This window comes from Netta rufina (assembly GCF_964035555.1).
Source record: "Netta rufina genome assembly, chromosome: 4".
Taxonomy (NCBI): Eukaryota; Metazoa; Chordata; class Aves; order Anseriformes; family Anatidae; genus Netta; species Netta rufina.
The window spans coordinates 5,578,202-5,650,290 of NC_140127.1; the positions used below are offsets into that span (position 1 = coordinate 5,578,202).

Here is a 72,089-nt window from a genome sequence, read left to right on the forward strand (position 1 = left end):
CTTTCCCACCAGCTATAAACCGTATCTCTTAGTTTCTTTGCCTCCTTCTCTCTCTCCATTCTCCACACGGCAATGAAAGGAGCTCTTTTTACCCTTCTCCCACCTCACTGTGTTCTGATCTGAAGGTCTCCAAGGCATCATTCCTGGGGCGATGTTTTTCAGGATTGCTTCCCCCCGTTCAAAGCTGCAGCTTTGCTGAACAGACAGGTACCAGCCCGGAAACATAATCTGCTGTCACCGAATGAAATGTCAGATTCTGGATGCAATCCCATCTGGTTTGCTCGCTGAATAGCTTGCCCAAGAGATTGCTGAATCTATTTCAGACAGTAACAACAACTCTAGACCTTTTTCCAGGGGTCACCCTTGTGATCTTGTTTAGCTCTACGGTGAGGGGCCTTTAGTGACTCAAAAGATTATTCCAATGTGATCTCAAAGCTGAAAAGGATTAAAAGGTCTCTGTTTCGGAGACCTGTATAAAACTCCCCCTCCCATTTTTTACCTTGTTTATAGTGGTAAGAGAGAACTTGTAAGGAGACAGAGAGGAGTCTGGGTCACTAGATAAATGGTTTTGACCAAAATTGACTGTGCCCTCAGGAGGAACTGCTAAACTGCTTGTGCTTATATTGTTGTTTTTCTCCAATTTCAGATCTGCTGGTGTGTCTGCCAGCATAGCAGCATATTGCTCTTGAACATCAAAAGGAGTAAAAGGATATAGACGATTACTCCAGCATTTAGAGATTGATCCTTAGCTGCTGGGCTGAAAGCCTCTTAAAAAAGGCTAAAACCTTCAGCTCCTTTTGATTTGATTAAGGGCACTAATCATCTAGTCCAACTTCAGTCAGGGAGAGATCTGGGTGCAAATGCTTCACAGGCTGGTCTCTGCCTTCCTCTGACCACAAGCTGAGATGAGAACCTGTCCTGGGCACTGAGGTGCAAAAAGTGGGTGTGAAGCAACACCAAAACAGCCTGCAATGGTTCTGCCATAGCCTGGGTTGGTAAAGCACCCTGTTGCAGACTGAGGCAGTTATGTTGGTAAAATATGAGCTCCAAGTTCCCTTGTCTTGAAAAAAGACTTCCAGTTAAAGCTGCTTCAGACTTGCACATCTGGCAAATATTTTTTTTTTAACCTTTATGAAAATGTCTGCAGTTTGATAAATATTTTAGAGTACAGGAGAGTTTCGCCTGTTCTTCACTTGAGTCTCAGGGATTAAATGCCTTATGAACTGTATTAGAAATGTGTTTTGAGTCTCTGTTAGCTTGGGCCTTTGGGTGTTCTCCACTGAAATGTATTTTATAATTCACTACTGGTAAATGTCATCACAGTAGGATAACTTTATTTAATGTACTTGACATAATAATATTTAGGATATAAAAAAATCCCCAATTTCAAAGCATTTTTCTCAAATTAAGGAGTTACAAAGCAGTAAAAAGAATCATTATTCATGTGTTATACAACAGGAAACTGAAACACAAGAAGATAAGCTCAAAACCTTTAGAGTCAAGTAGTAATTTGCAGACCTATTTGAAGTGCTCTGTTCTTCAAGGATGGTTAGCAGCTATGTGGCTTTATAGGTTCTAGATGCTCCTCCAAAATGCATGTCAAAATGCCTGATATTGGACAAAAAATAATGGAGGTGTGATGTATAAATGTCTTTTTCCCTGCAGGTATACATTGTGTGATCTTTGCCCTGTTTTCCCACAAGTTGATCGTGGTCTTCTTGAATCCTTTAATGTACTTTTTCAGTGGAGATTGTTACGAAGCTATCTTTCAAAGCTTGGTGGCTCTGTGATAGCTCACCAATCTGTTAGAATCTGTGTATAGCTGTGAAACTTTCACACAAAATGCTTTTTCAATCTTTTAAAGTTATTATGGGCAATATTTGATTCTGAATCATTTTGTTTCTTGCTAGTTCCCCTTAGAAACATTAAAGTTTGAAAGTCTGTGTATTTGACAAAACTGCTAAAGACAACGATGATACCTTTCCTTAAAATTTCTTCCAAATAAATCATTTTTGGGGTTAATATCAGCTCAGTCACAGTCTTGAATTATGCCATTGTTTCCTTGGCAAACAGTCAGGCTGCTACTGTTGTTTCCAACAGGTGGGTATGGCCGTGACACAGTACTTTATTTAGCAGTCCAAAAATGTTTTCAAGTTGAGATGGAGATTTTGTTCCTAAACGTCTTATACTTAGGGGATGGATTTGCATGCGGAGAGTAATAAATTATTGAAAAGCACTCTAATGGTTCACTTTCCATTTGCAACAAATCAAATGACTGGAGAAGAAATTATATTAAAATGTTCCTGAAAAAGGGCTTTACTCATTAAGAAAATCTGTTTGTATTCTAACGACAAGAACTATTAGTAAGCTAATGATGCAGGTAGTGAGTAGAAAAGTGGTAGAACTGTTGTAGCTGGTGAGAAAACAACTCAGTAGCACAGAGACATAGGAAATTACTCTGCAATGTACAATTTATTTACTTTAGTTGAAAACTGTCTACTAATGGGAGGAACGTCCCTTTCAGCAGTACTGATTTGATGAAACATTCCTAGGGATATTGTGTCCTAGGCTTGTTGGTAAGTGTGGAAGTCCTCTGTGTGTCCTCTTTCCTGTGAAAACAAGCTGTTCAGGTTCACTTTGTTCCTCAGCTCATCCTTCCCCCTAGGCTCAGAGCTCAGAAGAGCTGGTCCTTTGGCTTTAGGGTAAGAACCACTGCCTACTTTTTCTTTGTCTCTTGCTCACCCTTCTCCCACTTTTCTTCCCTAAGCACATTCTGATCTGCCTGCCTGATAACCTTCTTTTGCTCCATTTTTAATCATAGAGATCTCACCAGGTCTAGTTTATTTGCAGGACTACCACAAGTTTTTTTTTTGTTTGTTTGTTTGTTTATTTGTTTGTTTTCCCTCATAACATCACATTCAGAGATGTGGGGAAAAAAAGTCAAATTAACTAGCACCCCTTGAAAATGTGAAAATGTCAGCACCCACGACAGAGTACAAGGAAAATCACCTCCAAAGACAGTTATCTTTAGAAGTCTATACTTAGCTCTCCTGCAATGTTTATTCTTTATGTTGTTAACAGCAAAGAACAAAACAAAACAAAACAAATAATCCCCAAAGCAGAAAATCGCCAAGCAGGACAGCAACAGCCTGAAGTATTTCTTATTCGTTCAATGACCTCTAGTGGTCATTCTCTAGAGGCGTTGTGTATTTTTTTTTCCCAAAGTACGGAGCATGAGCATCAACTTTTCAAACCTGTGCACTATGCACTTTTGCTCTACACCTGGAAGGCTTCCTTGTGGTACTGTTAGAATTGCATTTCAACTTTTCACTGCACAAAGTGAGGACTTAGCGCCTCGGTGGGAGCTCTAAGGCAGGGTCTAGTAGCTGTGACTGCCCCTTGCTAGCCACTACCTCCCACAATCTACCTCTCCTGAATTTTGGGAGAGATGGCCTTCTGTAGGACAGCACAGAGCTGCTGTCTGTCCTGTCACCTTGTGTGCCATCTGTGCAGTTTCTCCTAACATCGCTGCATTACCTGGCACCGGCAGCGGCCGTCATCTCTCGCTGCTGGCCAAAACAGATCAAGGCTGACCCCTTCATCCTGAACGCTGATGGCACACGGACTGGGTTTATCTGTCGAAAGAGCAAACTCAGCAGAGGGCATGCTGGCAACACAATTGGGCAGAGAGCTCTAATCCTCGGTATTGTGGGCCATGAAAAGAAATCTCGGTTGAATGTTCAGCAGCACATCGGAAAACAAACGGCATTCTCATCACCAAGGAATTTTATTAGCAATTCTGCTGATCTTTCTGTGGCTTCCTTAAAAAGCCGGGCTGGATTGTTCTTCTGCAGGACATACTCATCAATCCAAATACTAAAGAACTTATTAAAAGCTTTTGCTGAAGACAGAGAGTGGGTTCCCAGAAACATCTCTTGTGTTACCATCTTTCCCAGATTTGGGAGCTATACGGGACTCCTGCATTTGTGTGTTTTGTATGGAGGTGAACATATGCTGTCTGCAAACACAAGCTGCATTACAGGTGAAGTATCCACACGTTAATTTGGGTAATCTCAGGTAGCAAGTTAAAGTTGGCTTTGGCTACCATCTTTCCCACTGCACAAACATCGTGGCAGAAGGAAAACAGCACCTCCAACAGGAGACCACTCAGTAAGAAGCACCATGGTTAGGAGCCATTAGAGGTTGCTTCATTGCCCCACTTTCAGTGTTGAAAAATACTTGAGAGAAGCACTTTATCTGTTTAAAAGGCATTCTCACCAGAATGGTGTCAAAAGAAGAAAAGTTTTTGTGAGAAATAAAGTTTGGAAACGATTGCAACAGAACAGCAATAAGTCTTGTCAATGTAGGCAGCACCATCTACATGAAAGGTGGTAACTTTCTCAAATAAAATGCAAAACTGCAGTCTGCCTGCAGGACTACTGAGTCACGCTGGAATATACGCATGTTTCTGTGAACGTCATGTCACTGGAATTTGATCAGAATGCTTACTGGGGGGGAATTGCAATATTTAAGGATTTTTTGCCCTAATTGCTCGTTTTATTGAAAGTGGCTACAGTAGGTGGATCCACAGAATCCTTCATTAACGCTGTTTTCCTTCTTAGAAATAAGGAAATATGCATTTTGAAGGTAATACTTCTAGCTAACACATTTCTGGTTTTGTAAATCAGTCATACACAAGCAGATGACCAGTCTTTAACAGCAGAATATTTTGACTCTAGGCTGAAGTCAAGACTAATTAGTAGAGCTTAGGGATATGGTTTAGTGGGGACTGTTAGCGTTAGGTCAGAGGTTGGACTCGATGATCTTGAGGCCTCTTCCAACCTAGAAATTCTGTGATTCTGTGATTCTAATTCAGACATTCCTTTTTTATTATAATTGATGCCTGGAAGCTTCTCAAAATACTTGTCTATTTCTGGACATCTTAAAGCCTGATTTAGCTGTGTTGCTTCAAGTGACATATTGGGATAGTTTGCCTAGTGAAACACTGTATTAAAAATATCAGACATTATAATTTTTCAATATTTTGATTTTTGATTAATTTCTTTTTTTAAAAAAAAATCTTTTTTTTTTTTAATTTTTTTTTTTTAAAGCTGATTATTTCTCCTGCATTTCTTTAGAATATAACCTAATTGAAAACAACTCACCATTTTCCTAATTTTGTCAGTAGCTCAAATTTCCTGAAGATTAAAACTTGAGGGTACCTACATTTCTGTTACAGTACCGCGTATCTCCATTAGATAACATAGTACACACGGAGACTTATACTATGTGTTTGGGATTGATTGCTATTAGAGAGTATAACTGCTGGCCATGCAGAACCTGGCTATAGATAATTATTCTCCAAAGTCTTCTTTCCTTCAAAGCTATAGATAATTATTCTCCAAAGTCTTCTTTCCTTCAAAGTCCTTTTGGGGTCTCAGACTGGCCAAAGTTTTAGCACATATTGTCACTTCTGCCCCTTCTTCTCTTACCAGACAACACTTAGCAAGGACACAGGTGTACTGCACATTAGATCCAAAGAGAACAGTTGCAAGAGCACCTGTTACCATGAAAACTGTTTCTGAACTCAAGCAGATTAAGAAATAATTTATTAGCAATTTATCAGAGATTGGTTATTAATTTGAATTTCACTAAGTGCTCCCATACAAATTTGCTTTTGAAGTCCTGGAAACACTTGGCTTGCATATCTAAATCAATCCACTGGGAAAGGTTTCGGAGAAGTGGAGCTTGAACTTACAATGTATGCAGAGCTTACACATAACCTAACAAAGAACTCAGATGCTCTGCATTTTCTCCAAATCTTTGTATAAATTATCACGTCTTTACTTCCTATATTTAAAGAATCTTTTTCTCATCTCCCTAACAGTCTAAGAAGGCTAAGATGTTAGAGCCAAAATTCATGGGCCATTCTGGATGGACTTCTACATCTATCTTCTGTACACCAAAAAAAAAGTCTATGTTTTCACTGAAACAGTGTTGACAAGAACTGAGGAAATTGGCCCATGTTTGTGCCAGTAGCCTCAGTAAAACATATAAATATTGGTGATGACCTGATCTACCTAATCTACATGTGTGGCTTTACGATATAGCTTGTATCTTAACACACCATATGCACATACATGGGTATACCTTATTTTACAACGTTAGCATAATCATAAAAGGTGATCTAAGAACTGTTCATAAATGTGTTTTTATTGCTTTCACTATTATGTCATTGCTCTGATCACAAGTGTCTGTATCTGCAGTCACACCTCATATTTTACTACCATATGGTCCATTCATAAGTTTTCTTGCAATACATTGAGGAAGGGATCACACAGCTCCCTGCCTTCAGCCTGTCTGAGCAGTATTGTGCATAAAGCCTGATTAATACAACTCCATTTTATTGTCTTGCGATTTTCCAGGCTGCAAATACAGTTGCCTAAAACTTAATCCGTGCTTGAAGCCTCCCTTTCTCACCCTTCAAATCTAATCCAACACAGTTTCTTTGTTTCTTTAGAAACTAGCTGGAAAAAAAATAAAAAAATAAAAATCCCCTGATAGGATGGAGCTACTTGCCAGCAAACAGCTGGGCAAGGCAAAACCCCTAAGGAGAGCATTTAAAGTTCAGTGTCTTGCTCCCAGTCACTATATGAGTATTAAAAGGGATCCAAATGTAGCTGTAAGAAGTCATTCGCATCGTTAAGGGAGCTGCCTGTGTTTTCTGATTTAATTCACAACTTTTACAAACTACTGCCTTCCCATTAGTGTCTCACAGACTGCAAAATGAACAGTACCAATCTGTATTAAATACAGTTAGAACAAAATAACAGTAGAATCTGAAACAGAAGTGTGTGATTGCAAATAACATGTAGAATTACTCTTAAGCCACAGAAAACAGTATTATGCAAAGTACAGTTAACCAAGCCTGCCTTAAATACAGTTGAGTAGTCAACAGGGAGAAGCTCCCAACTCACTGTTCCACAGCACTATGCTAATTCTCATTCCGAGCTTGGGAGAGCATTGTATGAGAGATTTTGCTAATTAAAATCCAGGCCCCGTCTCTGTCACTGTTTGCCACGGTCTGAATGTTCCTGTACAGGGAGGGATCATCTGTTGAAGGATTATTGGATTATTTGCAGGATAGCATGCTGTACAACCTTCCTACTCAAGTCAAGCCTAAGCAAATAACTGCAATCACCATATATCTTAGTTACATTGTGATAATTATATCTGACCTTCAAACTACCTGAGAGCATTTTTTTTCCTTTGGATTTCAGAGAGGTCATTTACCTTGCACAAGGATTTTAAAATCTCAATCCACATTTGAAAAAAAATAAATAAATAAAAGTGCTTTAAACCAACACCATAGTATCTTTGGAAAGATGTCTTTCTAATACAGCAGTGGAAACACATTCAACCACAAAGAGGGCCTTTTAATTTCCTGTTTAAAATGTCAAAGAACAAAAAATCTACAGCCTGTAAATGGGCTAATGTTTGTACAGTAAATGCAATCGGCGTTAGTCAGCGCAGCATCACTTCCACCTTGAGATTAGCACTTAAGTGCTAAAGCAGTTTCTTTCCTGAACCAATACAAATGGTAATATTTACACAGTGAATTTCAACTCATGTTAGCACGACATCATCTCCACCTGAAGCGCTGTGCCTAAGCAGTTCCCTTCCTGAAGGAAGAATCCAAGAACTTGGTGGTTGTCATTTAACGTCAGGAGCCATTTCCCAGAGCACAGCACAGCAGTGGCCTTTTTCCTTGGGGCATCCTGTAAGGTGGGAGGTTCAATCGAAACAATTCTTGCCTTCCAAGTCACTCATGACCACATTACCACCAGTGCCCACTGCCGCTGCTCGGAGTTTCCTCGACTCCATGCCAAAGCTTTGCAGCAAAGCCGTCTTTCTTCAAAGGAAAGGAAAGGAAGGTGTGGGGAGCTGGGTTGGCCTCTTCTTGCAGATAACCAGCGATAGAACTAGAGGGAATGGCCTCAAGTTGCACCAGGGGAGGTTTAGGTTGGAAATGAGGAGACATTTCTTCTCAGAAAGAGCAGTCAGGTGTTGGGACGAGTTGCCCAGGTAGGTGGTGGAGTCCCTGTCCCTGGGGGTGTTCAAGGAAAGGCTGGACGTGGTGCTTGGGGACATGGTTTAGTGGGTGACATTGGTGATGACCAGATGATCTTGAAGGGCTTTTCCAACCTTAATGACTCTGTGATTCTATGAAAGACAACAGACACAGCAGACACCACCTCGTGCCCGCTTTTCCTGACGGCTTTGGGGGGCTCCCACCCTCTTTGGCCGCCGGAGAAGACGGGGAGCTCTGGGTGCTGGCTGAGGACAGGCAAACAGCCTCTTCTTGCTGGAATCTTCTCAGCTCCCACACGAGCAGGACTTCTTGTGCAGTCTTGTGAGTAAGCACGACTGTACCAAAAGGATTTATTTGGTTTTCAGTCACCCTGGGCTCGGCCAGCCTGCGATATGCTGGATTTCACCTGCTGCTGCAGCTAGAAGGTTGGGTGCTGCCTTCCCCATCCCTCACATCCCTCACATCCCCACACCTCAGACCCCTGCAGACAACTCTCCGCACCTCGGAGCCCCCCCAGTCCCCTTTTTGGCGTGTTCACAGATAATTTAACACATAGAAAACACACAGCTCCTTCCAGCCTGCTTACAGGCGTAGAAAACGCTTTCATTTTTAATTTTTGCCCATTCAATCACAACGAGGACGCAACTGCGGGCGCTGCGGGGTTGGTTTATTTTTTTTTCGGGGTTGCTTTATTTTAATTCCTGAGGAAAAGATGACGGCGGGGCCCCTCAGGGGGGCAGCCCGGTGCCCGCCAGGGGCAGCCGAGAGCGGGGCTGCCGGTGACCGGCGGAAATGGCGGCGTCTCCCCGTCGCCATCTCCCGCCCGCGGGCGCGTCATGGCGCCGCGCAAGCGTGTGGCCGGGCTCGCCTTCCCCATGCGCCTCCCTCCTCTTCCTCCTCCTTTTTCCCCTTCTCCTCCTCCTCCTCCTCCTCCTCCTCTCGCTGCTTGCCGGCTCCTCCCTGCGCCACCCTCGGCCGGGCGGCGGCGACAGCGGCGGCTTGGACCGCCCGGAGCATCCGAAGGCAACGCGCCGCCTCGCCCTCCCTCCGTCCTCTCGCCGCCCCCGCGGCCATGGAGCTGCCCGAGAGCCAGTGCAAGAAAGTGAAGCTGAGCAACAGGGTGCCGAGCTGGGTGAGAGGGCGGGCGCAGGGGGAGAAAAAGGAGGAAAGAAGGAGAAGAAGGAGCGGGAGAGCCGCTGGGGGTGATGTGGCAGCGGGGATGAGGGGCTGCGCCTGCCCCGCGTCTCGCCCGGGGCGGCGAGGGATGGGGATGGGGATGGGGATGGGGAGGGGACGGTGGAGCCGGGACCCCAAACGGGGAGAGGAGACCCTTAATGGGGGGCGAGACCCTTAATGGGGGCAAGGAGAAGGGGGCTGCAGTTGTCGCTGCGGAGGAAGGAGGGCTCGGGAGGGCGATGTACAATGCGGGCTTTCATGAAGCCCCAGACTGAGGTCCTTTGTGCGGCGGGAGCTGTGTGGAAAAGCGTCGAGACAGGGCTTGGAAAAAAAAAAAAACCCACAGCCAGAGCCTGCATTCTTGTGCGTGGGGATGGGGGCAGATCGGCTTACAGCCGACACCAAAATGAAGCTATTTAGGAGGCACGGTGCAGGCCTTTACCAAGAACGCTTAATACTTCTGGTGATGCAAGGCAGTAAGGAAAAAAAAAAGAGAGAAATAGATGTATGATTATTTTCAAGCTATGCTGAGCTGAAGCAGACAAGAGATAAGGTCTGGAAGATGTTTGGTATGTAAGGAACAGTGCAGGACCATCTTTGAAGCCTTGCTGTAAGCCGTGCAGGCCACAGCTTTCTTACAAAAAGGCTAAGGAACGAGTCACAGCTGCCCCTAAAAAATGGGGAAGCTGTTACCCTACTAAAAGTCTTTCAGTAGAGACTGTGCCGTGCCAGCCCTCTTCCCGAGCCAGCGAGTTCAAACTTGCTTACAAAAGAGTATTTGGTAAATTACGTTCTGTCATTTTCTGTGAGGAAAAGGTGACATCAGGTGTCATGAAGCAAATCATTGCTGGGTGTAGGCGATGAAGTATCTTCAAAAGATACTGTATATCGTTTAATTTGTCAGAGGCAAAATCGTGATGGATTTGCCCAAACCAGGGAGGGGACACGTTTAAAAAAAGTTGATTAACTGTTTGCTGAGCTCATCTGATGGTAGCCAGCCCTGCAGGATACGTGGCAAGCGGAGGAAGGCTTCCACCTCTTCCTTTTTCTTCAGAAGACCTCAGCTGAAGTGCTCTTTTTAATCCAGTAAATTTACTGGAAAAAAATATCCTGCTGATTCACACGCTCCACAGAAAAATGTTCAAATGTTCTGGCATTTCTGACTCCGCATCTGTTCGTCTGAGAGCAGAGTCAAAGCGACCTATTACACCCTGACGGAGTCGGCAGCCGTGAGGGGAGCCAGCAGAGCCGTATCTCCCGAAATTTGGGCATCTGGTCCTGTTCAAAATGCCCCTCTCTGTGGAACCCTCTGCGTGTGTTCGTCTGCTTGCCAAGCCCGCCTCTGAGCACAGCATACCCCGAATTACAGAGCAACACACAAGAGCACAATGGCAGCGTTTGTGGCTGGCTTGGCTGCAGGACTTGTGGAGCACATTCCCGAGCGTCGCTCTGGCTGCTGAGGTGCTAGGAATTACCTGTGAAACGAGGCAACAAGGACTTGCTCTGATTTTCCTTTCTGTCTGCATTGCTGGCTGTCAGTACTTCATTTTGGTCTCTTCCCTCTGATGCCAGCTAATGCCTCGGCTCCAGCGGTGGTGAGCAAGCTGCTTGTGGTATTGCTGCAGCAGTTTGCAAGTAAAGATAAAACTCCTCATAGTGTGGTTATCACAGAGTTGCCTGTGTACTCAGTGCTTTAGAACAGTCTCTTCTTTCTGTCACTGATTTTTGAAACCGTCCCAGCCTTAGAACAGCTGGCAAAAAAGAAAGCCTAGCATATATCAGGTCTGTGGAAGTGGCAGGAGAGCATGTGTTAGGCCAGTTGGGTGCTGCTCTGTGCAAAAGTGCTCAGATAACCTTCCTGTATCAGCATCACTGTGGCAATCCATGTTCCAGAGAGCAGTTAGGAGGATAAAAGTAAGATTTTTTTGCTGTAAATCTAAGTGGGAGAAAACATAACGCTGTAAGCCATGGCAAAAAAAAAAAAAAAAGGATTGATGACTTAAAGTTTCTTAATAACTATAAAAGTCATGTCGTTTGGGTATCACTTAAGGCTGGTCCTTTGTTTCTAAGCACAACTGTCCAAACCAAAGCACAAATTTCCAAGCCAGAATTGGAGGTGGTAATTACCAGAAGGCGTTACTGGCAGATCTTTTGGCCAGCAGGTCCTGAAACCTCATCTAGGTAGGCGGGTGGACAGACTTTCAGCTGTAGTGCAGTTGTTCTAGTTTTTATGGCAGTAGAATTGTATGTTAGAACTGTTTCCACTTTGTTTCTCCTTGCTTGTGTGTCGAGGTAGGCAAAATAAATGGGAAGCGTTCAGTCTGCTTAAGTTGCTGCCTCTATATTAAAGCAAGTGGGTTGGAGACAACGAGGAAGATACCATTTGTTTGAGTGCTGGATAAATGCTATAAATGCCATAAAAACGCATTGTTATCAGGGAATCCCTGACTTGTAAGGGCGTACAAGTACAAATGCCCTAGAAAATATCGGGGATGATGGGGAAATGGAAAGGTGTTAGAGATAAGACTGCACTATGGAGGTGGTGCTGAATGCCTCGCTATTGTTGGTGTATGGGAATTTTTAGCCTGGGGAATTCAGTGTCTTCTTAGAACAGAAGACTACAGAATTAGTGTGAGCTTCTTGGGTATGTATGGTTTCTATAGGAACTGTGCCTGTTCTTTACACTGTTCTGATGTTTCCAGCCTCAAAGCCGAAGTCGGTGTCGTAGCCCAGGGAGTCGCTGCGTGGCACTGACGCTCTGCTTCCTGCGCCAGAGGTCCTGCTTTGGGCAACGTTAACTTTGCTGCTGGGTGGCTGCTGGAGCATCGTTTCGTAACTGCTCTGAAGTAATGAAAAATGAATGCAGTTAATGTCAGCGTAGTGGTCTGTCCGTTAACTCCGAAACAATTAAGCAATGATCTCTCCTTTCTGCTGTCTTTTGGTCTTGGTGTTGCAATTTGGGCTTGGTCTTCTACATCTGGGTGGCTGCTCAGAGTCCTTGTATCAAAGGGGTTTGGCATCGATAGCTGAAACTGGGCAAAACATCAAGAATAGGATCTGAAAAAAAAAATACAGTTCCTGCCTATCTTAGCAAGGCTTTGCATAGAGAAGTTGGCAGCGTTAATGCTTCCTTTTGATGCCCATCTTCTTTTTCTGCTCTGTTTCCGTAGTTCTTAGATGTCAGTGTTTATTTCCCTGGTCAACTGCCTGTAATGCTGAAAGGCTCCCCTTGTGCCGGAGACAGTGAGCTGCAGAGTCATCCTTCCTTGCTCGCTCATCGTTACAGCTCTTCAGTGCACATCCGTGAAAGGCTTTTTCTGTTAATACTCCTTTTTTTTATCCTTAGTACAAAGATACGAGCCTGTTGCAGAGCTTCAGATTTCATGCGAGAAACAAACCAGCATAGAGAGGGAGGAGAAAGGAAGGATGTCAGCCTTCCCAGCTGATGTGAGTTACAATGCAGCGCAGGGGACTGAAGCATTACTTTTATTTACCATGGTGGGCAGGGAAGATATTAAAATGCAGTTTTTAAAAGGAGTACAGAGGCACTTAATGTGCAACACGGGGAGAAAGGAACAGATTTGTGGGCAAATCAGAGAGGAAATTCCAATGGATGTGGAAAAAAACAAAAACAAAACAGATAAGTGGACCTCTGAGATTGATAACCTTTTTTCACTGCCCTCTTTACAGAAAAACTCTGGTGTGTACTTTCAGTAGAGATTATTATAAGGGAAGTAATTAGGCTAAGAGGTCTAAAATAGCTTTTTTTTAAAAAAAGAAAAAAAAAAGAAAAAAAAAGTACTTGTTCATCGAATTGAGTTTTGCTGTTACTCATTGTCTTACGTTTCGTTTCCTGTAGCAGTGGTTGTCGAGTTCTCCAAGGTGAGCAGTGCTTTGCTCTAGTATAAGATGAAATGAGTGCTCTTTATTTCTGCTCTCGTTTTGGATGGCCGTTACGTGGCATCAGCTGATACTCACCAACTTTTATGTACCGGAAATGTGAAGACTGGTTAAATAACTTCAGAGCACAACTGGTGTCAGACGCTGGTTTCTACTCCCACGTACCCCTCTGTGCCAGAGCAGTGTCTGCAGTAAGTGTGTGTGTGTCAGGGACAGCAATAAAACTTCGGTTGTTGAGGATCGAGTGTGCAGTTTGCTTGGTGGTGGTGGTTGGTAGATGATCTGGTAGGAAAGTGAGCACGATGAAGAAACCCTACTATTATTTTTTTTCAGTAACAGAACAAGACTTGTTAAATGGTTAATTCTAAAAGCTCTTTGCTTTTGGAGTATAAGGAGCATTTGGCTACAGCCTTGCCCAGCAGTGGGACCGAGCCGTTTCATTTCTGTGCATGAGCACGCGTGCTGAGTGGTGCTGCTGGGCATGGGAGTGTCTCTGAGTGCATGCAATCTGTTTGGGCACTTCGAGATTAGTTTTTAGATGTCAGCTTCTTAAGCATTTCCTAATAGATGTGCTTATTGTCCCACCACTGAGCTTGCTGGCTGTGCCTTCAGCTCCAGCAATCTGCTGGCCTCCTCGCTGATGCTGTGTGATGTCTCTCCCATCTAATTCCTTACTTAATGCCTTTCTGTGTTTACTTCTTAAACTCGTCTCTTTCTCATCATTTAACGAATTAACTCTGCCTGCTTCTTTGGGGCTTTGTGTGTTTTGTAAGGGTAGTGCTAGGGAAATGCCTGGCTCAGTTTCACTGCTGCTTTGCTGCTTCTGGAAAACGAAGGAAACTGATGCCATTTACTGAGTACGGGCTGGAGGAAGTCTTGCTGGGTGAGGCATTTGACCTGTAAAGTATTTGTGTATGATAAGAGATAATCCTGTGCGTCAAAAGCAAGGCGGGTGCTGTTTGTTTGTTTTAAATTTTTCTGTAGGATGCTTTCTTGGAAATTCTCTAAGCTTTGGAAATCGTTCAAGTACAGGCAGAGCTCTTGGGTTAGGCAATCCGAGATACCTGGTGTCTGGGGGACACGTGGCTTGTTACGAGTGTGCTGCAGCTCTACTGAGCCAGTGGCAGGGGAGCGGTGTTTGGAGACCACGGTGTGTTACAGGTGGAATTAATGAGAGAGAAGGTTGCTATTAATGTCTTAGTTCATTACACACAGTGTCTTTCCTTTCAATTGAAGGGCAAATCCTTAAATTCTTTTCCACGTCTTTAATTCCACAATTTTCGTTTGTTCACCACGATCTCCAGTTATAGGTAGCGTGTTAATTGTTTCTACTGCAAGAAGCCTCTTTGATTTTTGGTTTTAGTTAGCTTTATTGCACTGACTTTATCTGCAAGCAGTGTTGCAGGAGATAAGTTATTTGAAGATAACGCAATTGGTGAGTAAGAGCAGCCATAACCTGTGCAGGTGGTGGTTTCTTACGGCTTGATTTTCAGTTTTCCTTTAATTTTAGGTGCTGGGCTGTCACCAATGAGATAGAGTCGTTTTATTTAAAAATGTGAACGTCTGTTCCTAACTTGAGTTTCTGTCCATATCGGCTACAAGCCCAGCTGTGTACGGAAGCAGGGGCAGATAAAATTGCTCATATTCATACATTCCTATCGAGTTATGGCTAAGCTAGATTTTGAGATGCTGTTCTACAGAAGAATGATGCAACAGCGTTTCTTGAAATCATAAGCAGATAACACTTCTCTGTTAAGCCTACTTTTATCTGTCATACAGCTCTCTGCTCTACTCGATAGATGAGTATCCCCCCTCCTTTTTTTGATTAAGTGCTTTCCTTTCCAGCCATCACTGATACAATAATGAAAGAGAAGGTAATGCAAATACCTTGCAATATGTTTGTAAGTGAGAGAAGTCAAAGCAGCATTACATAAGCAAACAATTCCACCCCTCTCCTCATTTTTTTTGAATATTCCTTTTCATTTTGTTAGCTTGTTCGTGCTTGGTCTGGTTATCTAAGGTCTTGATCTTTCACGAGCAAAGTTCAGACAATCAGATACCAGCGAAACTCAAGGGAATGTTGGGGCTGATCTTCCTGTTCCTTTGGCTTAGATTATGAAATGTGCTTGACAGCAATGTCATCTTATGTAAGATGATACGGCAGCTTATTATGGTGAATAAATAGCTTTAAGGAAGTCTTAACTGGATTTTTTAAAACGGAATTTTATCAGGAAAACCACATCTTTATGAGCACTTTCTTTAAAAAGTCACTTTAGGAATATTTTCTGTAAGGACTCAGAATATATCGTAACTGTCTTAATTTTGGAGACTGAAGACAGAAAAAGGCAGAGTGGTTCAGAGGTGCGACTGCTGAACTGAAAGGTGGATCACATGCATAGTTTGCAATGAGAAGGTGTCTTTTTATGAGTTAAAAGTGAGCCAATGTTTGGCTGTTTATGACTGAAACCTTCATTTCTGTGAGAGGAATCCACTCGCTCTCCTTAGATTTAACGACTCGAATAGGAGTCAGGTGTAGCAGTTCCTCTCTCTCTCTTTGGTTGATTTTCTTCAGCTGGTTGTATATGAAAACAATTGACTAGCCTGATAACCCAAGTTTCAGAGGAGGGGCACAAGGTATGTGGGTGTTTAACTTCCTTTGTGCCCTTTCACATTGCAGTAGATGGATTGGGCATTGGTTTTGCTTTCCATTCACAGGTCTCCAAGTCCTCCTTTGTGCCTGTGAATAAGGTTTGATATACTTTGCCACCTTATCTTATCAGAAGTTAAAGACCTAATCATCTGCTATTTCCACAGGGAATGCAGAGGGCAACCAATGTTACCTACCAAGCTCATCATGTCAGCAGAAATAAGAGAGGCCAGGTGGTTGGAACAAGAAGTGGTTTTCGAGGATGCACAGTCTGGTTAACAGGTACGGTTTGGGATTTCTCAGGATCCTTGTGTCTTGTTTTAGTTTGTCTTCTGAAAAGCTGTTTATCTGTAGCTCCTTTTTTTTTTTTTTTTTTTTTTTCCAAAGTTGAATGTTTGTGGCATCTGAGCCCTTGATGCAGTTTAATTATTATTTTTTAGGCTGACTATCAAGAAATTGCTCTGGGACAGATAATAGCTTGAGATTGCATTTTGTTCAGTGCTCTAGGAACGTTAAATTAATCGCTGTCCACTGATTAATTCTTAGAGTGCGTTGGAGTGTGTTTTTTTTTTAACCACATTCTTGCTGTTCTTGCTGTCTGTTTCAACTGCTAATATATAAAACCTTTTTTATACGGTCTGCTTTTCTGAATCATTTCTGTAAAGATCCTGTCTTTGTAATGTTCATGGCTTTGGGTTGAAATAACAATTTGTTGTAATCATATGCCTTTGGACAGCAATTGCATGTTGTGACAAAGCATAGCAGGGCTTATTCTGAAGTCAGCGTGGTCTTTTCCTACTGAATTGTTTTGATGATAAAAAGAGTGTTAAGTAAATCCTGGAAGGTAGCTTTGTTTCAGAAGTGTGACTTTTTTGTTTGTTTGTTCTGTGCTTCAAAGTTCTCTGAAGCATTAACACACTAACTTCGGAGTTCTTTAGTTATCACAGAGAAAAAATGCAGCCAAATTTCTTCTTTAATTAGTTTCTGCTGAGGAAGCTGAAACTGTGGTGGTACAGTTCCTTCAAGGTTCTCTTCTGTTGTCAGCAATTATGGTATAGTAGTGTAGGAAAGGTGTATTCAGAGATCAATTTTCAATTCTAAAGATTTATTTGAGAGTGAAACTATAATGCATGTCTTCTGCTGTGAAGTTAGAGGGTCATAGTGGGGAAAAAAATGAGGAATGTATCAAAAATACGGGCAAGTGTTGCTTTCATGTGTAAAATAATGTAATACAATTTTTTTGAGTAGGTTATTTTAAGGACTTACCAGCTCAAAGCTGATTTTTATAGATCATTGTTTAATGACCTTAACTTTTACATTCCATTACATGTTGGAAACCAGATGTTGCATGGGACACTGAACATTTCAGTGAATAGCAAGCTAGATGCAGGAACAAAATTACAAACCACAAACATGAGCTATGAGAAGGAAATGGTGAGTAGCTGCAATCTTAGTTTGGATGGCCACGCTTGTCTTCTAGGATGGGGGCTGCAAGTTGAGGGAGATGGTTCTCCCCACATACTCTGCCCTTGTGCGACCCCTCCTGGAGTGCATCCTGCTCTAAAAGGGCATGGTCTTGTTAGAGTGGCTCCAGAGGAGGGCCACAAAGTGATCAGAGGGCTGGAACATGCCTGTGAAGAAAGGCTGCGAGCACTGGGGTTGGTTAGCCTGGAGAGGAGAAGGCTCTAGGGAAATATTAGTGTAGCATTTCAGCTTAAAGGAGGCTTATAAGAAAGAAGGGGAGAGGCTTTTCACTAGGGCTTGTAGTGGTAGGACAAGGGGTAATGATTTTAAAATAAAAAGGGGTAGAATCAGTTTAGATACAAGAGAAAAAAATCTTGGCTGTGAGGGTGGTGAGGCCCTGGCACAGGCTGCCTTAAGAATCTGGGGGTGCCCCATCCCTGGAGGTGCTCAAGGCCAGGCTGGATGGGGCTTTGGGCAACTTGCTGTAGTGGGGTGGTGTCCCTGTGCGTGGCAGGGGGGTTGGAACTGGATGATCTGTAAGGTCCCTTCCAGCCCAAATCATTCCGACTCTAACTGCTGCCAAAAGAACATTGTTCTCTTCCCAGCCTTGCCCTACTTTCACCCCGCCCAGTCTGACCTTGAGCTGATTCAACTTGCTCAATCATCAGTGAACTTAACACGGCGCAATAAATAAATACATAAATAAAAAAAGATTAGCAAACTGAGTTGGCTAATGAGCGCCGGAGGTGGTAGAATAATGGAGGTAGGATGCTGAGAGTGAAGAGAGGCAAGAGAGCAGGACCTGCCCTTCTGGCAAGCTCTTGCTGGCCTAAGTCACAACATTCAGCTTCATCGTTTTTAGCTGTTGCTCTTTTCAAGCCAGACAAGTAAGCACTGACAACAGAAGCTTGAGTTGTCTGAGTGTAGATAATTTTTATAGATGATAAAACATTATTCACACCTCTGCAGTCGTTTTCAGAGACTGGTGTATGAACTAAGCCATAAAGAAATCAGAGGTGGACAGGAGGGCTTTTATTCAGAGGGGAAGAGAGATACAGGTGTTGGCTTAGGCTCTCGTATCGGGCTTGACCTGGGATACGCATTCTGATTTTCAATAGACTGCTCTGCGTCTTGTGGATATTAAACTGAGCAAAGGATGAACCAGTACCGTGACTCTTCATCTTTAAACTGCCCTAAACTATTACAGCTCTCAAAGTTTGCTTTGCATTTTCTTACTAAGTGCTTGTTTAGTCTGATTGTCACCCTTTATTGTAAAGGTCTTTGAAGTAATACTAAACTGACTGTTGCTTTGTGTGTTTTTTTTCTTTCTCTGAACACTAAAATAAATCTTAACCATCACTAATAAAAATCAAAGCAGCTTTATTCACTTAGTAGTGTTACTATTAGTATTTCTTTTTTTGTTTACCATTACCCTTACCATTTTTCTTACACAGAGGATTAAAGTTGTCTTACCAAGATTTGAGTTTGTGTCCCATTTAAGAATTGATTGCCCTGTATTAAGCTTATGCACTCACTTCATATAAACTCCTAGATTCTAGTCTGGAAAATTGCTTAAACGCATCCCCAGCTTTAAGCAAGCAGTAGACTTAGTGCAAGCAAGGACATTCTGCATTGTGTGAAGGTTTGTTGCCTAAGTTTCTGAACTGAAGGTTCATATTCAAATTGCCTTTGCTTGTTTTTGACACATTCTGCTTAGTGGAGCACGACTGTGTGTCTCTCAGGACTCACACACAGCAGTTCTGCTCTCTGTGTGGTGATCTAATTCAGTGCTGTTACTCTGCAAGGAGTCAGAACAGTGTGGTTTGGTCTGAGCCCCATCTGTTGACTGAAATTCACTTGACCGTGAGAGCTTCATCTTCTAATGCAATTGTAACATCTCCTTAACTCTGTTTTGGGTTTCTGAATTTAGCTTGCTCAGGTGGAAACAACTGCCAGCCACAGCAGCACTGGGCAATAGGTACCACCTCTGTGAACAGCAACAGCTGTCAAGGCCAGACTCTTCATCTTTTTCAAGCAGCACACTTAATTTTGTGCCTCGTTCTCCCTGTATCTGTTGTCTGTGTAACAGGCACTTAGCTTGTTTTGAGGGTAAGCATCTCCAAAAGGCAGAACCAGGCATTGCACTTGTTGCTTTTTTTTTTTTTCTACTGGTAGTAGTACACGTGCTACAGTTCACCCCAACTTGTTTTTATTCTTACAATACCTATTTTAATTCAATTGAATTCATTTTTTTTAATTCAATTAGGTCTGTCAGGTGCTGGGAAGACGACAGTTAGCATGGCTCTGGAGGAGTATTTAGTATGCCATGGCATTCCGTGCTACACGTTGGACGGTGACAATATTCGCCAAGGCCTTAATAAGAATCTGGGTTTCACACCCGAAGATAGAGAAGAAAACGTCCGTCGGATTGCTGAGGTTGCTAAACTGTTTGCAGATGCTGGCTTGGTGTGCATCACTAGTTTCATCTCTCCATATACTCAGGTAAATGTGAAAACCCTCTTGATAGCGTGAGGGAAAATAAAAAAAAGTGAAATGTCACTCAGAACTTGAGTTACAAGAACCTGTCGCTGAACTTAGCCAGGATGAAATGCTTGCCATTTTTTTTTTTTGACATTAATATTTTCTGGAGGTGATTGTTCAAACTCCAGAAACACTAAACTTAAGTACAGAAAGAAGTTGAGATTACTTCTGAAACCGGGACCGTGTGAAGAACTGTGAAAAAACGGATTTAGCTGGTGGGGCATCAGTTGTTCAAGTTGTTTCTTTTCTTCAGACTTGGAGAATTTGCTTACATTTTGCTATCAGCTTCTTTAAAATGAACTTCAGAAGCAGAAAAGCAATACCAATGTTACGTGGATTCAATCTCTTAGTATTTTTTTTCCTGTTTCCTTTCAGGATCGTAATAACGCCAGGCGAATTCATGAAGGGGCAAGTTTGCCTTTTTTTGAAGTCTTTGTGGATGCTCCGTTGCACGTCTGTGAACAGAGAGATGTTAAGGGGCTCTATAAGAAAGCCAGAGCTGGAGAAATTAAAGGTGAACATAGATGTAGTTGTGTCCTTTCTGCATAGGTGAAATGTTGTAACTGGACTACACGTAAGTGTGTGAGCTCGAGTCTGTGAGTGTGTCACTTTTCCAAATGGCTGAACTGGGGATAGGACCGAGCAGAAAATTGGGATCAAATTCTGCCTGGGGCAGCTGACTGTTATAAATGCATAGGACAGTAATGGGGCAAAAGTGCCTATCCTCACGTAGAAACTGTGTAATCTGCTCAAGGCTTCTCGATTGCAAGCTCTTAGAATTGAGGAACAGTCTTACCTGCTTTGCATGCCTAAAAAGAGCCTGATACTTCTCTTAAGTCTTTAAAGAACTGTATTCATATGAATTACCCACTTTTCCTTCCAAAATGCAGTGTCACCATCTTTCTGTAAAGAGACTAACTTGTTTATTTTGAAATCAAGGTTCAGTGCTAGTGCCCATGGGTATAATTTTCTGTCCCCAGACTTCGTTAAGACTCTGAAGTACAGCAGCCTGCAATTAATTCAGACAAACAAACGAACAAAAGCAACCTCGCCCTACAAAACAACTAAAAGTGTGATGACTTGTTGAAAATATTGTTTAAAGAGCTCTTAGCTCTGTATTATTTTAGGTAGAAGAGGCTGATAACATTTTTCACCTCTATTAAGAAGCAAAGTAATTTTTAAAGGTTTCACTTTCATGGGTCGAGTTTGCTCATGCTCTGATGATGACGTCGCTATTAATCAAGACTGACACAAAATTCAAGAAACCCGAGACACTCCAGATGACTTGGTTGAAGCTCAGTGCTTCTGCCAAATATGCAGCGAAGAATGGGCAATAAATACAGCTGAAGTCAGGTTTGCTCAGAATCATAGCAAGATGCCTTGCGTGGGAAAGGTGCGAGGCTATTGTACTGTACAGAATCCTTGTTTGTGCAACACAGAAATTTGTTAATTTTACAAAGCCCACAAGGGAATTTTGTAACTTCAGAAGTGGTACTGAGGTATTCAGTGCCTACAAGGGAATCTAGCAGTGACTGTTTCTTATGAACTACTTGATATGAAGGCTTGAAATTAAATGGACATACCTGTTAATTACAACTTCTGTTGTCTTCCTTTTCTCTAAGAATGGTAATGGGATAGGTTTTGTTTTTTTTTTCTCCTATTCCCATTCCTTAGTCATTAGGTACTCTTAAAGTACACAGGTTTTGGAACAGACACTGGCCTTTCTTTTTCACATTAGGTACTGCAGCAATTGGTATTTTTCACAGATGTGGAACAAAGCTACTAATTTAGAGAATATTTAAGTCTGAAGTGCAAAACTCGAATTACAGTGTTTGCATTTACAAGTATGGAGGATGCAGGTGTCAAGTTAATAGAGCCCAGCTGATGTCTCTGGAGATGAGATCTGTAGCAGCGCATGCTTTGACACTGAGCTTGACTTTCCTTCTTGTTCGTGCATGGTTGGTTAGAATCTCCTCTGTTTCAATGCAGATTGCTAGCCAGCTAGGCCAGAACAGGAGTCACCAGTCACTTACAAGGTCTGTGAAAATAGTCCTCATGGCTACTAATGAAAGACAGCTGCTGGATGTGTATCTACTAACTCTGTGTTGAAGTGCACGGCTCTTTTGTCAGTGCTACCTTTTTTATTCACAGAGTAAATCAAACACCAACAAACATATACAATGCACACGCTGCAGAATGCTGAAGTTAGATGCAGTCATGTGGTAGGATTAGCAAATAGCCCAGTGAAGAAAAAAAGCAGATGATTCCCCTAAGCAATCATCTGTTAAGGAAAGTAACGCTTTGTGCTCATGCCTTGTTTATGTCCTGAAAACTGTTACGTGAACAATCTTAAAATGCAGTCATCTTTTGGGAGAAGTCATTTAAGATTTTTGTCTTCTGTTCTCTAGGCTTTACTGGAATTGACTCTGAGTATGAAAAACCAGAAGCCCCAGAGCTTGTGCTGAAAACTGATTCCTGTGATGTGAACGATTGCATACAACAAGTTGTGGAACTTCTTCAGGAGAGGGTGAGCAGCAATGCAGCTGTATCTTAGTAGCTTTTTCAAAGCATTGGTGCATGAAATCTGAACGTATGTACTGGGAAACTCAGAATTTTCGAGTTAAAGGCTTAAAGTTTTTAAATTCTAGCTTTTAAAATTGTCCTGCTTTCAACCTAAATATTGCAACAACGTTGGTCTCCAAGTGAATTATCTTTGGACAAGTGAAAAAATTCATTTATGTTCACTATCATAACTGATAACTTTAAGGGAGAGAAGTTGTCTCAGTTGTTACAGAACCAGCAGTGACTGTCAACGTTTAAATTGCTTGCTGGCTTTTGTAAATCTCTTTTTTTTTTACTTTGTCTCTAAAGCGTATTTATTAGTACGTACTGCAAACATGAAGAGACAGGGATGCAGTACCACAGTAATCTGAGCTGATGGGCTGCTGTGATTGTCTGGCCTTCCTTTGCATTATTTTTTTCTTTTGTAGTAGTAAAAGTGATCTTGCAGTTAGGTAGCAACTGCTTCAGGAAGCTGATCTTCCTGATAAGGCTGAGTTAATGGTTTATAGCTTCTGAAAAAGCAGGTCTGTTTCCTCCCTCACGTCATCTACACCATCCCTTCTGAAGCTCTAGTGTTACTCCTGTTGTCTGGGAAGTGGATTCAGTTCATTACCCAACCTGAAAAACAAACACAAGCCCCAAAAGTGGTGGCAGTCATCATGAGAAGGCTTTATAGTCTTGAAACTGTACCCCAGTCTTTTTTTATTGTCCTTTAGGGGGTGGTGTTTTTTTAATCACCTACACCAGTTCATTGCAGAGTTGATGACTCGACGACCCAGAGGAGGTAGTAGTATGTGGTCAGGAAGAAGGAGGCCGGTGGCATTTTGAGAATGGACAAAGTAACTGCTGTCTTCAGCTCTTAGCTTTGATCTGTCAGCAGTTCATATCCTAACTGAGATGTTCCTTATATGTGTCCTGAACTGCTGATATTCTCATCCTAATGTTTTTAAGCTGTATTAAGCAGCAGCGTTACCTAATACGCTAATAAGCTGGCTTCTACAGACAGTGTCAAAGCCTTCATATTGAAAAGAAAGCAGAGCTTAAGGTTGGTGACTGGTGAATTTTATTTCTGGTGTGGGATGGAATTTTATATGCCATTCTGCCTTCCCTGACAGAGTATGGTAATCACTCAGAGGGAGAAGGATCAACATGTCAGGGTAACAACAAGTTCACCCCTCTGGCTTTGATCTGCCTCTTCTCCTTAGTCTTCACCTCGATAGGAAGGAGTTTGCTAATGTTTGTGCAGAAGGAGTTTGTCTCCTTACATTCTTACCTGTAGTCAGTGAGTAGCAGGATGATATTTCAGACCATCATTTTAATTTAGATGCTCTGACAGACAGTTCCTCATGCTCTTTGTGAGGTGGATGTACGGGGAACTGGAGGTGTATGCAGTAGCTTGAGTAAAGCTCCGTCATGTACTGAAGCTGGTACAAGCAAAAAGACCTCATCATATAGTCAGCGCTGAGTTCACTGTGGCTTTCTGTTGCCAGTACACCTTCAGAGAGATTTATTTTTTTTCTAAATTTTCAAGAAAACTGTTAACAATTCACTGCTTGATCAAGGTTGCTCAGGAGACCTGACACGGGAGAAAAACCACAGCAGAGTGCTAGACTTGAACCCTAATACTCACCTGAATATTTTTTGGAGAAAAAAGGAGAGAGCTTTATAAGACCTATCTATGGGAGGTGGCAAATCCTTACTGTGGGAAGACCAGTTCAGATTTCACAATTCTAGAAAGCTGTGTGCCAACAAGCAACTCTTGCATTAGTACATTTGGTACACAATGCTGAATGCTGGCTTCTGGCCCAGGCAGCTTTGCTCTGTCCTTTGATTAAAGCACATCTTAACATTTTTTTTCTTTGTAGAGAATAGTACAATGAATGGCAAGATGTCTTGGTGGTTGCTTACTTTAGGGAGACAATGAAACCAAGGCATGGCTGAACAGGCCATATATAACCCAGTGATATCTTAAATATAATTCTGGTAGGTTTCCCTTAGCTGGAAAAACCTGTGGTTTTGTTCCTTACTAATTGCACTGGATTATTGAGAAAAGAACTGTAAGACAGCAGCATTACAAATATATATTTTTTAATAGCTGTGAAATACACTGTAAGGAAGTCCACTTGATGTTGGTAATCCTTGAGTTTCAGGGGCTCTTCTTCTATTAGTTCAGAAAATAATGGTAGTAAAAGACAGCACAGCTGAAAAAATGTGTGTATGTTGAGATAGATGCAGACAGATGGGGATATACATAGATATATATTAAGAATATGAAGCATTTATTATTTCATGAGAAATGGAAACTTGGTTCTGTCGTGGTTTAACCCGGCCGGCAGCTAAACACCACGCAGCCGTTCGCTCACCCTCCCCACTCCCTCTCTGGGACGGGGGAGAGAAATGGAAAGTGAAGCCCGTGAGTTGAGATAAAGACAGCTTAATAAGACAGGAAAATAACAATAACAATAATAATAATAATAATACAATGATGATAATAGTACTACTACTAATAATGTGCACAAACAAGTGATGCACAATGCAATTGCTCACCACCCACTGACCGATGCCCAGCCTAACCCCGAGCAGTCCAGCCCCCCTCCCCCGGCTAGCCACCCCTATGTATTGTTTAGCATGACGCCAAACAAATGTATCAGGTATTCTCCAGAAATATGTTCAGTACTTTATGGAAGAAAAGGGAGGAAACTGCACGGAGGAGTAAATAAGCAGCTGTTGAGTCTGGAAAGTTCTTGTGTGGTGTAACTCAGTTTTGAGGGGCACCTGGATAGGTTTTTTTTTTTCGCATGTGAATGCAATAAATAAAACACTTCAGAGTTCTTTTCAGGGACCTAACGTGTGAGGTACTGTATCTGCTAAAGCTGCTGAGCCTGAGTCGCATGAGAAGTTCCTTTCAATACTGAATGAATGAGTCCTTGCTCAATCCATAGTCAGAAAGGCATGTGTGTGGCTTTGGGCTTGATAAGTTTGGCTCTTAGTCTGCTGATACCATCCAATATGCTGTCAAGCAAGCCTACTGCAGATGTTTGGCTATGGAGATTTCATTGTTTTAGCTGTTTTTTCCTGTCAACAAATGTAGCTGATCTAGCTAATGACACAAAGCTCATATTCCTCAGTAATGAAATCGGTTCAATATTTAACCAGGGAAATGCTTTCTCAAGAAGTTACTTCTCAGAAATGCCACCCTTATTGTTAAGGAAGTGCCAAAGGCATATAAGGAAAGAGTTGCATTTCTAGTACCTACCTTTCATTGTACTGAGGAAAAGTGGCTTTTAACTACTTTTGTAGGGAAGTCCCATTCTTAGGGGCATAATATTACAGCAGCTCTGCAAATACCACAAAAGAAACCCACAAATGTTGGGAATTTGATTATGTACTTCTACTTAGATCAATTCATTGTGAGTGTATGTATAAACCTTTCCTCTCTTATTCCATCTACCACCAAATTACAGCCAAATGTTGAGTTCTTACCTAAGCCTGGGAACATTCTCTTCTGAGGCTCAATATCATACTTGCATTTAGGGAGGTGGTCCTCCTGGTCTTTGAAAGCATTGATTTCATAACTGTATTCACACAGTTCCTTACAATTGTATTCAAAAGCTGTATTTTGGAGCAGCGAGAATTTCAAGCAAAATAGAAATTGAGGGTGGCAGTTCCTGGCAAGCTCCTGGCAAGTATGTAGAAATGGATTCTGCTCTTCTGTATAATCTGTGTATATTTTTTTTCCCTCAATTATACTGCACAGTTACCATCACTGTAACCATAGTGATTCTTTATGGATCTCGGTCTTCAATGTTATCTAGTTCCTCCCTGGCTTATCAAAACTGTGATTAAGAATACTGTGTGATCACCTTGGTTATAAGCTCGAATTGCAGCAGGCCCCAAACCCGTTTTTTTTTTTTGTTTGTTTGTTTGCAACATGACAAACTATTTATAAGTGTTTTTGCAGCTGCCTGTGCAGCAAAGAAGGCCGATGGCATACCGTACCGTATCAGCAAAAGCAGGTTGAGGGAAGTGATTAGAACAAGCGGCCCTGAGAATTTGTGGATGCTCCATCCTTGGAGATGTTTCAAACTTGATTAGCCAAGTCCCTGAGCAGCCGACAGCAACTGGTTCAGTTCTGAGCAGGAAACTGGACTAGATGACCTCCAGAGGTCCCCCTGTGATTCTGTGGTAAGGCTCATCGTTACGTCGTGGGAGAAGCTGGGGAAAAAGCAAGTGCTGCATAAAGGCCGTGCAGGACTGTGCTGGTAGTTTTATACTTACAGCAGTAAGTATGTAAGCCAGGATGAGCAGAAAACTTCATAAGCTTTTAAGTATAACCAAAAACAAACAAACAAAAAAAAACACCACCAAAAAAAAACCACCAAAACCTCAGCATTAAATTTCTGTAATTCCCACATCAAAATACCACTGATTTCTTCTCATTGCTTAGAGAAGTAAGGAGAACCTGTGTGTTTTAAGGTAGGGATTTCCTGCTTTTGAGTTATGCTGGAGTTATGATTGTTGTCTTTTGAAAATATACTGCTGAATGGTATTACAGAAATGGATATCACCAGCTCAGATTGTTTTTTGTTTGGTTGTTTGTTTTTTTCCTAGAAAGCATGTATATTTTTGTGGTTTTTAAAGAACAAACTGCAGTTACATTCAATGGTGTAATAAGGTACAGCGGTGGTGTCATTTTTGTTGCTGCTGCATGTCTTTTGCTTTCTTCTCTGTTTTTCAACTTCTGCAGTTTGGGAAAAGGGACAGGCAGGGTTTTGGTTCACGGACGGTCTGTGTTAGTCATGGAGAGTCCAGCTGGGCAGTAATCACAGACCCACCGAATCATTTAGGTTGGAAAAGACCTGTAAAATCACCAAGCCCAACCATCCACCTAGCACAACAAGTCCACCACTGCACCATGTGCCTAAGTGCTACGTCCACACATCTCTTAAATATCTCTAGGGATGGAGGCTTCACCACTGCCCTGGGCAGCTTGTTCCAATGCCCGACCATGCTTTCCATGAAGAGACTCTGCCTGATGCCTATCTAAACCTCTGCCGAGGCAACTTGAGACCGTTTCCTCATGTCCATCACTTTTCACCCGAGAAAAGAGACTGACACCTCCTCTCAGGTAGCTGTAGAGAGCACTAAGGTCTCTCTTCAGCCTCCTTTTCTCAAGACTAACCAGTGCCAGTTCCTGCAGCCGCTCCTCTTAAGTCATGTTCTAGTCTCTCCACCAGCTTCATTGCTCTTCAGTGAATGGGTTCAAACTTCCTGCTCCTCCAAACAAGGTCTGCATTTATAGCTGACCGACAGTGGATGACACAGGTGAACCCTTCCCTTCTTTATTTATGGATGGGTAGGTCATAGATAGGACTGAAACTTTTGGTTAGTCCTACTTCAAGAATTTTTATTTCTTTAAACTCCTCCCAAGATGATGTAGCTTTGTTTTGGTTTATACAGCCTTCTGGAGAAATAAGCACGTAGCTTGGAAAGAAACTTCTCAAGCTCTCTAAAAAAAAATATATATATTAATTGCACTTACTTGCAGAATTGTTTTTTTAACTGTACTGTTTTCATTGCATTTTGAAAATTGTACTGTTTCTGTCAATATCCACACTCACAAACCAACTTAGAGGGAAAAAGAGCCTCATACCCTATAATGTTTTGCTGGTGAGCTGAAAGTAGTTCTGTAATTGATCGTAGTATCACGTTGAATGTAGTTTTCATACTCTGTTAATTTTTTAAATTATTTTTTTAATTTTTACCAAATACAGGATCTTCTAGAAATACATTCACTGGAGAATTTCTCACTGTAGAGTACAATTAAACAGATGCTTTAATCCAGTGGGATTTATACTCAAGCTGAGAATGATTCGTGTATTTTTTCTTTTTGAGGGTAGGGTTAAGATGTTTCAGTTTTATCCCAAATGAAGCAATAAGTAGTGCAAGATTTTACGAGGATCTATTTCCTTTAGATCACACTTGCTTTATGCCAACATCTCATCTTTCATACTGTATGAGTAGAGTGCTTAGAAGAAAATCTTTGAATGTTGGTAGTACCATGAGCCATAGTAATTTGTTCTGCACATGCATGAAAGCTGTAATCATTGTTTTATTATAGTTTTGAGAGCCAAGTGTTAGGTATCTTTGTTTGTTCCTTCTGGTCCTATATCAAAGCAGGAAAAATCAACTGTGTTTTGTGCTTTGAGTTATATGCCAGTCATTGTTTTCTTTTTGTTTGCATCATGGAAGATTCAGGCTTACAGCCAACAGAACCTGAGTGCAGTGACATAAACAAGCTCTAATTAAGTTAGAGAAGGAGGTCATATCTCAGAGAAATAAGCTGCCAATTAGCCTGAATGGTAATCCTGTCGCCACTGAATGACCAAATGCTGAAAACTGACAGTTCTACTGAAACAGAAGATGGGATGAGGATGGAAGATGAGGAATAAGGTTAAATGGCATGTAGAAAGAGGGTGCTTAAGGGATTTCTGATGAAGAATTTTATTTCTGCAACAGCTATTCACGTAGTAGTGCATTTACACCCAATCCATTAGTTACGTTACTTGAAACAAACCATCTTTCCTGTAATGATGAGGGTGCTCAGTATGCTGCAATCTTGATGTGTCACCTGAGAAAATGGTCTCTAAAAGAATGAAATGTAAAAAAGTATATTGTCAACCTAAAAGCAGTCAGAAACATTGCTTAATACACTTTAAAGAGAAGATCTTGAATTCAGCTGGTCATAGATTAAGATTAATACATTGAAAATAATTTATCAGTTTACTGAAAACGTGATAGAAGAGACCTGATGGGAAGAGAAGAAGCAGAAAATCTTACCTCCCTTTTTTTAAGATCATAACTGTCATTGCACTTTCCATTTTTTCCTTGCTCTTAATGTATTGACAAACCTACTTCCCTGCAAGCTGTAGCTATCAAAACATCAGTGATTACAGTCAAGCAAACACTGCTGTTTGCTTTTTCCAAATACAAACTATTTTGTGGCCTCACATATCAATTAATATGAATTTACGTTACTGAATAACTGGTCTTATAAATCAGATGGTGCCTGTGAATGGTTATCTACTGGAAACTTGCCTGAGGGCCCCTTCTTTGCAGGCTGTCAGGATGCTTGCATCAGCAAGGAACTGGCATCACAGTCTAAGATAGCACGTGTTCCAATAAAGCATCTAGTTTTATATTTTATTTTATTTTATTTTTTTACAGTTATTTGTTCAAATGTAACGACAAATGGTAAGTGTAGAGGATTATTGTGTAACTTGTCTGTTGGTAGAATGAATCTTTGATTAACTTTGCCATGTTAAAGTGGTCACTAGATGGCCTGCTAGCCTAGCATTTCCCTAACATTCATTCTGTTTGAATTCCTCTTGCTGCTATTTAAAATCTAGGAAGCTGTTTTAAGTACCATTTTTGTGTCTGCTAGGGAGTCTAGATTTACTAATCCTACAAATTATCTACGTATTTAACTCATTAAAAAATGTAATGTGCCATAATCATATTCATGTTGCACTTTATTAAAATAAAATAATCTATGAAACAACAACAACAAAAATGAGCCCATCTCAAGCTATACAATCTCTTTGCTTGCTCTTGTAGGGGCTTAAATGGCCCCAGATTAAAAGTCTTGTCAAGCTGTTTTTGGCTGTTTCTTGCTCTTGGGTAGAAATACCAGTGCTGGTGTGGCCATGGCTGTGGTCGTCACTGTTTTCTACCTGATTCTTTAGGCAATGGTGGTGGGGATTCAACTGCTTTTCTGGCAGGGCTGGATTGCCTGCTCTGGTTTTATGGCCTGCTGTCCCCCAGCATTGCTGGGGCTGCCTTCAGGCTGTCTGCATCCCCGCAGTGAGGTACAGGGGTTGTTTGCAGAAAATGCACTGTCAGACCTTTGTTGTTCCCATTGTTTTGCCCATCAGTGGGACACTAAAAGCAGGATAATATTTGGAAAAAAAAAAACCAACAAACTTTTAATAGCTACATTTATGTAAAGGTTTTGATGGTTTGTAATGCTAGAACTTAATGGCATGGTAAGAAACTAGGGTCCAGAGCAGGATCTTCTGGGAAGCAGCATAATGTGGACCCAGTCACTATACTTTGCTTGTGAAGTCTGCGATTCGTAGCAGCAGGCAGTGCTTTTCTTTGGTTCTGGGCTTACTGCTACGGGGAGGTTGCTGCAGCATTGCTGGGCTGTAATTCTGCTTCTGCAATACGGGGCAGGTTTTGCCCTAGTTGCTATCTAAAATAATCACTTCCCAGTTGAAGTCTGATACGTAATGGTTCAACTTTTCCATACACAGTGCCTCCTCTAAGTGCTAGTTTATTCATTTTTCTTTTATTTGTCTTTGGAGACACCAACAGTGTAAGAGCTAGCTAGACTCACCACCTCTTTACATTCCTGCCATCATTTTGTCTCCCAGTTCCTTTCATCATCCTGCTTCTTTGACTTTCCACTGAGTTGGTGCCTAACGCCTGATAAGTGCTTGGATAAATGCTTTAATGCTCCTGGGCAAACTTTGCCTTTCCTATAGGCACACCCCTTTCCTATGGATTGCAAATATTGGAAGAATAAAAAATAACTCCTTGTGCTCTTGTTACAGGCTTATGTATACTTTGCTCTGTGGGTGAGCTTCCTCCTCCCACTCCACTTCCAACAGATTTACTTTACAGAAGTAACTTAAAACCCCGTTTTAAAAAAGAAATATCTGCTGTTTTTCACTAATGTTTTCCTACTGGGTATCACTGGAACGTTGGACTGGGTTTTGACGCTTGACTCAACTCTCTGTCAGGAGACTCTTCAAAGTTTTATCACGGATGACTCCCTTCCCTTCTCTTCCCCTCTCCTCAGAGGTGTGCCTTTATCCTTACGAGGGGTTTAAGATCTAGAGTATAGTGAAATGAGAAAGTCTTGAGAAGGTTTTATTTAAAACCCATGGAGGAAACTCCCCCCCCCTTTCTTTTTCCAATATAAAAGTGATATTCTGTGGTATTTGGGTTATAATTAGGACACTGGTGTTACTTTACTAGCTGTAGGTGACACATCCAATTTATACTTCTGTATTAATGACTTTCAGTTTACTTCCCTATTACCATTGCTGACACATCTTGTATAGTCAGTTACTTAAGTCTGTAAGTTTGTTCAGTCTCTACAACATCTTTTTATACTTCTTTAGCATCTATAAAAGCACACACTCATCCTTTCTGCTGTAGCGAATATAGGCATTAATCAGTCATAACAACTGCCCTTAATTCAGTAGTTAAATATTTACAAGGTAAGTGTTATAATTGTATGAGGTACTTAGTTTAAAAAAAATCTTCTTGCCAGAATGTTTCATTATTATTACTCAAGCCAGCAGCGTTGCTAGCCATATATCATAATCTTGGATCATTGTTGTTTTTTAAATGAATAAAAATTGCTTAATGCACATATTCTTGGCACAGAGCAGTACAGCGTAGAATTTTACTTCTTGACCTTCTGTTTAGTGTCCAAGAAGCGTTTGGACCGAACGCTAAATTCTGATTATTCCTTTTGTACAGGACATTGTACCAGTGGATGCCTCCTACGAGGTGAAAGAGCTGTATGTGCCAGAAAACAAGCTGCAGTTGGCCAAAACTGATGCTGAGTCTCTGTTAACCTTGGAAATAAATAAGGTATTGTGTGTTCAGTTATCTCATTGTTGAAGTTGAAAAAACAGTCTGCTGCTTGGCAGAACTGTGTATAGTCAAAATACCTGTACTGGTTACAGGTTGTAACTCGATAGGCTTTTCTCTCCTTTTCTTGAGAAACATCACAGCATTTGTATTTTCTTCCTTTGCTTTTTAGAAATAACAATTGAAACTTCATAAGTAATGCCTGGTATTTCAAATAGTGTCACTTAGTTAATCCTAAGCACGGTGATTAAATTTACAGTGACTTTTTTCCACCCTCGTCCATAGACTAAATCATGCCTTGCATACCTTTGAAACAACGGATAGTTGTTTCTAGAAGAATTTTCAGCTTACTTTCATAAATACATATTTTTTTTAAACTGTAATGACCTAGAAATATGGTGGAAATCAGTTGCTGCTGCTTCACTCTCCCTGTTGGTAACCTTCAGGTTAAAGTAGTAGCCTTATATATAAGCCTTATATATAGTTGTGAACTTTTTGAGGTAAGTGATCAGGTACTTACACAGGTAGGTGTCCAGATCTAATTTATTAGTTTTTGTTTTGTTTTGTTTTCTGGTTAGAATGAGTTCATGCTACTTTTCTGGCTTCCAGCAGAGAATACTTGGAAAAGCATGGATCAACTTAATTGCCTCTGTTCTTACTTCGGTTAAATGCATTATTTTCCAGCTTGGAATTTAATTAGACAAAGCTGCTTCTGGCTGTTTGTCTGTTCTTCCTGGTAATCTTTTTTTCTGAAGAATTAGGTCTAAACACAGATACAGTGCATGAGTTTTTTCACTGACTTTAACAGTATTATTATGAGCCGGCAGCGTGCCTGGCAGCTGACGACATTTGGGTTGTCCAGTCTGGGGAAAAGGAGGCTGAGAGGTGACCTCACTCTGTGTCATTCTAGATTCTTTTCATGTGTATCTGTAAAACTGTATATTGCTTTGCTCTGGAATAAATTTGTAGGGTCACCATTATTAAGTTTCTGTAGTGTTGCACTCTAAATTGCTTCCCATCTCCAAAACAAATTCTTTCTCCCTCTACTCCTAACCAGGGGTTTATTAAATATCAAGCAAGTATATAATGTCAGCTAGGGAAGAAAATCTGTGTTACGCTTGTCTCAACATAAATTAAACAACGTAATAAAATTAGTCATGCTTTTTACAAGAGAAACTTGCACAAGTGAAGTCAGTAGACTTTGTCCTTTGTCAAAGACTCTTGACCAAGTCTTAGTAATGCACGTGCAGAAATAATAAAGGCCACACACTAAGTCATAGTGTGACTGTTTAAATGGTAAGGAAGGAAGTTCCCTGTAAGATGATACATCTTAAACTGAAATAAGTATTAGTCCCAAGAGAATTTCACTTCTGGATTTTCTCACTACTTTCTGCAATAAAAATTTCCTTTCTAATCTGTTTTAAGATTTAACCTGTTAGTATTCACACGCCCCCTCCCCTCCTTATTCTGATATTTTTGTGGTAACTATATGTGGTGTAGGTTTTTGTTGCATTTATTTTTTAATAAGGTAAGATAACCAAGAGCTTAAAATAACTACAGTTCCCCTTTTTTTATTTAAGTTGAACATTTTCAAACGTTTACAAATGAAGCACTTTTGTGTGTAACAAAATGATATTTGATGTTAAGTGCAAGACTGAAAAATAGCCAAAGTCACAAACAGTGTTTTTTTTTTTTTTCTTCTGGAGACTTTGAACTTTTTGTGATTAAGACTCTAACACCAAGAAATCTTCCATTTACACTCTGTTTTATGGATAAATCATGTTCTAAGATAATTACCATTAAATGTCAGCCATCCAGCAACAACTTTTATCTGCTCTGTTTCTTTGCAAGGTGGATATGCAATGGGTGCAAGTGCTGGCAGAAGGCTGGGCAACGCCCCTGAACGGCTTTATGAGAGAGAGAGAATACCTACAGTGCCTTCACTTTGATTGTCTCCTTGATGGTAAGATATTCCTGTTAGTAAAACCGAGGAAATTAATCATATTTCTAATCATATTAGAGGAAATTAATCATATTTCTGGAACACTGTTGATGCTTTGCTGTCTAGTGATGGTGTAGTAACACTTTTTCATGTTTCTGCACAGTCTGAGCTAAGAGAATAGGGTACTAAAATTGTTACTTTTAATGTATTTATTCTTTTTATTCCTATCACCATGTTAGTTTGAAAAATCAGTGCCTTTCCTTTTTTACCTTCACAAATTATAATTTATATTTTGGAAATGTTTTCACTTTTGAAAACATTTAAACCTGAAAGCCAAATTTCCTATTTGTTTGGAAGGAATTTATTTTAGAACTTGAAATTGCAATTTAATTTGTTTAGCTCTGTGAGGAACAGCAAGAGATTTGTTATTCAATAGTGATGAAGGAAAGGACGACGAAGTAACTTGCGTGCTAAAGTTGCAAGTATGAAATCAGAATGTGAGAATGGGCTTGTTTATGTACAATTGTCACATGCAATTGAATGACTCTACTGTAACAATTACCCTATGATGATTTAAACAAATATATTTTATTTTGTATTCGTAATGGGCTAAGAATGAACATTAGTTAAGGTAGCTGGCAAGTGATATCATCAGGTTTTAAAATTTGAGTTTGATTCTCTGTCATTTATTTGATTTATTCTTCTTAGAAGACTGTTTTATTCAAACTTTTAGGGTTTTATTGCACGCTATATGAAAAAAGAGATAGAAGGAAACAGGAAAACAGGAATTTTTACTGTGTTACTCTTCTCTTACTGGAGACCAAATAGCAGGAAAAAAATGTCACGTGTCTTTCACTTCTATGTCTTTCACTTCTTCTGTTGTCTCCAAACTTTTCCAGTTCCTCTTTTCAGAAGTCTCTGAGGTACTATTGTACCTACATGAGGGCATCCAGTTATTTTGGAGCATCTCAAGTTTGCGATAGCTTTTTGGGCTACTAGTTTGGTCTTCATTCCATTTGCCCTTCTGAGTGTCAAGCCAGATGCGTTGTACCCTGCAGTTGCTATGCATTTAACTGCTAAAATAGCTTGTAGCTTCTAACCTGTAATCTTCTGTAAATCAGATTTTTCTATAAGGCTTTTAAAGCCTTTTAGAGGTATTTCAGATATAACGATATTAGAAATTTGTAAATTTCTCTTGCAGGTGTTTTTAATACCTTTTGTGGTGCTACAAATAAACTATGAGCTATGAAAACCAAATAACAGTAAGAGGGAGACAAAATACCTGCAATGCATTTATTTGTCCTTTGGGCCTTAACGTAGATGGACTTCTGCGTTATGGAGATCAGTGCATGTGTGCTGATACTCTCACCTTAAAGCTTAACTTACCCGAAATAGTCTCAAGCTGATGCTATTTTCTTCTGAGCTTAAATAAATAAAAATAAACAACAACAGAACATCTCACTTAACTGTGTTACCCCCGTTTTCAGTTAGTTCATTAGATGAAGATGGGTGTTAGAGGTACTTATGGTTGCAGTCTCACAAAAATTTAATAATTAACCACTTGGAGATCTCTTCCCAGTTGGAAGTGTGTATTTTCTTGCTGCTAAAGCAAGAGGTTTTTACTAATCATCAAAGTTGGAGTGGCAAATTGCCATCCCTGTGACTATTGCCTAGCTCAATTTTATGATCCAGTTGTTTTGAAAATAACTGGATGGTGAGACTCAGCTGAGGAGAGGATATGCAGCACACTTTTTCCCTTTGAATTGCAAAGGAAGGGAGGTAGAAAGAATTACTTGTCTTTTTTCTCTTATCCTTTTCACCCAGCTTCATTGTTTTTAACTTCCTATCATGCTTAGAGTATGATTGAGAAGGTTTTAAAATATGTATTGCTTAAATTATGGGCAAACCAGCCTTATTTAGAGCCTGTCTCCACTGAAGCCAATAGCAAAACTCAAATTACCTTCAATGGGCCCATGACTTTTCTCCTGGAGAGCACCCAAGAGTTTTGCACTCTGTTGTTAACTCTGTTTTTATTATAATTCAAGCAATTGTATGATAGTTGCAGTATTTACTCCACTGGTTTCTTAAATCTTACCCTTGTAGTGAAGAAAAACAAGACTCCTAGCATCTAGCAGTGAAGTAAATGTTTAAAAATGAGGACCACGTAACCTTTAAATTCAGATGCATTGGGTTATTTTCAGAAGTTAGTAGCTGGTAAGCATTCAGCTGAACAAACCATGCAAAATGTCTGCCTGATTCAACTCTTTTTTTCTGACATAGATACACACTTGAGTCTGCTGTGTGATAAACTTACAGCCTGGGCTGTAACTTTTTAGGAGGTTAGATTGCCAAAACGTAATTGATGACCACTGCTGTGGATAATGGCTTTTTTCTCTCTGCAGGGGGAGTCATTAACCTGTCAGTGCCTATAGTGCTAACAGCTACGCAGGAAGACAAAGAGAGGCTGGATGGGTGTACAGCAATCGCGCTGGTGTACGAGGGTCGCCGCGTGGCCATTCTGCGTAACCCGGAGTTCTACGAGCACAGGAAGGAGGAGCGCTGTGCCAGGCAGTGGGGAACGACGTGCAAGGAACATCCCTATATTAAGGTGTGTGTTTAAAAGTTGAAAAGCTAGTCCTGTTACCTGCCCTGTCTGCGGACATCTCGAGTTGATGTCTGGGACCAGTGTATTTTGACACCAAAACTTTTTGGAGAAATAGTTAAAACATCTGAGTGGAAACAAAGGTGCTTTTTTGTGTAGTGCAGCTGTTGAGTAGTCTGTACTCGGCGTGAAAATCTGATGTCCATAAGTACCCATGAAGTGAATTTAGGATGCAGAATCTGCGCTACAGAGGAGCGTAGTGCCTAGGAAATTTATCCCCTGTGGACCCAGATGGGTCATCAAAACTCCTTAATAGGTGGACACATGCATCACAGAAGCAAGAAAACTTCTTTTCTGCTTGTATGTGGAGCCCGTGAGAATTGCCTGATTTAAATGCCCTTGAAACAAGCACCCTTCCAGGGAGTTTGTAATTTAACTCTCTGGGGAGTTACTTCCCATCCATTGTGCTCAGTATGTTTTATTGTCTTGACCTTATCTGTATGTCATACTGAAGTATTTTAATTATAACATTACTTCTTGTGTTGTTGAGTTTAGTTTTGGAAGTTGATATAATTGATACATTATAGTTCTGTGGAGTCCATAAATATGTTTCTTTTCCCACTTCTGTCTCTATAATATCTCTTTGTTTACATGTACAACTTAAAATCAGATAAAAGGAAATAAGCCTCAAATTATGAGCTTGCAATTAAAAGGGAAAGCCTTTGATGTTTTCTAAAAGCAGCTGTATGACTGATGATTATACCTGTCTGAAAACTGTTTTTTTGAATTCTTAAAAATTTTTTGTTAATGTGTAATGACATCTTTCACTGACTGAAGCTTTACAACTCCAACCATACAGTTAAGAGTATATCTGGAAAAGGACATACCCTGCCAGATACAAGTAAGAGTATTCTGGAAGATGTCCTCTGTGTTCTGTGCTGATGAACGCAAGACTACCCTTTTACTGAAAACTTGAAGTGACACAAATGTAAGAAATGCTAAGAAAATCTCATGCAGAAAAGATTTGAATGACTACTTCTTATACATTGGCAATATCAGAATGACACGGCTGATACTAATGTAGAAGATGAGAAACCATCTTATGTCTGTACTGGTGTGTATAGTGGTATCGCAACAGCATATCAATGAATATGTGCTTTGTAGTATCATGCGAGCACATAAATCTTGTGGCTTTTCTGAATTCATCAGAAATCCTTGGGTGCCTGAGAGCTAACGTAGTGCTGATTTTCTTGTCTTCATGTTTTTCTCACGCTTTTCCCTCACACCTTAGTAAGATGTCAAAATCTGGCATTTTCTTGGGGAATGGTTTGGTGATTGCAGCATCATTTAACTCCAACAGCAGGTCCTCTATCTGTATCTCAAAGTAAAAAAACAACCAAATAACCAAAAAAAAAAGGAAAAGAACAAAAATCATACTTAATTGTAACATCTTGACTCGTGGGTTTGGTGCACACAAACTCTTCTGTTGTATCAAGGAAGTTTGTCATCTCTAAATGACATCAGGCTTAAAAATGACTGGAAATGTATATGAAGCTTGAAGACAAGAACAAAAAAGCCTTGTGTTGCAAAAGCAATGTGTTGACAAAAATCAATCAGATTGTTGATTTCTATGGCCATTGATAGATTATGCTAGGCAGCTTGTTGTAAGTATTATTTTGATAAAGGGTGAGGTGGTGTTGGATGATACTAAAAGAATTGTAGTGAGCGTACAATACATGTTGCCTTGATAAAGTTTCGAAGTGAAACAAATCCAAAAGCTGCCTTATTTTAAAGATCTGATTTTATTCATATATTCATATATATCTATTTTATTCATAAATTAAATCAGATGAATAAATTAGAACTGTTTTATTTGATATGTTATTGCTGACCAGAACCATGTGAACTGCTGCATGATACTGGAAGTGCATTAGCTTTGACCAAAACTGTAAAGCATCCAGCTTCATTCTACTCAGTATATTAACTTTTCCAGCCAATATTTTTTTTTTGTTATATAATAATGTTGGTTAAGAACATGGTTTTCTTGCTTTTCTATATATTGGAGGAGATGGGGAAAAACAATAAGTTCTGTTCTTTCTAAAAGAAAGGCATAAGTCTGCCATGGGTTAGTGCCTCTCTTCTGCATCATGGTGTAACATGTTTGGACTATGTTCCAGTGATTTATTTTATTATTTTTTTTTTAATATTGGTGCTTGATTTCAGACCGTTAAATGCAATTAACTTGGAACTCTCTCTTTTGTAAATATTGTGCCCCCTTTGTAGTGGTCTCAATGCTCAGAACAGGCTGATAAGCAATCCCAGCATGGATTTTTCATTTCTTTTCCTAGATGGTTATGGAGCAAGGGAACTGGCTGGTAGGTGGAGACCTACAGGTCCTTGATCGTATCTATTGGAATGATGGACTCGATCAATACCGTCTCACTCCAGCTGAGCTAAGACAGAAGTTCAAGGAAATGAATGCTGGTAAGTAATTTTTTCTTGTCTTGTTTCTTCCTACAAAGATTTATCCAAATGCCTGCTGCTTCAATACTGCAGGGACAAGCCTTGTTTCAAGGATAGTTTTTATAACCTCAGGTACTATCTTGCCAAAATGCACAAGAGATGGTAACCCCTGAGGTTCTGATTTTGTCTTTCCATGTGCACTAGACATGTTATTAATGCAAGAAAAGGTAATGTTAAAATGTGGTAGAAAGTGATTTAAATATCATCAGATTCAACTTGATCTGTAGGGGTATGGCTGAGTGCTGAGCTTTCATGCTCTTCTGTTTTAAGTCTGTTCCATGCTGCTTCTGGGGAACAAAGCTTATGACAGCCATGCAAGTAAATGGGTGCAAGTGGAATGCATCACAATTAAAAACTGAGCTAGTTGCTAACTTTATATTGTGGAAGAAACAAAACAGTCTTTCACACTTAAGCAGTTGTTAGGCAAATAAATAAGAGGCTGAGTAATACCATAAAGCAAAGAATTGATCATTACTCCCTTCAGTGTGGCAGGCACCTGCAAACCACTTCTAAGTGTGAAGGAATGGTGTAACATCAGCAAACTGGTATTGGTCCCGAGTTCCTGTCTTTTTTCAGCATGGTCATTATTTCCAGGATCTGCTGGTTTAAGATACTAGTATAGCTTTAGCTATTCCCCCAGTAAATGTATTTGACACCTGAAAAATATAAAAACCCGTTCTCTAGATTTCACAGGCTGTATGAGGATGGAAGTGACTTCTGGAGGTCAACCTGTGCCAGATTCAATTCTGTTTGACTTCAGCTTCCCTAGCTTCATCCCTCAATGCTCAGAAAATGTCTCTGTGTTCTTTCCAGGTTATGTGTCCTACAACTCCCGATAAAATAACTTGCCTTCCTTATCTTTTGTCTTTTTATTTCCTCTGTAGATGCTGTCTTTGCGTTCCAGTTACGCAACCCAGTGCACAACGGGCACGCGCTTCTAATGCAGGACACTCACAAGCAGCTTTTGGAACGTGGCTACAGGCGCCCCGTGTTGCTCTTGCATCCTCTTGGAGGCTGGACAAAGGAGGACGATGTTCCTCTCATGTGGCGCATGAAGCAGCATGCTGCAGTGCTGGAGGAGGGGATCTTGAATCCAGAAACAACGGTGGTGGCTATATTTCCTTCCCCCATGATGTATGCTGGACCAACTGAGGTAAGTACGTCAGGAGTTTAAATCAACAGCAGCAAAACCAGAACCTTTTGCTGGTGTGCCTAACCCCTCTGATAGTGCACTAAAATATTTTGTTCTGTGCTGTGCCTGACGTTCATGGGTGGTGCTTTTTTAGTGGACAGAGAAGACTAAACTTATTGGGAAATCAAACTGTAAAAAATCCCTCTGTTATCAACCAGAATGTTCTGGATTGAAAGATTTGGTTTGGAAAGGGCAGAAGACAGTGTTGTTCTCATGCTCGTTTTCCTTAGAGTTAGAAGGGCATGACAATGAATTCATCTTTCCTTCTTTTTAGGACCTGTTTCAGAAGGAATTCCAAGATCAATTACTGCATCTTACGGTTGTCCTGAGTGTTCAGATACTTGAGATGATTACTATGAAGTGAAAAGTGTGTATATTGGAGGGCTATACACAAATCAGGGGAAAAAAAAAGGCTTTGTTTATTTTTTGACAAACTTAATTTAGAAAGAATTATTTCAAGGCTTTTATATGAAATAATTCTTTGGCAACACTTTATTTAAAAGCTAGGACTTGGGTTGGAACCCCAAGAGTTTGTGGAAGTTCAAATTCTGACTAGGCTCAAGTGGTTAATTCTGTTGTAGCTTTGTGATTGATAGGAGAATACACTGGTGGAAATAAATTAGACCGAGGGCACTTCCTTTCTAGTGGCTGTTTGACTGATCAAACAGAGCTTGCAGTGCCTTTCAGTTCAGAACTGGAACTGTAGTCCAGATCCAGTTCAGGTATGTGAGTGAGTTACTGCAGGGAATCTTGCAATGTTCCCCGTAGACCTTTTCTGAGAATTCATAGAAGTCTTCTACTTCATTCTCATACTCAGGAACATATGAGAAGGAATGAAATCCACAGTCCTTATTCTGGATAGAATAAGAATTTTCTCCAAACCTCTACAGTATTATCTGTGACCTCAGAATACAGCCTGTCAATAATGTGTATAGCCAAGAAATAAGAGATTGTTCCTTTAATCATTTTCTGTAGGTTATGTAAAAGACATTGGTACCAGATTTATTGCTGTAGTGCAAATGATTTGCAGAAACAAGCTCAGTATGGCTGTCAACAGGATGGACATCTTTCAAATTGTGAGATTTCAAATGACATGCTTCATAAGCACCAATTTAGTGTTTTTCTGTTTTTAGCATTCCCAGTAATTACCTTGAAAGAAAAAAAAAAAACAAAAACCAGTTCTACAAGGAAAATCATGTATCAGACTGCAGTGAATTTAAATCCTTACTAAACCATTACAGGTAATTTAGTGTTGTTGAGACTGCTTTAGGATAGCAGGACCTAAATCCTCAGTTTATGCTGTTCCAAACACTAGTAAAGTAAGTAGTTTTTTAAGCATCCTGCTATGCAAATGAAACAGGAGCGTGGTATGCCTTAGCTGCAAGTTTGGTGATTCACATAGCTGATTCTTTGTTCTGGTGTGGCTCTGTAGTGGAAAGAATATCTGTTTGACTGGGGGTTGGGGAAATGGGGTAGTTAAACAGTGCACACATTTTGAAGGTCATATTTTTAACTGTTTTCTCTTAACCTTTTCCCTTGTCTGTGTTCTAGGTTCAGTGGCACTGCAGATCACGGATGGTTGCAGGAGCTAACTTCTACATCGTAGGGCGAGATCCAGCAGGAATGCCGCACCCTGACACTGGGAAAGATCTGTATGAACCAACCCACGGTGCTAAAGTGTTGACAATGGCCCCAGGCCTGCGAGCACTGGAAATTGTACCCTTCAGAGTTGCAGCTTATAATAAGAAAAAGAAATGCATGGACTATTATGACTCTGAGCAGTAAGTCGTGTTTTAGTTCTAAAACATTTTGAGCAGCAGCTGCCTTTTCTTCCCCTGCACCCTCCAGTAAAAGTAGTTTTTAACTAGTTTTATATAGCTAAAAGATACCAGTCTTCAGAGGCATTTTTAGACCACTGATACAACTTGACTTCAGCCATGAGTTGGGTGCAGTTCCACAGCACAACTTACCTGATGCAACTTGAGTTGCCACTGGAAGCTCCCATTTTCCTCCCAGGTACTGGATTTTGTGTAATTCTGGAACAAGCTGGCACAAGTAGCTAGGTCTGCAGGAAAATATTATTACTCGTTTTAATGGAAGGATTAGCTTTCTGCTGGTTTATCTTCCTAAATATGCTTGCTTTGTGTCAGGTGAGCATCAGATGTGATGCAGGAGAATCAATGGGAGAGTGCAGCAGGGAGAAAGAAGGTAGTGGACAATGTAGTGGCAACTAGCTGCTTGCTTAACAATAATGCAAAATGGTGCCCTAAGTCCATTGTGTGACCCAGGAGTTTTTATCTGGCTTTTGTTTTTACGATTTAGTTACAGGACAGGTAATTTTGTCTTCTGACTATCCCAAGATTATTTGCATGTGGCATAACAGAGTCCAAAACTTACTGCATGTGTTGCTGTGGTGTCAGTGAGTGGAACTGGAAAGGAGATTTGTCAGTTTAGTTTAAACCTCTTTATTCAGATTATTGAAACTACTTTTAAGTCAAGCTGCAGTTGAAGTTAGTACTGAAATACTAACTGAAATAACTGAAAATTTTCAGCTGCTTATGCTACAATTATACAGAGTATAAGTCTCCAAAGATGTCACTGGCTTGTGGCAATCAACCAACATATTTTATTCAGCATCTTGTGTTTCTCACAATTAATTATACTTTAGTAGATACTGTGCTGGCTCAGCCTTAGTCACAAGTTATGTGAATACTTTGTATTTCAGCAGTAAATTCCAAGCACCTGAACTGGCCTGCTTTTATTTTTGAAAGCTGTAAAGTGTTATCTTCTCTTGCACAACTAAATCTAATTTTACGGTAAGTTCTTGCATTGTTTGGAAATAAGAAGCAGCAAGACAAAGGCAAATTTGCTGAAACCTGACAAGAATTAAAATAGCTTCGCTGTGTGTTACTCTACAATGTCCATATGTGTTTGGAAATTTGATGATTTACTACACTGCAGATGTTTTGAAATAGAATCTAATCAGGGAGGCTTATTTAGCAATTGCAGTTTGCTGATGTTGTTCTTCCTTCCTCTTTCCTCCTATTTAGGCAGTGTTCCAGTATAAGGCTTCCCTCAGTGCTCTGAAACATCTCTTTGGATAGTATTGCAACCGGGTGTCTTTTTTTTTTTTTCTTTTTTTTTTTTTTTTTTTTCAACCAAGTGTAGCTCTGGGTAGCAGCATCAGACCAGACCTACAAAGTGACGCAGATGGCACTTTTATTAGAAGGAATACAATCAGAGGGAAGGATACTCCTAACATATGACATGAAAGTCTTCCTACACTTACTGCCCCTAGCTGTTGAATACTTCACTACCTTTGTGCCATTCATTATTTGAGATGTGCCTAGAAACCCTCATTGCTGTGCACAATAACTAAATCCTGATGTAAATTTTGCTAGTTCTGTCCCAGCTTGTACGCATTATACCATAGCAGTCAAAAGGCTGTTGTAGTAGATGCTACGGGTATTTGTCCTGTTTGTTTATTGTCCAAGTGATTAAATGGGTTGGTTTGAAAGAGCACAGAATCACAGAACTGAAGGGGTTGGAAGGGACCTCAAAAGATCATCGCGTCCAACCCCCCTGCCAAAGCAGGTTCCCTAGAGCAGGCTGCCCAGGTAGGCGTCCAGATGGGCCTTGAATATCTCCAGAGAAGGAGATATTCAAATCCCTCTGTCCCCCACCCCTCAGGTATTTATACACATTGAGGAGATCCCCTCAGTCTTCTTTTCTCCAGGCTGAACAGCCCCAGGTCTCTCAGCCTTTCCTCATAGGGAAGATGCTCCAGGCCCCATATCGTCTTTGTGGCCCTCCGCTGGACACTTTCCAGGAGATCCCTGTCTTTTTTGTACTGGGGAGCCCAGAACTGGACACAGTTCTCCAGGCAAGGCCTGCCCAGGTCCAAGATAAATACAACAAGACCAAAGTGAAAGAGTTCTGCTGGTGCAGGATAGATTTGATTTAGATCAAGGGGAGTAAAAGTGTACCTCTGGCATTAGCCAGAGTAAATGATTAACAACTAAAACAAACAAAAACACAACAACACCTCTGATAAGAGGTTTGCCTTTAGTTTGAGGCTTTTTTTTTCTGTCACTGTCTTGGAAAAAAAGCTCATAGAGCTGTTACCATGCAGCTTTACCTTGCTGCTGTCAGCATGCAGACCATTTGTCCTGTCGTTCTCTGAATGCTGTTTGTAAGCTGCAGGCTGGACTGGAGTGTGGCAGCAAACCTCTAGATGGCAATGCAGATGCATGCAGGCTCGAAGAGAAAACCATTCACGCTCCTGCTCACCATAGGCAGAACACTGTGGTAGGCTCCAGACAGAGTTAGAGCTTGGGTGGGTGCAGCTGGCTGCATTTCAAGATAGTCTGTAATGCCAAAAACATAGACTCCTGGACCATGTGGTGTTCAGCTCTGTAAGGAGAATGGCAGGGAACAGCGGGTTGTCTGGAAACATGAGTGTCAGTGCTGCTGGAGCACCCTTGGGTATGAAACAGTCATGTTCGTGTAAGTCTTTCCTGAGCTCACCACGTAAGTGGTGAAAACCACAATGTGAAAATGTGGGGAAGAGGGCCGTATGCATAGAAGCATTGCTCTGGCTTGTTTGAGGAATGGGTAACTTGACTTCTGTCGCATCTAATTCAATTCCTTGAGGCTTGGATAGTTGACAGGCAATAGGCAGTTCAAGAACTTACATCACTGACAGAGGCATGGAAGCTTACATCAAGCATTTACTCTATGGGTTTCCCCCAGACTGAGCTGTAGGTGAGCTGCATGTCTTAGCTGCTGCCCCCACGACCTCCTAATTTTACAACAGGTATGTGTCACGGTGCAGACTTCTGAAGACCACCACAGATTTTAAATCCTAGCTTTGGGTCTGGGAGACTTAATCTCCTGAGTTCGCAGTTCTTGTCCTGCAAGCAAGCTCAGGCCTGCCCCAGAGGAGTCGTTCACCAGGAATCCGGTCATCCACAGGGCCACATCGCCAAGCAATGGCCAAAGGGAGCTTTTTGGAATGATGTGTGACCTGTGTGTTGGTAACTGCAGGCAAAAAGCTGAGGTCTGTCAGTTCTTTGTCATTGTTCTCTTTGCTGTGCCATTTCCACCGTGTTGGTAACTCAAGGGAGCAGATGTCAGCAGGCTGGCAGCTGGGTCCTGAGATGGAGACTGCTGTGAGAACAGCACTCGTTCTGGTTCCTGGCTTTTCCGAGATCCAAATTTGGTAACTCCTTGTGCCTTGGTAGTCTAAATTCAACCACTCCTGAAACAGAACTGAATGTGGATCAGTAGCTGAAGATGGCCAGACGTGTTTTGGAAATGTTTACAGAGAGGACTGTAGTTACAGTGGAGACCTTCCAATGAACATCTGATCTGAGAGCCACTATCAGACTGAAGTGTAAAAATTAAAAACAAGAACCCCATAAACAACTACCTAATGCTGAAATCTGTTCAGAAGAAGTCGGTATGTTTCTTCAGCCAAAAAGGCCTCTCAGTTACCACAAACAAGTGTACTTTGGGATTGGTGGCTTAGTAGTTGTTTGGGTGAGCAACGATTCCTAATTCTTTGCTGAAGACCGGTCCTAAAAATGCAGCCACAGACTGCTGCTGAGGAAAAAAAATAATTAAGAAAGGAAATTAGTCTGACAATTCAACACAAAACCCAACAAAATACCCAACACATGTACAGCCAAAAAATAATTTTAAAAAAAAAAAAAAAAAGAAAAAAAAGAAAAACCTCCCTGCAGTGTCTGGAAAAAATGGCTTTTTTTTTTTTTTTTCACCCTTGAAGAAAACCCATGAGAGCACTTCAGCTAAAAGGAACCCATAAGTAAGGTTACCATAGCAGGCTGTTCATGTGCTTTGTGAAATGTGAATGAAGCATGGGTATCTGAAGAGCAGTGATGATTTTGACTTTAAAAGTCCTGGGAATAAACTATGAAATACAGTTGTCATAGCTGCTTGCATATATCAATCATACTTACAGGTAGCTCTTTCAGCCAAGCACGTACTGTTCCAAACTTGTTTGGTGTGATACCTGATTTTTAAGTGGCAGCAAGAGGTTGAAATGGGCACGCTTGGTTGTGCACCTTAATTTAGTTACGTGAAATATTGCTTTTCAGTTAACATTTGTATATCATTTAGGATACATTAAAGCACCACAGCAGCTCAAAATACCTAAACCCTTCTGCCAATCAGCAAGCCAAGTAGAGGATTTGCTTTCCTTATGATGTTATTAAGCATATAGGTTATGTTTCGCTTTCCCGCAGAGTTTTTTCATAACTGGTTTGGTGTTGAACCTAGTGGATGTGAGCTGGTTCGCTCAGCATGGCAGGGTGTTCCCCAGACATTCATGCAGATTGACATGACAAAGGCTAACGCTGTAGGGAACAGTGCCCTGCTGAAGTGCTGCTGTAGGTCACAACTTGACACTGCGAAGGCAAATTTCAATCCAGTCGAAATCCTCCTGAGAAGCATTATAAGCTTGGATTTCACCTCCTGACAGATTCTGTTCAGGGAATAAGAAGGTGGAAAAGGAGAAGTGTTAAAAGACTGAACCTGAGATAAAGAGGTCTGCGGAAGTAATTGGATCTGAAGGTTTGCCAGCTGAGTAGAACACGTTTTGAAGTCCCAGCAGAGCGAAGTCGTGTTATTGCTCTATTTCTTTACGTTTGCTTCCAGAAAAACTGTTTTAATGAATAAGTGAAACTGCAAGTGCATGGGTCTTTAATGTTGTCATGAGTCTTGATTTTATGAGTGATTTCTTAAGACCCTCAGATTCCCACTAGAGACATTGTCCTCTGCAGGGAATGGGAATTTCAGGGAGGTCATTTGCACGGGGCCAGATACCCTAGGAAAAGGTTAGGGCTCCCCAGCATCGGTGTGTTTGTACTCATCTGGCTGGAATAGCTGGTACGGGGTAGTATAAAGAACACTTATAGGGAAGAGACTTCTTCCTAATAAATGATACAGCTGATTTTCACTTATAACATGCACTATACTTTGATTAAACCTTTAAACCTGCAGGGAATAATTGCTGAAGAGGAGATTTTTTTTTTTCCCTTCGGTTATTGTATTGAAGTACTCTACGGACAGCTTGAAGATGCAGCAGAGTCAAGAACCTACAGGACTGTGGGCATCTGTATGCAGATGTTTCCTACGTGCAAACTGGTGATAGCTTGCTTGTTTTGTCATAAGAACTACGAGCTTGAAGTCAGCCTTGAGCTCTGTTCTTCGTGTTTAAGTTCATAATGAAACTTTCAGAAAGCTTTTAATTGTGTAGGCACCAAATATTACATCAATACTAGTCAAACTTGATTGATAGTAAAAAATATAATATTAAAATATATATATATATTATTATATAAAAATATAGTAAAAAGTGAAATCATTTTTACAGGCATTTACTTGTTTGCAGCGTGGCTCAAAGAAAGCTACTTCCAGCAGCTACTGAATAGAAATTTGAAAGGCACTTAAATTCCGTGCTCAAAAAAAAAAGGCTGAGTTGATTTTCACTGAGATTCATTCCAAATTTCACTTGAGAATGGGATTTGGATGGCTGTTGCATTTAATTCCATAACAGCTTCAATGGTCAAACATTTCCCCCCACACACTTTCTATTCTGCTCAAGTCCATTTTATGTTGAGTAGCTCCCAGTTTCCTCAAAGCTCACTGGACAGAATTACTGGACTCTTCTTTCTGTCTTCTTTTGTTAAGAAGTAAGTTTTTGTTAAGAAGTAAGTCACATTTTGTTTCAAAATGCTTGTGTTTCATATCCCACTACAGCATTTCTATTTAGTAGACATAGCACTTTCAGATACCCAGGAGAATTTATTTTTGCCATTAGTGAAGGCAGTACTTAGGTGTTATTTATTTCAATAACACCTAAACACCGGGGAAATTAAGCTGGAAACTTGAGCAGAAAATTGAAAAGGAAGGAATTTACAAAAAAAAAAAAAAAAAAAAAAAGGAAAAATGATTGGACCATTTAAATGGAGGGTGTATATTGCCAAAGCTCCATATTGAGTCAGCTTAGGGATTACTAATTAATGTAGTTTTTAAAAGTGAATCCTATTTAACAGAAGTTTGGGAAGGCATCACTTAGTACTTCTGTACTTTAGAAATGTTTGAAAATGACTATTTAAGCAATATTTTGCTATACTGAATGTAGTATGTTTCTTAACTGACCCTTATTAATGTTTTTCTGTCCTTTTTCTCAGGCTTCTCTAGATTTTCGTAGTGGATTTTTCTTTTTTGGGTAGTTCTCTATCCCATCCTTACAGCTGCTTCTTGCACAGCCACAACTAGGGATAAGAGGAAGCTGAAGGAAATGGGGTCCTTATCGAAGCAAACTGCTATGGTGCACGTAAATTTATTGCCTTGGTCCCGTTATTTCACATGTAGGGCATGGAGGAATTTGAGTCTTTCTGCAATCTTAACGGGCAAGGAGGGAATAAAACAGACAATGTATTTTTGATGTTCGGACCTTGGTGTTGTAGAAAACATAGAGAAACTTCATAGCACTTGCTTTACTCTTATCTTCCCAGTCATCTAAAGACTTAATTTTTTATTGTTTATTTTTGCTAGAAGATTCACCAGGCTCCTCATTTCACCACACAGGTTTTGTAGAAACAGTTCTTAAAGAACTCGAGTTACCATCGAGCGGTGTTAGTAAGCACTGAGCATCTCCGCACCAAGGAACAAAATGTACAGGTGTTCTTAATGCTGGTGACATTATTCTTTCTCTGGTGGGCTTGCATCAGCTTAAAGTTTTTATTTTTGCGTAATTTATATTTTGCAAAATTGAAGCACAGTAGGGTTTTTTGCCTTGTTGTTGCGCTTCAAGAACCTAATTCAGAGATCGCTCTCTGAATTAAGAGCAATAAGAAAAGAGCACGTATGGCACTGCTGCTGTGTAGATGCATACAATCCAAATCAAAAAGTTATGGGGTTAGTGGTTTTGTGAAAGGGAACTGTGGAATGCTTTCTGCAGCTTGCTAACTTCCATACCCTACTGAGCGTAGCTCAGCACTTAGAGCCAAGTTCTGCCCTCTGATGCACACACTTGGCTCTTGTTTCTGTCTCAGGCATGTGCATCTGAGATCAATACTTGGCTTTTATTTCAAACAGACAAGCAAAGAATGAGTAATGGATACATGTTGCAAATTGAACAAATGGCGTAAGTAAAATTGCCATATTTAATTTAAGAATAAATCATTTTTCTTTGGAACACTTGGTAGGATTGTGGCACTCTTGTCTTGGTTTTACTGTCTCACTGTTGCGAGGAGTAGGAGTTGAACTTGACTGGAACTTTTGCTGCTTATCACCACTTACCTGAGAAGTTGATTTTAATTTAGATTGTCCTGTTAATGATGACCAGTAATCAGCGATCAGTTTACTTTTTGTTCTGCAAATTGTCCTTCATTATGAGATCTTCTGCCATGTTGTTCTTCCATTCCCTAGTGCACTGAAATGATCTTCTCTAACCAGTACTGCAACTGGTGGACTGCTGGGCTGCTGCTGGGGCAGAGAGGATGAGGGTGCAGAATAGGATGGCTGCTGTTGTTGACAGAGAACTGAGACAGGAGGTGGAGGAGAGAGTTGTCTCTCAGCAGAGTTCCTCACAGAGAGAGAAAGTCAGGCTAGATGAAGGCACAGACTCGATCCAACTCCCAGAAGATGAGTTGGACCGAGCTGCTAAACCTCAGGAGTTACCTAAGCTCTGTGTTGTAGTGGGTGTGTAAAGATGTACAGACACTGATGGACAAATGTCTGGAAATAAGTTACTATCAGATCATACTTCCAAGAAGAACTTCCATTAAGTTATCAAAAAAGCAGAAGAATTGTGAGTAACTTTGCATTCTTTTTAACTATTTTTTTTTTTTTTCCTCTCCCTACCTGTTCTTCTCCCTCTCTCCCCTTACTCCCACCCCTATCCTCTCAGCCACGAAGACTTCGATTTTATATCAGGGACCCGCATGCGCAAGCTGGCTCGAGAAGGACAAAACCCACCGGAAGGCTTCATGGCTCCTAAGGCTTGGACTGTGCTGACAGAATACTACAAATCCTTGGAGAAGGCTTAGGCCTCTTATGAACCACAGATCAACATTTGACGCCTGATTTATTTACAAGAAGGGGACCACACAGTCACCGTTCGTGTTGCTTTGTTGTGGTGTCGGTCAGGAAGTTCTTCTCTGAAAACAGACTCTTTCTCCCTAACTTAGCATCATTCTTTGCCTGTCCTTATGGGTTTTATTATGTCCTGGCACCTAACTAGCTGCTGGTTTTAATGTCTTTTATTACAGTTAATATTCTTGCAGTAGGATTCTTAATTCTTGTCTTTTTGTTTTATATATATATATATATATATATATATATATATTTTACTGCCTCTGTCCTATGAATTCTGCAACTGTTAAATAGATGCAGCTTTTTTCATGTTATTTAAACTGCTGGATATTTTCTGTTTTCAGTAGTTTGTAGGAGAAAGTGTAATAATTAGACCCTTAACTATGGATAGGTGCTCAAGAAATGGAAAAAATAACAGCTTTAAAATTACTGTTAAAGGTTACTCTATTATTCTCCAGAAGCTTTTAACATTAATTTTTCAGTACTTGTAATTAAAAAGCAGAGTTCTTTATGCAGCATAATTAAACTTTTTTGCTTTCTTTGTTAATTTTTGGACTTCATTGAGTTATCCAATAGTTCCCTTCTGCTGTGGACCTGTAAAGATGACCAAGTAATGAGTAAAAAAGAAAAACACTTTACTCTTTTAATTGATAACTAATCCATATTTTTTTTTGTGCTTCTTGCCTTATGTGTCAATAGGGAATGTCTTATCCTATTTGATTGCACTTGCCAGTGTTTGGTTCCAGCTACAGTCATTCAGGATGAACTTAAAGAAAAAAAAAAAAACAACAACAAAAAAAAACAACAAGAAGTATGGCACACTGACCTCAAATTCATGTTTAAGAATTATCACAAGAAAAACTGAAGTCGTTAGATCCTTGCAGTTCCTGTGGTAGAAATGCTTAGTCCTGAAGGTGAAGTATCTGTTTTTCAACATCTCCAATGGCAACATAAGGGCAATCTCATTGTTTTCCATGACAGACAAGGCATATTTGCTTCTACTAGGATTCCTCAAAAATCCTGAAGGTGGTTAATTCGGTATGTGAAGCATTAACTGCTGAAGAAAAACATGAAAAATAGAAAGTAAAATACTTCCCTAAGTACACAGTAATACTGATCTGTTGGGATCTTTTCAGGTATTTGCAGGTAATCAGTGGAACAGTCATAACTGTTCTTAGCCTGTTCACTAGGAACTTCACGTATCCTCACAGAAACTTATTTTTCTGTTGGTAAGAGGTGTACAAAGGACAAAACAAAATGTTTTTCAAAATGAGGAAACTGGCCTGCTACAGAGCCTGGATGAGGCATGTTCATCTAGATTTTCTTTTTTTTGGATGGTGGGAGGTTGTAATGAAGGGACCTGTGTAATGAATGGGATGAATACTGCTTGCAGTCTTTGGTTACTTGTTCACAGTAATATTTAAGACAAATGCTTTGAGAATGACTTTCTTCTCTTTTCCTCCTCTGTCTGTTTGAAGAGACACAGAGAGTAACTTTTAGTGGGATTTATACCTCTGTAAGAGGCAAGAAAGTAAGACGGAGTTGTGAAAAGACAGAGGCGTGTTCACCAGTGAACCGTGACAATTGAAACTGTTTTGGTAGTGTAAAGCTTACTCGTCTGGAATTGCTGAACAGATTTTCTTCAAATTTGGCTTTGTTTTTAGATTGCATCAATTTACAGGACATGCAGAATCCAGAAGCAGAAGTCATTTCCTATCTGCGCAGGTGTACGTGCAAAATTGCAAGCTTAACTATGAAGGTGGACAAGAATTATCAGCTGGTCAAAAGTGAATTGCTGTTGAAAGTTGGAGTTGAGACTCTTTGCTGTCAGGTTTGATTCTGAAAGTAATTAGGATGAAAGATACAAAAAAATATTTTGGCAGAATGGCGAACAGGGGTGGAAGTGTGCACAAGTAGATGTTTTATAAGTGCTGCTTGTGCTATATGAAGTCTGGACAGTATGTGGAGTGGTAAGCACGAATGTTGAGTCATTCCGTAAAGTTAATTTAGAAGCAGGAATGTCTGCAAACAAATTAATACGGTGATAAAAAGCAGATCTAGTTTTCATGCTTAACTCTTTTGATGCTGAGGCTCTGTTGTTATAGTGCTTCTAGAAAGCATTCCTTGCAATGCTGGGTATTAAAGAAGCCTTCAGCTTTATTCTAACTTATTATTTATTCTAAAGCAACAGCTACAGCATTCCCAGGGGGATTTCCTGATAAAGAACAAGAGCATCTGGTCAATTTGTGGGCAGAATGTGCTCTGTACAACAGCAGTTTTCCCATATCATGAATGTTTTCATTGTAGAATGCTAATTTTTCCTCTTCTGTTAGTGTCTTCTGTAAGGAAGTTGTATTTTATATGAAAAAGCTAGTCCAGAAATGCTTCCAAAATGTTCCCCTTCCCTCCCACTTTCTGCCTCTGCATTGGTATGCATTACAAGTGGTTCTTTACCTGCTGCTCTCACAGAGGATAATTTATGGGTATTATCCATTGCTTTTTGTAGGATCCCAGGATGATTGCTCGCTTCTAACTGATCATTCTGATGTATTGGGCGTGTGAGATACGAAAGCAATAACACCCATCCATATGGCCGATGCAAGGACAGTCTGGACCCAGTTTTCCAAAATAGATGGATTAATGAGGTAGTTGGAGATTACCAAACCCTAATCCTTGGAGTTAAATAAATGCTAGAAAATTACTACCTTTCCTAGGTGAACTGATGAGTTCCAGATGTTTTTGATTCCTGCAGTACATACGAGCAACTTGAGAAAAAGGCAAAAAAAAAAAAAAATTTTTTTTTGTGTAAAGAGCCACACAGCTGAGAATTCTGTTTTCCTATGTGACATCTCAAAAGCCTGTGTTCGACTAACGGGAATACTTGGGATGACTTTTCAAGTGAGGATCTGAGGGTCACAATGGAAAAATCCTGGATATGTGCTAAGGGTGCTGACTTTTACCTGATTTTGTTCCTTTCAGTAGGGGAGCTAAACACTAACAACTCGGTAATGCATTAGACACACAAAATGGAACATGTAGAATAGGTCACAATTTTTTTTTAGACACAGTTTGGAGATAAGCAAGCCTCTACATCTGGAATAATTCAGTAGAAGTCTGCAGGGGGAGGATGTGAGTGGATGTCTTGGCGTGGTGGTGGTGGAAGGAGAACAGGGCTACCGTGGGCTGTGTAGACGGTACTGTAAGGGGCTTGAGTTTGGACCTCCTTTGCATTTCGTATTTCCTTAATTTCAAGGAGTTCCACATGTGGGTCACACAGAGGGTTAAACTTACTGCCTTTCCCTGCTACAAAAGCCATAAAAATTACTTCGGGCATCCTGACAAAATGCTAACAGAGTAGTCCAGATGCTTTCCCTTCCTGATGGATTAAAGGTGCTAATCAGTATCTTATAATCAGTGTGTTACTCCCTTTCCCAGTCAAAGCTGGCAGCTTCAAAGACAAGGATATGTGTGTGTCTGTTACTGCATTGACACACATGGCATCCCTCCTCATCTCCAGTCATGAACCTTTAAGCCTTTGTGCTGTGCACTGTAGGAACACAGAAAGAAGCCCTCATCTCTGTTACGAATTAGCTTTCCTATGAGTCAGAAGAGAACTTTACTGCATCTATGGCACCATCTCCAACAGCAGGGAAAGGAAAAGCCATTCCTTCTCTTATGTAGGAGAATTCACAAGAAAAAATGAGATGGAAAGTGATTTTTTGTGCAACTTTGCAGGGATGTCTGTCTGTTCATCTACAGGAATGGGATTTACGGTGGTGCCTGAACACGAGTCAGAGGTGTGTAGGAAAGCTATTCCAGTCCTCAAACCTGACGCAGAATTTTTCACCACTAACAATAAAAAAACAAGACCTTCAGGCTGGAGTGAGTTGGCTGAATTGGCATTACAATGAATGCAACTGATAGCTCAGAATTAGTGTGTTTTTTTTTTTTTTTTTTTCTGGCGTATGAATTGGTCTCAGAAACTTAAAACTCTTAATTTAGCTGCTGTGAAAGAGAGCGCTGCTAGTTCCATTTTTTTTCATGCTTAATGCTGCAAGCTGGACGTGATAAGCTAGGCTGCCAAGGGTAGCTTTAAAGCTTTCCACGTCCAGTTTATTGGATATTATGGGAGTTCCCTGCCAACAGCCAAGCAGGTGTTGGGTAAACATGTGATTCAGAGGAAGTCAGCGCTAAGGTTTCTGCTCAGTTGCATTGTTTTACCTTGAAGAAAGCCTGAGGGCTGGCGTAGCAGGGCCTCTTTTAAATTTGCTGTCTCCTTTCATGAAAAACGTTTTGATTATGAATATAGCTCGATTTTTAGTGGTCTTTTGAAGTGTCCATTGAGGGGTTTTCTTTGCGTCTCCTGCAAGCTCTGTGCCTGCTCTTGTGATATTGGAGAATTTTTTTACCTGTATCCCTTTTCATTGTTTAGTTTTTATTAAAATCTCTTTTTTCTTTATGGGAGGGTGTATATGTGCATGAGCCAGAGTCATGCCTTCAGCATTTCCAGAACTGTTTGCCCTAGAAACCTCATCTTGATATCATTTTGAAGTTGAAGGGGGAAGGCAACTACACTGAAAGCTAGAAAACAGTGCTTTAAAACCACATCTGGAATTCTCAGACAATAAATGGCTCCAGCTTAAAACAGAATGCAGAGATTTTAATATGTCATAAAACCCGAGGAGCCTTGGATTCAGTATGAGGACTGTCACCCAACCTTCATGTTAAAATCCACTACACAACACTTTGAAGTATGACTGTAGACAGAATGCTACCTGTGTATAAAAGGAGAAAAAAAAAAAACAAAAAACAAAACAAACTTTTTTTCCAGCATTTTTTTCCATAAACTTCAATGGAATGGAAATAGTGCCTGAATCTTTCTTTTTATCCTCTGCAAACAGAGCTGTTTCTTCTATGGAGTCCTACACTTAGCAGTCTAAATTTCACCTCATGAGAAGAATAAGCATTTTGGCCATATCCACGTGTCTTCATCTCATAACAGCAGTTATGATGTCAAGTAAAAGGCTTGCAGTCTAGGCTGTGAGTTTTCAGGTTTTCCTGAGCACCTGCAGATCTCCAGGCTTTCCACCCAGATGGCGTTTGTCCAAATTTCTATGGACTAAATCAATTATTTCTGTAATGATTGATAGTTAAGTTTGTTGCAATAATTATGATGAGACAGAGAGAGAAACCAGTATCCACATGTTAACACTCTCCGGACAGCGTTGTTGCATTTGATTTATTACCAAACATGGCATTTCAGGAGGACAAATCCACTCCTCTAACTTGGAAATGTTACTCTGATTTCAGGAGTGCTACTCAGAGAAAGAGAAAAAATTTAGGCTCTCATACTATTAACTTGATTTCATTGACAGCTTTCTCAAAGGCTTAAGTGGAAGCAGAAGAGACTTCTTGATCCTTAAACATTGGGCTCAAAAGGGCTGCCTGCTGGAATGGAAAACTACAGTCTGATAGTCTGTGGAAGGTTGGTTGTAGGATTGATAATGTGTCATCAAGGTCTGCTTTGTTTCTAGTTGATGAACACAATATTCTACCACCTATGAAAAGCAGTATTTTGATCATTTAATTATTTTTTTTTTCTGGATAAGAAGGACAGTCATGAGACAAGATCATGTTTATACATAACTTCCCAGTAGGAAAAAGTTTACCGCTATTATAGTTTATATTTAAACTATGATACAGTCTGAAAGAACCAGTGTTATAATTATGTGAGCAAAAATTTCCTATCATGCTATGTGACAGCAGAGCAATAAACGTGCCATCAGTGTCAACATCAAAAGCACAATGCCAAATGCTAAATATTATTGACACTTCTTCATTAGGGACAGTTATAAATAACTCCTTTGTCCATTATTTCTTCAAGGAGAAATACTGCTTCTTCCTGAGAACTGTAAATCTGTTTGCCTTACTTGGTAGTTAGAGACACTTGGAATGACGGTGGCTCTTCATAAGTTTTACTGTTTTGCTGTATTTTTGAAGGCATGCTTCTGAGCTCCATAGCAAAACGGCTTTACAAAGAATATTACAGGTTTATAGTTTTTCTCTGTAAACATTCTTGGCTATTTTACTTACGGCACTTCAGATGTTTTTCCATCTGTGAAATTAAAAAAAAAAAAAAAAGTCTTATAAAGGTCAACTTATGTAGAGTTTGGGTACACAGTTTTTATCAATTATTAAAACTACTCTAGCTGGCTTCCTGTTCATACAAACTTTTGGTTCAGGGTCGTCCTTGTCCTTAGTGTTGTGACAATTTCTTGTGAAACACTTGATATGCTGGAGAAAAGTGGAATTTGGGAAAGATGATGAGTTGGTGATTGACAATCCCACGATATTATCCTTCAAGCACTGATAATAAAACACTGTACCTTGTAACATGTAACTCTTTAAGAAGAATATTGTGCCTTTTCTATAGTCATTGTCAGGATACAACTGGAAATTCAAAGCAGCATGTTCTGTCTAAAAGGTGAACAGAAAGAGAGAAACCTTCTTTGGTCAGTTGTTTTCTGGAGGTAAATATGCAGCTTCCTTTTCACGTTTTTAGTGTATTTAAAAACAAAACAAAACATATGAAACTCCTAATCTTTCTGTTTCCATATTTAAAGATACCTCTGGGTGAGGACCAACTTGTTTTCTGAGGTTCAAACAGTTGCATTGTCTTCACTTTGAGGATTTGCTGAATATTGGTGATGAAGTGCAACTAATGGCATACTTGGACCCATCCTACACTGGACAATTTCAAACAAGAAATCTTATCTTTTCCCTTAGATTCACTTTTACATAGATGAAAAAACCCACCCAACGTGAAACAACTCCTCATTTCAGGTTTTTCCCCATAAACACATAACTGATGAAAGAAAATTGAGCCTCTTTATCCATTCTTGATTCAATTACGATCCTACACGTGTCTGTAGATCTTGGAACTAATGCTGAGGATGTAGGTGCCTTTCCACATTGATCTTATGAAATTACCTTTGGAAAACGTTTCAAAAGGATTAAAGTTAAGCTAATGTGAACTTGAAGAAATACCTGGCTGCCTATGGAGAAATCTGATTGCATTAGGAATCTGTGGAGTAGGCGCTAATTCTTCTCTATTTAATCCATGAGTGAATGTTGGAATACACAACCTTTTATTGTGATAGGAAAGAAGTCACTGTTTTTTGAAATGTGACAATGCAGCTTTCAAAAACAAAACAAAAAACACCACCACAACAACAAAAAAACAACAACCCACAAACTAAAACTTGACTGCTTGACTAGCCAAGTAATAGCACGGGCATAAGGTAGGAGATTTTGTCAGTGGCTTACAAAATGGTTAATACAAGTCAAAGAAGGCCTGCCCACTAAAACCCAGAGATATGTGCCTGGGATTCTCTCCACTGGGAAACTACCACTGCTGTGAAGAATTCCAGTGTGGAGGAGGAATCTATGCAGCACAAATTTTTTATCCATTTCATAGTTTCTGTGGAATTTTCAACGTCTGCTCAATCTCCGCGCGTAATTTTAATAAAATATGTGCTCATAGTACATTCCGCTCAAGTATCTTTTCTTCCGTTTCCCATAAAAGTATGCTCTTTTTGTTTCAGGCTGAGAATCTTCTAGATTTGAACGTGAGCAGGAAAGCATCGCAGTTTGCAAGGGACCTCATGCACTTTACGCTTTCATCAGTCAGCTGTGAAAACCGTGAGAGAAGGGGCTGGGAGTGTTGTGCGGCCATGGAGCTTCTGGTTCTGGTCAGGGCCAGTATAATACAGGCCTACAGGCTTTTTCACTTTGTAAAGCACTATAGTTTATGGGTGATGTTATTTTAGTAAGAATTAGACTATGATCTTGTTGTCTCCTGAGGTTCCCTTCGTGGTAGTAGCCTGTGAGCTTTCCTGGGAAGTGCAGCTCACAAGTTTAAAACCATTGCTCTAATGTGGCAGCTAATAAGTTGTCATTAATTTTATCTATATAAAATTATAAAGTATAGAAGCATTCAAAGAAACAAGAATTAAAGGGAAATAATTTTGAAAAGGATTATAAATGAAGTAGGTGATAACCGAGGGGCTTGGTGTGTATTCCTGTTCAGGCCAAACTCCATTTTACGCCCATCACCTACAGGAAAGCCGATGGTGTGTGCTGGCGCTCTGGGTTTGTTTACTGCTACAAATGCAGGTGAGAACCCAGGGAAAGCAAAAACAGTTCAAAACAAACAAACAAAGCCCCCCAAGCCTTAGAAGGCAAGAATCTGAAGCAAAGATGTGAAGCAGAAGAGAAACTGAGACCCTGAAATTTGGGACTGCTTCTCTTGTGCAATGGATATGGAGTTGGAGCCAAGGCAAATGCCATTTGTTTATCTGGTGGAATGTTAATCTAAATAGGAAAGTTAACTCTGTCCCAGCCAGACCCAGTATACCTTTGCTTCCTAACTGGAGCTGTGAAGGCCGGAACAGCTGCAACTCCAGAAATACCAGCTGATTTTACATCAGAGAGAAACAGCTCTTTTTGGTAAAGTTGCAGTTGCTTGTGATTGCTTTGCTTCTGTATGTTTCTATCTATGGAACTCCAAGTGGGAATGTAAGCGTCAGGGATGCTGAAAGAGTTTGTGCCGGATCTGGAGCTAGAAATGTGGAATTATCTGTAGGCGGTTTTTTCTTTTAGCCATGAGATACCTCTTTTTTAGTACAACTGTCAGAAAGGCCATATTTCAAGGTGAGATTTTAACTCATGGTTGTGAGGAAAGCCTCCTTGTTTGCAGCGTGACACACTGGAGCTGCATCTGGTAGCACATCCTTTGCAGGATGTTCACAGAGCTGTTTGAACAAAACACCCATGCTGCTGATGGCACAACTTGGGAAATTACCAGAAAGTTATATTTGTTACAGGCTTCGTTGGAAAAAAAAAAAAAAAAAAAAAGCAAAAGAAAAACGTGTTGTTCTTTGAGTAGAAACATTACTATTCGGGATGGGGGAGACTACAGGAGTTAAGTGTTTTCACTAATTTTGATCTTATGCAGGGGTCATTGCTGAAGAGCTGACTGTATGGAAACTGCAAGACCAAGCTCATTCTGAGCATCACAATTTCTTGTTTTAAAACCAAATTTCAGTTATCCAAGAGCTGCTAAATCTGTTTTAAAAGAACTTTTAAGCTTTGAGAGGGCAGGAAACTTCAATCGGAAAGTGGTAAGTTTCTTTGTTTTGGAGTTCCCCTTGTCTGGTACAGTAAGTGTTTGCAATCCAGCGTGAAAACACAAAGCTGAATCCTGCAGATTGATAGTTATCATATGCAAGTATGTTTGAGCTCCGTCACAGCCTCTCTGGGGGCCAGTTGACCTTGCACTAATTAGATGTCATTCCCAATGGGATAATGACATATTTGCCCTTATTGCACATGCTCTGGGATTAATTTAATGGGTCCAGTGCAAAGTGCTCTGTAGGCTTCTGCGAGAGCAGGTTGCTATGCTTGGGCCTTCTTTCTGCAGCAGTCGGCGCTGGCAGATACCCTCTTGTGTTCTGAGGTGAATCTTGTCCCTGGCTAAGTCATTTCTGTAAGTGGGAAAAAAAAAATAAAAAATTTAAAAATAAAGCCTCGCACAGTTTCACTGCAGGAGTTGGACCTTGATCTTTTCCTGACGCTGCTGAGCAGGCTTGTATATTAGAATGACTTGATTGCAAACTGTCTGAAAACTTCAGCGGTTACAAAATGAGGGATTTTTTACTCCCCTTCTGTCCTGTGTGGTAAGAATGAAGGTTGTCTTGAAATCTGTGCGGAAGGGTAAAAGACTTCACTTTGCAGAGTTCTGCTGAACAAGCAGGACCATAATGGTCTTCCTCAGAATTAAATACCAGCCAGTCCTGCTGTTCATATGTGACACACTTATTTGCATTTGCTCTGATCTTTTGCCCAAATAAAAAAGCAGGAACTGAATAGGATTTAATTACAGGCTTATTTAAGCTTTCTTCTATACAGACAGTTGTGGAGTGTATTTATCTGAGTCGAACTGAAACACTGTCCTTTCTGCTGCCTGTTTTCTCTTTTTAAGAAAGAGATGCCCAGCCACTGATGTTTGGTGTGTTGGTTTTCAGTTTAGTTCCTTCTGATGAAAGCCTACATTTAGTGTAATGACATCAGGCTATCTATGCCATAAAGAAAATAATGAATTAAATGATTAATTTTTCTCTCACTGTAACTCAGTAGCAAAAAAAATAATTGCATACTGATTTGTTTGCTTCTGAGGTACCTAGCTTTACAGAGTTCTGTTTCATCGTGAGGAATTCTTGTTCACCAGAGCACAAGAGACATAAAATTAGATTATATTCTTTGTATTGTTAGATTGTTTTTTTTGTCCCTCCTCAGAGCAACTTGTCACATCTGACTTCTATCACTTTTCTAATTTTTGGATTCTCTGGATTTATACCTAGAAGATTCTAATCCTTATCACTAATAAAATTAACTTTTATTTGTGCCTTAAGTAGTTCAATTAACATTAAAAGCTGACGTATGTCTTCAGCCATCTTAAAGCATTTTTTTTTCAAACTGAACTTACTTTCATTTTTCATGTTGTGATGATTTTTTTTCCATTTATGGGGAATGTGCGTCAGAAATGCTAGCCTGTTTCCACAGGACAAGTTGCCTGATGGTGAGCAAAGTGGACTCAATATGATTAAATTGTGTTAGTAGATGAGTTTCATCCTAATTTCTGATCAGGAGGTGAATTACTGATTCTTTCTGGCAGGATTAGTTCTGTAGTGTAGGTGTTGTTTAGTAGGAAGCAGATCACGGGAAATACAACTTTTTGGAAACTCTGCTTGTTAAAAAAAAAAAAGTATCTGAAGATGAGGTGACTTGTGAAGGACATTTTTCTGCAACATTCAAATTCAAGAGATAAAAAAGTATTTTTGTTTGTAAATACATGTATAGATGCAGAGAGAGATGTGAAAACAGGGAAAGTATCTTAACCACAACATATGTTTCCATTGAATTTCATCTGTTTTCTTCAGTGACAAAGCCACATGATTATCTTTGTTGGGATTGCAGGCTAGCACAGATATGGAAGAGTGAGCTGGATGCCATATTGCTTAATTAGCTTATTCAGGTTGTTCTGTGCAGAGGACAGGTGCATAGCCTTAGGCAGAAATAAGTGATTTTTCAGATCTTTTGTCATTCTTCCTCTGTTGCCAGTTAGGAAAAGATTTATGCCACACAGCCAAGCTTTGCATATTGAAAGTCAGTAGTAGGAAAACCAATGAGGAAGAGCAAACGATGTCTTTTCAAGGCTTGGAATGTTTCCTTGAGATTTAGGTAGTATGCAGGATATTGCTTTAAGGGTTACTTACTTTAATTGTAAAAGTTACCTAGCCAAATCGTCGTGTCATCAATAAAGAAGAGAGAGGCACTGACTTCTCTAAGTGGTGATCCAGAAGGCAAGCCCTGCTTGGAATTGCCCTCTGAGCGAGGTTTGTATTCTCGATGACTCTATAGGAAGAAAAGGTGTTAGCTGACTGATGTGACCTCAGAAATAGGTACCTCTAGGTACCTGAAGTTGGAAAAACGTCTATAACAAGAGCTCTATTTTGTCAACAAGTAGTAATATTTCCAATGTCAACACGTAGCATATAAATAAGCTTTTTGGAATTCAGCATAATAATCTCCCTGCTCAGAGCAGCACACTCTGTGTGTCTTTACAATACTTTAATGGCACATGTACAATAGCAAGGAACGGGTCGTTAATACCAACCACTATGAAAAGTTTTCCTGTTAAGCCACAGATGAAGAGATTTTCGCTGCTATTAGATTTTATTACTGTTCAGGATTCCACAAAGGCTGTTCTAATTTGAGCAAAGCTGTTGCTTTTTTTTCCACTTGTAATACATAGAATAGAAAAATCATGGTTTTAATTAGCTTGATACTCACAGAGAACATAGTGAGAAAGAGCCCACTGTTAACTTTCCTTTAATCACGTGGTGAAATTCAGTTTGTTGTCATTTTAAGAAATTAATTCTACTCCATATCACTGAGGAGTTCTGTGAAAATTAGTCTTCCAAACAGATCCAATTTTACTCCACATTCTGACATTTTTTTTTTCTATTTAAGCCATTGGCAAGTCTTGAAGACTATGTCCCTGAAGATACAAATGTATTTTTCTGTTTCCATTTTTTAAATTGAGCTACAGCATAAATGAATGCTCAAGACTTCACAGGTCTTGCTTGTCCATTTCTCTTCTACCAGAGAATGTGCTGGCTATATTAATGAGAAAATGCTTCATACCTGAAGGAAGCAGTAAATAAAAATGTGAAAGGCTGCTGCGAAAGAAAATTCATGAATGTACACAGTCTTTAAAAAGAAAAAAAAAAAAAAGCACAAAAAAACAACAGCAACAAAATCCCTGTTCTTTTGCTATAAAACAAATGAAAAAATAATCCATTAATTGATTTGGCAGCTCACCTCAGGAAAAAGAAATCAACTTAGTTTCCTGGAATTAGTTTAGTTTTTGATACTAATATTACCCTTAAGGATAAGTCCTCCATGGCTCTTTTCCACCGTCTTTGGTTGATACTCTTCTGTAAACCCCATTTCCCATTCTATTTTGATATATTTTGTTCTAATGATTCTGTGTTTAGAACTATTGTGCTCAACAGATAGGAAACCTGTTCCTGTCCATAGAAAAAATGTGTTTGCTGAAGTAGTCTTTTCTACTTGTTTAAGTGCTAGCACTTAATGTCCTTAATTTTACTACTTTAAAGGATTAGAGTATGTTATTTGAATTTATAGTTTTTGCAGCTATCCAATCCCTTTATTAACTTTTTGTCTATATGTTAATCTCTGAAACTGGATAACCTCAGAAAACCTTAGTTATTTAGCAATGATGACAGCAGAACGTTTTTGGAACCGAAGTGCATCGTGACTAGAGAGACGTTCCCTAGTCAGAAGGGAACTTTTTGCTTAGCTGCATGGTGTTTCCCTATCTTCAAGCACAAAAGTAAACTCTAGCCCTGTGCAGAAGGTCGATGTAAGGCTCGTAAGGCACTTGATCAGAAAGTCCACCCTGATGGAAATGGTTGCTCTACTGACGTCTTGGGAGCAGTGCAAACTTGTGCGTTTGGATCTGGCTCAGAAACTTGCAGTGATACAGGTCCTTGAGAGTTCAACCGGGGAACAGGCCTTTTTGCCTGCTCTTTTGCATAAGTCTGAATTTTACCACGGAATATGGGTTATCCTACATAAAAGGCCGTCCTTCATCAGTTTTTACCATATGGTTAAAACGTATATACATATTTTTTTCGGTTCCCTCCAGGCACTGTGAAGCAGCTGGTATTAATGAATAAAAATAGCCAGCAAAATCATGGCATGTGGTTGCTAGAAGGAACAATTTATAGCCAGGAGTCTTGTAGGTTACTAGAAAGAAGAAGAAAGGAACAACCCCAAAACACGTGACCTCGGAAAGCATGCATGAACTCTAAATATCATCTGTGTTTTGGTCACCTGTACTGCTCAAGGCAACAGAATATGGGAGTGATTAGAAGACACTCACTTTATTCCTACTGCTAAAAGTTACAGGGAAGGGAACTGGAGATTTGGACGGTCTGGTGCCTTTGGTTTGTTTGTTTCTTTCCTTTTTTTTTTTAACACCATTCCTGGAGTTTGTCTTCTAGCTGAACACTGTATCAAAGTATTTGAAACTTCACGGAGAGCTTTGGAAGCAAAGAGGACATGCGTTCGGTCTCTCAGAATAAACAAAATATAATTTAAAAGATAAGCATTGGAAGGTGGATCTTACTGTAATGCAAAGCTGAGCCATAGTAATTTGTTTCATAGCTCTAGGTTAGATTTTTGCCTTTAAAATAAATAAAGCTGATCTGCCCTCGTGTACAAAGAGCAATGACAAAATGCAAGATTGTGTTTCAGAAAGTGACTCTTTAAGAGGTTTTAGTGTTTCATAACTAATAGTTACCAAGTTTGGTGAATGAGCAGCAAACTTTCTTTATACCTTCATTGAGGCCCTGCTTGTGCTTTGGTTTTGTTTTGTTTTGTTCCCATGCGGGCCATGGACTTCATCATTGACTTTCCCTAAGGGCTGTGGTTCAGGCGGTAGGAAGGCCAATACAGAATGAAAACTCTTTAGGGTAGGAAGGCTAAAAAGCTTTCTGGTGGTGTAGTAAGAAAAACATTGAAACTTAATTTGCAGGGAGACTTCTTCCTCACTCTTAACTTCATCTTCTTCTCTCTTTCTTTTTTTCCCTTTTTTTCTTCTGCTATAATTTTACACTAAATCCCAACACTCTTCTATATCCTAACCTCATCTATTCCCACCGTGGGGTGATGTTTAGCATGATTAGGGTGAAGAGTTGAGAACTATAGCCATATATATTTCGCATGTACTTCTTTAAGCTCATTATCATGTTCGGGAGTGTGATAGGTTAAAGTTATTCCTCAATCTAAACAGAGAAACAGCAATGACCAGTGTCTCAAAGCTAGTCAAAGAAATCCAGATGAGATAGAGGGCTGTATTTTGTAGGGGGCACGACTGCCAGTTGGGACAAATTGCCTACAGAAGGTTTCTGTAGGTAATTCTTCTGTAAGAGAGTTTCTTTCTCTTGTTTTCGCAGAAAGGCCATATGACTTTGAAAGCAGTTCTAGCCCAAACTGGGCATGATGTAGGAATGTCCAGGTACAATATTGTAGGTGAGAAGAGGGACTGTACAAACATGTACAGTTGGTCCACAGGAAGGAGCCTTCTACAGAATATATCCATCTGTACTCTAATTTGTCCTGAACGAGAAGTTCCCTGATTGCACATGGTGCTCTGACACTGCAGTGACCAAGGAATGTGACTTGCACAAGGATTCATCTGTACCCAAATTCTTCTCCCTTATAAGGCTGGGGGGAACATAAGTAGGCCAATGATGTCAAAAGAGGAACAACGTATTTCCTGAATACATCGCTCGATGGATCTGTGAACTGCAGAAAAGCCAATAGGGGTAAATGCCTGGAGGTTTTGTGGCTTCACTGCAGAAAAATTTTTGGAACATGGAAATAATAAGCAGCAGTAGTTGGGGCACTGTGATTCTCTTGGCAGGCGAGCAATTCTAGCGAGAACTCTGGTTTCACAATTAAACTCCTAAACTATTTTAGGTCTTGTAATTTATTTCAAAAGACGGCTGCTTACTATTGTTAAGTTTAGATTTTTGTTTACCCACCGATGTTGGTAATGGCATATTAAAAAAGTTGGAAATATGTGTATTAATAACCGGAATTATGCCTCACGCTGTTGTCTGGCAAATGGGAAATGCATAATGTGTGCAAAGCGATTCTAATACATTGCTTTAACTTTGAGTTGGAAAGAGCTGATCCCCTACAGTTTGTGCTGGCTGCCAGAGAGTAGTGTCAGTAAACATTTGCTGTGAATATCAGGTGAACGTCACCCTGGGAGGAACAGTAACCAGGAGAGGCATATGCTGTTTTCAGCAAGGAACATATGAAGATGGAAGGTGCCTTTAGTTTAGCACTCTTCAAAACCTAATTATAAAAAAAAAAAAAAAAAAGATACAATTGCAAAGAAAAAAAAATAAATAAATTTAAGTCTATTAGCCTTTATTGTAACAGGATGTTAATACAAGCCTTTAACAAAAAATAGTTTGTAGCTTATAAAGATGGAAATAAACATCTGTGGTAGTGAGGGACTTTAAAACCTCTTAGAAAAGAAGTGTTTGCAAAATTGCTGCATTTTTGCTAAGCAAATTTGATTCCACAGCTCCCACATGTGAGGCATTTCTAATTATACCCAGCTGGAATTTAGCATGCCAGCTGCCAGCCCTGATTGCTGTGTTTTTTGTTGCTGGGGAGAGGGTTGGAACTTCTCATTTTTGGAAAATTCTTGCTCATAAATTGCAAATTATTCTTCATTGTGGTTATAAAGAAAGAAGGGGCAAAAAAAAAAAAGGAAAAAAAAAAAAAGAAAAACCCTTCAGTGTTTTATATCAAACAGTGTGACTCTTCCTCTCTTAGTATATTATTGGTACTAATGTTTTTAAGTGGAACTGCTGCTACATGACAACTTGTAGTATACAAAGTGTTTTCTGGAGAAAACGATGATTCACTCACAGAGGTCAGTGGTGCAGCCTGGCAAGCTGGTTGTGGAAAGCGGTGATGTTAACACACAGAGCAAGCTGCCCCCTGGAAATTGCTGGTTTGCAAGTTCTTAATTCACCTGCTTCATGGTAAGTTGCTTTTCTTTCAGAAGAAGTACCCTGAGTTAAGTGTTCTCTTGGAGTAGCAGGCTTGTTTTAGCCACATAGACCAGCCCCTACCAAAATAACCTTGTTATTATCTCTGGTAGCATCGTAATGTGTAAAAAGCGTACTCTTCTGTGCGCATATGGTGTTATTGCTTGTTACACCAAGAGTTTTAACAGTATAAAATAGACAAAAGTGGGGAGCAAAATAGCTCCTGTTCTTGGCATGCTTACAATACTTTTCCTGTTTGATCAAGCCAAAGAGTTCAATACATTCTTGCATTGCAAACACTGTTTACAAGGAATTTAAGTGTTTCCATTGCTGCCCTGTGACTGTGCTTTGAAAAAACTGATATTTAGTCAGAGTCCTTTATCAAACTCCCAAGAGAGTTCTGAAGTATGGGTTTGGTTGTCACCAAAGGTGCTACTAACAGGCCAAAGCGTGTGCATGTGCACGCACACATGAAAGATAAAAAAAAAAAAGGCCAAAAAGCACTGCACTCCAAATACACCCAAGCTTGAAGACAATTATTTTTCAGATGATTTCAGGCCTCTTGTATGTATTTGTATTCATGCATACAAGCCCGTGCATTCCCAGTCACAAGGTTGACATTTAAGAATGGCAGCTGATCATCAGCTGGCCAGAAATGAAATATATGTAAAATCACACAGATATTCTCATCAAATGGATATATGTGGTGCTGGGGCCGGTCCTCTTTAATATCTTCGTCGATGATCTGGACGAGGGCATCGAGTGCACCCTCAGTAAGTTCGCAGATGACACCAAGTTAGGTGCGTGTGTCGATCTGCTTGAGGGTAGGAAGGCTCTGCAGGAGGATCTGGATAGGCTGCACCGATGGGCTGAGGTCAACTGCATGAAGTTCAACAAGGCCAAGTGCCGGGTCCTGCACCTGGGGCGCAATAACCCCAAGCAGAGCTACAGGCTGGGAGAGGAATGGTTGGAGAGCTGCCAGGCAGAGAAGGACCTGGGAGTGATGGTGGATAGTCGGCTGAATATGAGCCAGCAGTGTGCTCAGGTGGCCAAGAAGGCCAACGGCATCCTGGCTTGTATCAGGAACAGTGTGACCAGCAGGGCTAGGGAGGTGATCGTCCCCCTGTACTCAGCTCTGGTGAGGCCGCACCTCGAGTACTGTGTTCAGTTTTGGGCCCCTCGCTACAAGAAGGACATAGAGGTGCTTGAGCGGGTCCAGAGAAGGGCGACGAAGCTGGTGAGGGGCCTGGAGAACAAGTCCTACGAGGAGCGGCTGAGGGAGCTGGGCTTGTTCAGCCTGGAGAAGAGGAGGCTCAGGGGCGACCTTATCACTCTCTACAGGTACCTCAAGGGAGGCTGTAGCGAGGTGGGGGTTGGCCTGTTCTCCCACGTGCCTGGTGACAGGACGAGGGGGAATGGGCTTAAGTTGAGCCAGGGGAGTTTTAGGTTAGATGTTAGGAAGAACTTCTTTACTGAAAGGGTTGTGAGGCACTGGAACAGGCTGCCCAGGGAAGTGGTGGAGTCACCATCCCTGGAAGTCTTCAAAAGATGTTTAGATGTAGAGCTTAGGGATATGGTTTAGTGGGGACTGTTAGTGTTAGGTCAGAGGTTGGACTCGATGATCTTGAGGTCTCTTCCAACCTAGAAAATTCTGTGATTCTGTGATATGTATCACACCATTCAGTCTCCTCACACATGAATTAGTATGAATAGTCCTGTTCTGCATGCTTGCCCAGAAGTGCTACAGTTGTACATGCATGCTGTTAATTCTGAAAAACATGAGCTTATTTAGAATTTTCTATGCCATCTTTGAAATGCAGAGTATTAGGATGGGTGTAAAAATATAAAAGAACTCTACATGAAATGATGTTAAAAATCTGTATAGAAATTAAATAAGCTATTGTATATTTTTTAAGTACATTAACTTAATATCCCTCTTTCTTTATTATTTGATATATTGGGATATCCATCCAGGGTATATGGGATACTATATCTATTCATGCTTTAAATCTGCACCTGACGCCTGAAGATGATATTTTTAAATTTTATGGTACAAGGCACGCTATTGTTAAATCAAATTGTTGAGAGTGATAGGAGTTTTAGAAATTTCTATGGCAGTGCTGTTGCTGGCATACATTGCATATTGCCTGCTGAAATGAGAACAGTGTAGGCCAACCTAAAGAAATCCTACAAGAAAGCAGGGGAGGACTCTTTGTCAGGGAGTGACAGGACAAGAGGTAATAAAAGAGGCTTTAAACTAAAAGAGGGTAGGTTTAGATTGGATATTAGGAGGAAATTCTTCACTCGGAGGGCAGTGAGGCAGTGGCACAGGTTGCCCAAAGAAGCTGTGGCTGCCCCATCCCTGGAGGTGTTTAAGGCCAGGTTGGATGGGGCAACATGGTGTAGTGGGAGGTGTCTCTGCCATGGCAGGGGGTTGGAACTGGATGGTCTTTTAGGTCCCTTCCAACCCAGACTATTTTGTGTTTCTGTGATTTGAGTTAACTGGGAAGCAGTCTGTCAAGAGCTTACAGCTCTACTTTCAGCATCATAAAGGAAAAAAATATTGCAAGATAAGAAAATCCAATGTTAATAAGACATCCTGTGATGAAAAATAAATGCTGAGTACATTTGGTGTCCCGTCTTCAAAACTACAGACTTTCTGAATTCTTCCAGTCTTTCTGTGCTCGCAATGACTGCACTGTCATTGACCCCAAGATCAAGGTCTGAGGAGGTGATTTGTTTCGCCTTGATAAATAATATCATTGTTGGAGCTAGTCTGACGTTCACATGGACAGCATCTTGGTCCATTAGTTTCACTAAAAAAGCACATTTTTTTGTTGATTTTGTTGTTGTTGTTGAAAAGATGTAGTCTTCTCTGATACAGGAATTTCATATAATTAAAATGTTTAAAAATACATTGCAAAAACTTTTTAAATCTTTGAATGACTAATAGAAACTTCTTTTTTCTTTTTTCTTTTTTAGTTTATACGGTGAGGGCAACTGAATCCTTTCCCCAGAAGGCTTTTCTTTTAAAAGAGTTTCCTTTTAAATTCCTCCTGTGTCTTGGTATTATGTAAGCTAATAGGTCCCTTGGCTATAATAAATACTGGTTAGCTGACCTTTTTAAAAAACAGTTTAAATAGTTTGGTTCCAACCCAAAGTTATTTGTAAATGAAACAAATGCAGCTATTGCTTTTATTTATTACTCACATTGAGTCAATTCATTTTTCCTTAAAAATGAGATTATAAAGATCTGACATTAGACTGAGAAGTAAAAATAGCAGGTTCATTGTTCGTCATGCAGTGTTATGGTAGCATAGCCCAATAACACACACAGCAATGCTAAAGTTGTAGTTTGTGTATTATAAGGATGTTTGTAAGTCTCTGAATCTTCACCCAGTCATCTTTGTACAATGTAAGACCCCTGCATCAAAATCCAAGCTCTTTAGGAAGAGAACCAATAGAGTTCTAAGACCTCGGTAAAGCAAAACAGCAGGATCTCTCACCAGAAAGCCTATTTAAAATTACAAATATCGTTAACACTTTTTTTTGTTTGTTTGTTTAGTTAGAGTTAAGTGACAACTATGCCAAAAAGGACCTGGGGTGCCTGATGGACAGGGAGAAGATGAGTCGGGCGGCGTGGCCTTACCTTAACATATTGGAGCAAGCCAAGCAAGCCCAGAGTGGGGCCACCAGGATGGTCAGAGAAATGGAACACAAAGTATAAGGAGAGGCTGAGAGAGATGGCTTTTTACAGTCTTCTAGAGAAAGCTGAAGTGAGACCTTGTTTCTGACTTCAGCAATGTAACGAGAGGATTTGGAGAAGAAAGACAAAGACAGACTCTTCTTGGATGTACATAGTAATAAATAAGAGGCAGCAGACACCAGTTGCAATAAGTGAAATTGTTAGTTCTAAGGAAAAAAAATATTCACAATTATGGCTGTCAAATATTGGAAAAAGTTGGCCAGAGAAGAAAAGGTGGAATCTCTGTCTTTGGGGATATTCAAAACACAACTGGACTAGGTCCTGTGTACGCTGCTTTGAATAGGGGGTTGGATCAGGTAAACTCTGGAGGTCCCTTACAACCTAAATTATTCTATGAACCTTGGAGGAGAAAAGGGAAAAACAAAAGGTTTTAATAATAAAAAAATCTGATTGTTCTGATGAGAACTGTTTGCTTGTTATAATGTTAAAGTTGACCCATGAAAGAAAATCTGGACACTTCTTGCAGGACATGCTTTGGAATAAAAATGCTTTCTTTTCTTTGTTCTAAAAAAGCTGGATGTATGACTTTCCACCTGCATTTGACAAGACTAAATATTTATCTTTGTATTGTATCACCTTCCTCATCTGTAGAAGAACATCTGTTCCATATGAGTTACTATCTCTTCATTAATCTAGATCTTCAAGTGGTGAAAAAAAAAAATGAACTTCAGGAAAAGCTAAAGAAATAATACTGTCTTCTCGATTGTTTTCTCACTGTGGTCTTTTATTTTAAGGAAGAAAGGTATCCTTGTAAACTAAGAGAAGGGAAAAGGTTTTGAGGCCAAAGATTGCTCAGTATTAGCATACCTTAGACCTCTTATTATTAAAAAAATATTTTTTCTTGTTTTTTTTTTTTTTCTATTTTTTTCTTCTGTAAAGAAGAGCTTGCAAGAGAGCACTGTATAGTTCCTGTGAAGAAAGAAAGGACGTGAGTCTACCATCTTGATTTGTGGGCAGTGGAAGGAACCTGAATTTGAGGAGGGTTTACTTTGGCTGCTGGACAGTTGACGTTATGTACCTGTAGTTGAAAAAGAAGTGGATGTTCTGCTACTTGTCTCCTACTATAAATTCATTGTATTCAGGGAGGGGAAGAATAGAAATAATTCCCTTCACCGATATTCTTATTTTTACAGGAAAGTGAGCATCAAGTGTATTTTGTATTAGAGCCCAACTGTGTTGAATAACTATACACAATGTTTTATTATTTCATATTTTTCTCTTGCCTTTTTTATGATTCTATTGTTTCCAGATGCGTCCATTCCAAATAAGTATTTACCAACTTTCCTTGGAGCAGTCAGAAACCTCTGATGAGTTGTTATATATCATCTGTGTCAGACTACTACCTGTTTCCAACCAAATTCCCAGCTCTTCTTATTGCATTTCTTAAAAGCATCCAATCCAAAGCAGCCCTGCCTATTTTTGACTTCTGATGAACTCAAAGATAGCTACTCAATGTCATGCAGAATCAACCTCTTGAAGATATCCGTAGGCATTTACTAAAGTATCTTCAAAATGTCTCTTAGAGACACATTTGTGGCACAGAACAATCGAAGGTGTAAGCCTTGCCCCACCTCATGTTGTAGAACAACAGAAAAAAACAGAGATCACATCCTAGGGTGAGATGGGTGAGGATGCATTTTTTCTTTTCCACTTATTTCTGTTTCTTTG

At 40.2% G+C, this 72,089-nt stretch overlaps 1 protein-coding gene across 1 annotated transcript; it reads left to right on the plus strand.

Moving 5' to 3' along the window:
* Positions 1 to 9,091: 9,091 nt before the first annotated feature.
* On the plus strand, positions 9,092 to 50,979 carry PAPSS1 (3'-phosphoadenosine 5'-phosphosulfate synthase 1). The gene is made up of 12 exons (XM_084285884.1): positions 9,092 to 9,224; positions 15,983 to 16,097; positions 19,546 to 19,781; positions 20,196 to 20,334; positions 22,229 to 22,347; positions 31,935 to 32,048; positions 33,900 to 34,011; positions 36,393 to 36,598; positions 38,941 to 39,076; positions 40,000 to 40,268; positions 41,859 to 42,088; positions 50,248 to 50,979. The coding sequence occupies exons 1-12, from the start codon at positions 9,165 to 9,167 to the stop codon at positions 50,384 to 50,386; spliced, it is 1,875 nt and encodes a 624-aa protein (XP_084142010.1). The 5' UTR covers positions 9,092 to 9,164; the 3' UTR covers positions 50,387 to 50,979.
* The last annotated feature ends 21,110 nt before the right edge of the window (positions 50,980 to 72,089 follow it).

Bases quoted from the DNA above. Each gene is read 5' to 3' on its own strand.
- PAPSS1 (XM_084285884.1), top strand. From the start codon at position 9,165: ATGGAGCTGCCCGAGAGCCAGTGCAAGAAAGTGAAGCTGAGCAACAGG. The intron at 34,012-36,392 runs GTAAGATATTCC...TTCTCTCTGCAG, and splicing joins CTTTGATTGTCTCCTTGATG to GGGGAGTCATTAACCTGTCA. The intron at 42,089-50,247 runs GTAAGTCGTGTT...CTATCCTCTCAG, and splicing joins GACTATTATGACTCTGAGCA to CCACGAAGACTTCGATTTTA.